Source organism: Crocodylus siamensis, chromosome 2, assembly GCF_052110815.1.
Source record: "Crocodylus siamensis isolate JL-2025a chromosome 2, ASM5211081v1, whole genome shotgun sequence".
NCBI lineage: Eukaryota > Metazoa > Chordata > Crocodylia > Crocodylidae > Crocodylus > Crocodylus siamensis.
In genome coordinates this window covers 17109932-17182020 of record NC_143396.1, presented here as the reverse complement: position 1 = coordinate 17182020, position 72089 = coordinate 17109932, and positions in this window count along the sequence as shown.

Here is a 72089-nt window from a genome sequence, read left to right as displayed (position 1 = left end):
TAAAATACACAGCCCTGTTTGAAACCGAGGACTGCTAATACATGGCTGCTGTCCAGCAAGCAGGAGAAAAACATTCCTCCTTATAGATTTAGCAACAAAACCAAGAAAAATCAATGACTAACACTGTGCTAAAACATGCTTAAAATACAAATGTTTCCAGAATACAATATTTCAAGCAATGTTGTAATTGGAGAAGCCATTTCTAAACTGGATTCCTTCTTTTACTACCAGCAGCCTTGTCTTATTTGCAGGGGCTCTGCTTGCTGTCAGACATACTGACTCCACTTAATAAACTCTCTTAAAGGAGGACTTTCTTAAGTCACAGCGTAAGAACATAAATCTGTTGTTGCAGCATCAGGCAAACAGACTTCTCTCCGTTCACTTTCTCCTGTGCAGCCAGCCACAATGAAGAATCTACAGTCAGTAGTTTGTTAGGAAACAATGCTTCCATTACTGGGGATATGAGATGTACAGGAACTCCCTTCAGCTTTAGGAGGAATTCCTACTTGCTCTACACCTTTGAAAACAGGCCACTCTTTATGGGCATAAATAGGGATTTAGTAACTTAACTTTAAATCCTGTTTTTGAAAACATTGGCTCTTGGTCTCAGTTACTGCAATGACAGGAAGGGAATAGAAACCTGGGCACAGAGATGTCACTCTTAGTAGGTATATCTACACATGCACTTTACTGCGCAGTAGGTTGATTTGCTGTGCAGTAAAGGGTCACCATCTCCACGTGTGCAGCAATTAGGCCGGTGTAGACTAATTTACTGCGTTGTCAGATAGTCCTGGCAGACATGAGTACTATCTTATAGCCAACTAAATTACTGCATTTAAATGCACGTGTAGACAGTGATGCCCAGATAAGTCTAATCTGGTTCAAACTGCACCAAAATTTATTCGGTTACATTAGTTGCACATGTAGACGTGCCCAGTGTAGCTGAGGCACTCTGAGCCTAGGTGACCTCCCTGCATCACATGGAAGAATCAGGAACAGAGGATCTTTAAAAAATAAGTCTGTTTATGGCTCTCATCCCTACAGCACCGGCATACTTTACAATGATAATGCTATGGCAAGCTACCCCTGAAAAACAGCTTCACAGCTTGTGAGACCATTGAAGTCACCTCCCTGACCTGCAGTGAATTCAGGCCTGTCATGCATTCAGTGAAAAGAATCCCAGCTTCTCGCCTGAGATGGAGCAGCGACACAGAATGACTTGTCCAAGGTCACATGGGCAGTCTGTGGCAGAGCAAGGTGCTCCTGAATCCCATAAAAAAGCATGAATCACAAGGTCATCCTTCCTTTGCACGACTGGGACTCACAGCCCCTTTTTATTGGGAAAAAACACCATTCCTTACAGCTCTTTTTCCCAGCTGCATGGGCTAGGCCAGACTAATGTAGATGGAAAACAGTTGCAAACAGAAGAGAGAGGCAAGTAGGTGAGTGTGGACTACTCCAATTCATCACTGCGAGAACAGAAAGCAGAGATAAATGCCTTTTGCAACTTCACGTGTGGCCGCAAGGTGCATATTGGGCTGCGCACCTGGACCCGTTTTCACAGTTCTCTCTTTACCCTGTGATTCTCCAGGATTACTTTAATATTCCCAAATCTGTAAGCGCTGGGGTGGGAGTGGGGGAAGAGTGGTGGCAATCTGCAAAGCTGCTTGCTTGATGCATGCGTTTCTTGAATCTGCCCTGAAAAATACAGAAATTGGTGGTGGTTATTACTTATTGTTTCACAATGAAGTGCATTAATAATAATAATCCATGCATTTTAGCTCAGTGTGCATTGCCAATCAGAGGAGGGCCTGTCGTAATTTGATCTTAATTAAACATGTACACTGCCAGGTCAGCTCCCTCCTGGTAACCTGTGCACTGCAATGTTTGGCGTTAATCAAATGCAGCAGATATTTTATCATTTCGGGTGTTGCAAACAGAGCGATGGATGCCGATAGCAGGGTTCACAATCCCTCCCACTCAGCTGAGTCATGATAATACACGGATTTAGCGCCAGGCTCCACAACAAGTTGCAAGGCTCATCACAAGTTGGCAGGCAGACAGTGTTACCTAATCTTACGGGCCTCATCTTTCACGCTGGAGCAGTTGGCTTGAATGTGCTTTCAAATTGCATTAGGTCCTCCCCCTCGCTTACTCTAACCTACAGCCCATAAATTAATGTAGGAGGGAATCCCCTTGTCTCTTGGTGTTGATAGGGTCTCAGAGGGGCATTTAACCTGAGACCCAGTGTTACCAAGAATCTCTGCAAGCTTTGTAAAAGGCAGTCATTAAACACTGCTAATACAGATTCTTGCAAGAACTGATGTTTGCAAAAGAGCCAGCTGCTTCTGTTTTGAGTCATTTGTGCACCATGAGCTCCTTGGTGCTTATACAGCATGTCATGCCAAATTACAGAGAAGCTGGCCACCAAAAAGAAGTATATTTCCATCCTGAAATAAGCAGAGCAGCCAAATGTATTTGGCTACATTCTCAGTGGCAATGTTGTATTCGCTGCTGAAATACCTGCTCAAGTAGGGTCCTAAGCATTTTACATACAGTTGATCCCGCTTTGAGAAGGACTAGATGATTTATTAGAGTCCCCTCTAGTCCCATTTTCATGATTCTCCAAACTGACCTCATGGAGCCCAAGGTTTAGTGAACCTCTTGAAGGGGTAGCTTTTTACCTGGGATATTGTGCCTAGGCATGGATGTGTGGGGAATAATGCCCCCCTACCCCCTCCAGTCAAGTTACAGTGTCCAATACACTGATCAGTTGAAACAAGGTAAGGAAATAGCTGCCCCTGGAGCAGAGAGGGGGCACAGTTCCTTCCCTGAAGTGGTCGGGAGGTGCCTCAGCACTGACACGCCTATTAGCCCCATGTAGAACCAGCTGGAAATTTTCTGATGAAACAATATTTTTTGGAAAAAAAATCACTGTACCTAAAATGTTTGGGGTTTGGAAGAAGCCCCTGCCTGGATACCTAAAGGGCTGTCCACACCCAGGGCCCATTGCTGCCACCATCCGCAGCTGCCCCAGGCCGCGGGCACTGGAATCTCAGGGTCTCCAGACCTGGGGGAGCCCATGCCTGCCCCAGGAATAAGGACACAGAGACATGGGGCACACAGCCCATGTTTAGATGAGAAATAATAAATGCAGTTAACAACCAAGTAGATAAGGTGCAGTTTAGTAACTTCGAGATGTTTGTCAAGTTGGGTTCAGCCCTACCCAAGTGTTTTATTTTATTCATTTTTAGTCTCTATTTGTTTTTCATTCTTTGCTCCACTATTTCACTCAAATTTTTTCCACTGGTTGTTTTTTCTCCCTCCCCATGAGCTCTTTTTCTCACAGTCTCTGCTGACCCAGGAACTTGCATGTCAAATGTTCAAGCCTATGATATTCAAGTGGGCTCAGCATCAGAGTAAACACGTTTGCCCACATTCTGCCTTCAGCGCACAGTTCAATTGTAGGTTTACAGGAGATATTCTGCCTTAATTTGCTTTTAAACAGCTCCCCCAAACAGCTCAGAGCTTCAGCCATTGTTCTCTTAGGTGCATTACAAAAACATAATTAATTAGTTGGGCTCCCCTGTGGATTTTCTTAGATTTCACCCAACCTTCCAGCCAATTTTTTAATGACCTTCCCAGTCAGGGGCTTTACATCTGTAAATGTTGAATGCCATTCAGAGCTTGGTAAACAAGGGGCATCTGAGCAAAATATCCAGAGCTAGAAAGCAAACAGTTTACTTGTTTATACTACAGGACCTATTGTCAAGCTGTGTGGCTCTCAGCACCTGCAGTGCTTTTGGAGAGTTGAATTTTGGCTCCACATCCCGTATTTATAGCACTTGAGATTGATCTCCGTTATCCTCGGATAAAGTTGGGCTTGTCAGGAAATGTTGCAGAATACCCTGATTTTCTACCCTCCCCCCCCACCTTCTTCAACCTCTTCTCCCTTTTAAAGCAAGAAACAGGACTTTGTTCATTGTTTGTGTGAAACTTGCCTGGAGCTCTCTATAGAGAAACCACAGAATTATTAGCCAAGCCACTTTCAGCTGCCCTCCATTCCTCCTGGCGCCGGGCCAGCATTCCCCAGCAGGTGTCGAATACCGCCAGATAGGAACAATTGCAAAGAAGAGAGGGAGACACAGGAAAAAGCGGTGGGGGGTGGGGGGAGAAGGAAAAGACTTAGTAGAATATCACATAGGCAAAACTCATCTCCCAGTTTACAGAGCACAGGAAGCCTGGACAGCCTGCTAAAACTCAGTAAGATGCAGGGTTATTGCATGGATTTACATTCAAAAGTCCCATGTCAGTTTTACCTTTCTAGAGTGGATGGGCTCAACCCTGGTCCGTGGGCCACATTTGGCTCCCCAAGGCCGGTGAGCAATGGCACTGTGGGCTGCATTGAGTGCACAGGGCAGCACGGGCTCTGAGCCCAGCATGCGAGGTCAGGCAGAGGTGGTGAGGTGTCCTGGGGTCCAAACCTGGGATGTGGGGGCCAGCCAAGGCGGTGAAGAGACTGATCTACACGTGCAGGCCAGGGGGGCAGGGGGGCTATGCTTCTGGCACAGGGAACCTAATTTGGCCCACGGACCAGCCCTCAACCACTCATCTGGCCTTGCGGGACCAGTAGGTTGGGCACTGCTGTTCTAAAGGGCTGTCTATGCTGCAAGGCATCATGAATGTCGGAAGCTATCTATGAAAGGTAGACGCTTTTTCAGGTGGAGAGAAATAGCCACTTGGTGCCTGCCTGGTGCTGTTTGGAAGTAATACATAGGCAAAAGAACTTGGACTGCGAGTTTTTGATGCTTTAGTAGTTTTTGTACTAGTCTGGGATACAGGAGACACGGTCATAGGCCTCCTATGTGACCCTAGGCAAGGAACTTGCTTTCCCCATATTTTAGGGCCCAAATTGTAAAACAGGGACAACAGAGTGTCTTCTAGCTTGCGTGAGTGTTGTGAAGATAAAGATCCCGAGATACTCAGAGATTACAGAATTGGGGAAAATATGCTGGACGACTCGATTTTATAGGTGAGACTTGTAATAGCCTTATAAAGCAGGGCAGAAACTCAGCTGCTAAATTCTAAACTCCAAACAAGACCAGTTTTAGGTCTCCCTGTTTATGTTAACACTTATATTAAAGCCATTGATTACCTCTGCCAGGACTGTGAGAAACTCCAGAGGGACTTAATAAAGCACAGTGGCAAGTTAAATTCATTGGTGACAAATGCAAGGTGATGTCCCATTGGAAAAAAATAATCAATGTGAGCTACTCGTCACTACTGTGGGGGTCTAAATGAACTGGAACAACTAAGGAAGAAGGAGGCCTGGGAATTCCTGGGATTGCTCAGTGAAACAAAATGTCCAGCATCTATCAACTGAGTAGAAAGCATGCTAACAGGCAAAAAGGACGAAACAAAGAAACAATGCTAAAAATATTAGAAGACCAGTCACTTCCTCACGCTGAATCAATCCTGCATTTGCTTTTGGTTATCTCTATTTCCAAAAAGGATGCAACAGAAATGAGTGATGAAATGCTTAGAGGCCTGAACTGACCTCTGGATGAAGAGAGATTGGAAAGATTGGGAATTGTTTTGTTTACACAAGGATAAAAATATATGCACACATAAAAGGGAAATAAATTGTTCTGCTTCAGGGTCTAAGCCAGCTACTAGCCATCAACGAAGAAATGTTGCCTCTGGGCAGGATTTTGCCATATTTGTCCTTCTTTGGGCTTTGCGTACCTGGCCTGGACCATCTTCAGAGACAAGATGCTGGATTAAATGAAGTACTGGTCTGTTCTACGGTGCAGAAAGAGGTAGCAAACCAGTCTGAAGTAAAGCAGAAGGAGAGCAAATTTGAACCTTGTACACTAACTGAATCAGGTATGTATAACAGTATGAGTAGTATCTAGTAATGTAATATAATGGAGCATAATGTAATAATAATAATAAAATAAAATACAGTAATACTTTAATAATATATAATAATTGAATAATATATAGTGTATATGAAGTAAACTCTCTTTTTATGAAAGCTTATACTATATAGCTCTGATTTAATTAGTCTGTAAGGTGCAAATCTATTCTACCTGGTGCCTGTTCTACTATGGCAATGCTTGTCTCTGCATTTTCTCTAAGGAAAGATAGCCGTGGCAGTGTTGGGGAAAAGTCCCAGCAGAGCTTAAGTTACCATAAACCCATCTGCCTTCCAGTGCAAAATGTGTAGTCCGCCCCCACACACACAATTCAAGCTCCAGTGGAAACAGCAGTGGCCCCAGGGCGTTCATACGCTGACTACAGAGCTTCCCGAGGAAAGACCAGTACTGCTGGTCATCGCCACCGGGAGCTGGAGCGCTGCCGTCAGCTCCCAGATGCCGTTCTGTGCCAGGTGGGCTGCATGTGGCGGTTGCTCGCCCTCGACTTCACGTACAAAGGCTGATCTGTCTCTTTCGATAAGTTCAAAAGTGCACAGCACACAGGCCGCTTCCTCCCTCTCTCTGGGAGGCTTCACACTCCGAGTGCAGAAACGCACGCAACAGCCAGGAGTCAAGGAGCGAACGGCACAGCAGGGTCAGGGATGGCTGTGTACGCAAGGCGGTCAGGGGCAGCAGGCCTGAAGGGGGGTGGGTTTTTTCATCCTGTTTGAATCTGTGGCAATTTTTGTATTAAGAGACCAAAGCTGACAATTTCACACCTACGTAACACCACTTAACCTCTTCGCCTTAGCTGAACACATCCCCATTAAGTATAATTTCTGCTAAGACTTTCCAGACCGAACGGCTCTCATTACTTGTCATTAGATTAAAAGGCTTTCCTGCGAACTGTCTCAGGTAGTGGTCTGATTCTGCAGCCCTTCCTCACGTGAGGGATCTTTACCCATCGCTTACTTCCCTGAATAAAGCCTGATTTAAGCTTGCCCTGAGCAAACCGAGTTACTAAGGGTTTGCTTGCAATAAAAGCTTAAATGTGTAATGACCTGTGCTCATGTGAGACCACGCTTAGAAGGTACTAACTGCAGGATAAAGCACATTCTCTCCTCCTGTTTGAAACCATATTAAGTTAACTGAGAATTATAGTAGTGCACACAGATGCATCTTTGCCTAGCTTTGAGGAACGCAGCTGGAGGACCTAACTGCTTTGCATCATGCTGGGATCAACCCATCTCTTAAACCCTGTACTCTTGACTGCTCTGGGATCATGCTGGCTGGGTGCCACTTCCCTGTTTAACATGTTGGTAGGCAGACACAATCAGACAACTTCCCTTTGCACTTCTTGGAGTTGGCACCACCACACTGCAGCCAGCATTATTGTGCTATAGGGCTTTACTGTGTACCCTCCTGGACTCCCTCATCCTCTGGGTAGAGGTGAAAGTTCAGAAATCTTTGCTGAGGAATCACAGCAACAAAGACATTAGCAAAGTCAAAGGGGTGGCTGAATGGGTGCACAGCCATTACAAATCAAGAGGAAGGAGATGAAATTAGCTTACATTAAAGCCAAGGACCAAAGCCAGACTCTAGCATGATGAGCTGGCTAAAATTGTGTCAAGGGATACCACTGTTGTGCTACATCAAGTTGAGTGACTCGAAGAACAAGGATTCTGGGAACAAACAGGTACCCCAAAGAAGAGATCTCACCTGAAAGCGAGGATCACTTTGCCACACAAGATCCTGAGGAAGATCAAGGCAATGCCAACATGGACACCTAGCCTGATAGTTCTGGAGAAGTGGCCCTAACTCGGATCTTTACCGTGACACATTAAAAGCGGGTATCACAAGTTAGTAATATGACATACAAGGGTATATTCTGGTGTTTTTCTCTGACCATCCGTTGGCTGCCCCCATGCTTAACAAGTTCCACCTCCCTCTTGGTGCTAAGCATGAAGACTGGTGCTGCTACAGCCAGTTGTTGAGAGAGACAATCCTTTAACCTGGCTAGGCCCTCGCTCATCCACCTTTTTCCTGACTCCCTACTGGGCACTCATCATAGCTCCGTCTTTTTCGTCCCCATGCTCCACACCTACTCCCCACCTCCCCCCCAACACCTCTGTTGTTCCAGTTTCTGGCCCTCTGGACCAGGTGTTGTGGCAAACCTTTTACCCACTCTGCACGCTTGAAGGAGCAGATACAGATCTACATGACTCCCCAGGCTCAGCAAATAATAAAACAGCATCACACAAGTAAGTTCACCAAGCACTGTAACAAGAAGGCAGCATTTAAATGAATTTGTCTCAGGATTTGCTCATTGTCTTGCTTGAGGCTACAAATATCCCAGCACTGTATGGCAGCAGAACAAGGTATATTCATTACTGAACAAGGTATAATCCCACAGCATTTTATCACTGGGAGAGAGACTTCATAGCAATCTCCCTCACAGCCTTTTTTTTCCTGGCACACAGCAGAGCATTTAAGCAGCAGTGTAGGATGTGCATGAAAATGTGTGAAGGTAGTAAGGTGCCTAATGAGGGAAGGGGAACAACACCTCAAGGTTTGTAACTATCGCTGGAAACTATCCATTTCTTTCAGAGCAGACTTTGTGCCTGTCTGCAGGGAATACAGAATGAAAATTAGAGATACAGAAAGTGTTTTGTTGAGGTTCAAACATGGTAGGGCAAGGCTGCCTTGCCAGGGACTGTCCTGGTGGATAAGGTTGATGCAAATCTTGCATCGGTGCCCATAGCACTTTCTCTGCTTCCCAGTCACACAGATGAGCCACACATCCTCCAACATAAGCACCAGCTGCAGACGCACATAAAAATTACTCATCTGCCCTGAGCAAGCCCTCAGGCTCCCCTTCTTCTCTTCGTCCCTTCAAAGCCTGACCTGCTGGCCCCCCACGATGGCATGCTAAGGAACTGCTGACAGTCAGACCAACAGTGTGCAATAGCACCCATCCCCAGCCATCACAGGACAGTACCCAAATGGGTCATTACTTTGAGGCCCCATACCACAGAGGGAGCAAGCTGGAAATTGAGGATCTCTGTGGTCTCCCAATACTGGGAAAATACTATGGAGACAGTATCTCAGAAGTGAAGGGAACTTTCACAGAAATGAGAGCAGGGCCAATTTGAACCGGATGCCAGCTGGGCCCAAAGAGTCGGATCTGGGAATTGTAGTTTCATAGTTTCATAGTTTCTAGGGTTGGAAGGGACCTGAGCAGATCATCTAGTCCGACCCCCTGCCATGGCAGGAAAGAGTACTGGGGTCAGACGACCCCAGCAAGGTGTTCATCCAGCCTCCTCTTAAACACCCCCAGGGTAGGAGCCAGCACCACTTCTCTTGGAAGTTGGTTCCAGACCCTAGCCGCCCTGACCGTGAAGTAGCGCCTCCTGATATCTAACCTAAACCTACCCTCTGCCAGCTTGTGACCGTTATTCCTGGTCACTCCTGGCGGTGCTCGGGGGAACAGGGACTCCCCCAATGCCTACTGGTCCCCCCTGACTAGTTTGTAACAGGCCACTAGGTCCCCCCTCAGCCTTCTCTTGTGGAGGCTGAACAGGTTCAGGTCCCGTAGCCTCTCCTTGTAGGGCCTGCCCTGCTGTCCCCTGATCATGCAGGCGGCCTCCTCTGGACCCTCTCCATGCTGTCCACATCCCTCCTGAAGTGCGGTGCCCAGAACTGGACGCAGTACTCCAGCTGCAGCCTGACCAGCACCACATAGTGGGGGAGGATCACCTCCTTGGATCTGCTCGAGATGCATCTGTGGATGCATGACAAGGTGCGGTTGGCCTTCCTGACTGCCTCTCCACACTGCCGGCCCATGTTCATCTTGGAGTCAATGAATTGTGGGTCAAAATCACAGATTCCCATGATTCCTACCGATTCTAGCTAGCTTCTGCTACGTAGTCCACAATGTGCCATGGGAAAAAATCCCGCAGTTCATACAATCTAGCAGCAGGACAAAATGGGATAGCAGGAGCATCCCAAAATGAGATAGCAGGACTATTGAGCAGGATGATAGGATAGCAAGGGCATAATACAGAGAGTCCCTGCCATGTGGAAGCAATGATTCATACTGGAGTAGGAGGTAGCCAGCCACGTGGACACGGCTTTCATGGAATCTAGTAGGTCTCACTTAGTGCCCTGCAGTCCAGTGCAAATTAAATCTCCCATGCAACCAAGCCCAAACTATTATGACCAGTGTGCTGTCAATTAGAGAGGGAAAAACAAGACATAACTAGATGTACTCAAATCCAAGACAAGGTTTTCCCCCCATTCAACAGGGGGAAAAAAGCCTCACCTTGGATTTGAATACTAGCCTGGGGTAGGTGGCTGCTGTGGCTGCCAGAGCCAGACCTGCTGCTTGCCACGTGCCCAGGCTGGAGCTGCTGCCTGGTGTCAGCACCCAGGGAGTCACTGCCTGTGCCGTGGGGATGGGGCCGGGACCAGTGACGCAGGTCGGGGAGCAGGTAGCAGCATACGTTAGGGAATGGGTAGATTGAGGCAAAAACTGCTGCTGCCACTGCTGCTGGGCCAGAGCCAGAGCCAGAGCCAGAGCCACTGCATATGGTAAACAGCTGCAGGGGGGCCAGGCAGTGGGGCAAATGGCAGAGGGGGGTGGGGGCAAGTGGCTGTGGGACAGTCAGGACACAACTTGGTGGGGGGAATGCACAGGGGGACACAAATGGCAAGGAGGGAAGGCCATGGGGGCAAGGCAGGTAGCCTGCCTCCCCCACCTGCTTCCCTCCACACTGCCTGCCCCCACCACTGCATTCTCTGCTGCAGAGGTGCAGTAGGGGAGGGACAGTTAAGATGGCCATCAATGGTTAAATAATATACATTAAAAATTCTAACAAATTTATAATTTTTCTTGTACACTATTTAATTATTTAATCTTAAATTCAAAAACATCTTGGATTTGGGCAAATGCAGTGATTGCATGCAAAAATACAGACTAGGTTCCAGTACTGCAGAAAAGGACCTGGGGTTACAGCAGACCATCGGCTGAAGATGATGGTCTACTGTGTACTCTTGTTGCAAAAAGGCCGATACCACACAGGGTTGTACTAAAAGGAGTGCTGCTTGCAAATCAAGGGAAGTTATTCTTCCTCTCTGTTCAGCACTAGTGAGGCCTCATCTGGAGTACTGTGTCCAAGTTTGGGCCCCACACTTCAAGTGGGATGTGGCCAGAGCACAGAAACAAAAATGATTAAGCACCAGGAAAGCATGATGTATAAGAAAAGGTTGAAAGAACAAGGGTTATTTAGCCTGGAGAAGAGAAGACAGAAGAGGGATTTGGTAACAGACTCATTACACCTGAAGGCAGATTCCTGAGAGGCTGCAGATGGGCTTTGCTCTGTGGCTGTAGTGGACAGGACTACAAACAATGACCTCAATTTTTATTCTGCGGTGACTAGCCTTTCTCAGCTAACTCTACTGTAATGACAAAATCTCCGTTTAAACGTTTTTTGCAGCTGTCGAGCAACTATGACCATGATCCTGCAACTGACTACTTGTAGGTTTGTTCTCACATTCATATGGAGCTTCCTCAACGCCAGCAGGACTCTCTCTGTACATGTGTATATTCAGTCTCTAAGATTGTAGGGTAACTACAAATGATGGGACAGATTTTGCTGGCAAAATCCTGGTGACTTCAACACTGAAGAAGAAGAGGCAAAAAGAGGAATAATGCAATGCCACATAACTGCCAGACAAACAGCACTGGGATAGTTCAACTTTTGTGGTATTTCCTTGAATGTCTGGTGCTGTCCATTGGACAAGTGAAACCTAAGTCAGAGTGGGGAACAGACCGTGCACCCATCTTTGGAGCAATCTACAGGAAACTTCAGATTTCCCCAATCTCACTGAGGGCTTTTCTTTTATAGAGGAAAATGTGTTCCTCATTTATCTCGACTAACCCTGTTGTAGCAAGTGAGGATGTTGTAAGAAATGATATCGAGATGGAACTGGCTGGGAGGATGAGGACTTGATTCGGCAACAGACTTAAGTACAGCCCCATCTTTAAGCCCATGTTTATCTCCCCTTGAAGTCAACCACTTCAAGCACTTCTGTAATTCTTACTGAATCAGATCCTGAGTACTCTGAGGAAGACTGCAAGGCTTGGGGATTTTGCAGATGTAAGAACCAGATAAAATAAATGGGTCAAGAAGAGAAAACAGGCCTGGAAAATTTGGCCCCATGTCAATGGATTTAGTCGGGACTGGAGTTCTGTTTATGGTGATGTGCTTATGCAAATTTATTTTCAGTACCCCAAAGGGAATATGCACACCCACCAAGTTCTTCCTCCCTTGGGTAATGGATAAAAACTAGGAAGTACCAGCTCCCCAGATTATTTTTCTGTATAAATGACAGCCAGTGAGAGAAGAAGAATCTCCCATAATACTGTTGAAAGAAAATGAAAAAAAAATGCCTCTAAAAGACAAGAGATATTTTTCAGCTCTACTCTCCCCAGCATTCCTAGAAGCAATTTCTTTTCCTAAGTGATTTGGAATCAACTCTCTGGTTTGAGTTATAGAGGTATAAACTAAGATTAATGACAGGCTAGTTTAAAGCAGTTCTTTGTTAATAATGTGTGGAGATAGTGATTAAAAATCATTAGCTGTCTGGGGATTGCTGTGCAAGGTTGGTCCACTCTCAGTTTGCTGCTAATGAGAAGCAGCAGTCTTTTAATATCTATTATATTGCAGGGCATGAAGGCTCTATACTTTGCCTGTGGAACTTCATTGCCATCAGTCTCCCATGTCACCCATTATAATATAGTAGTAAAAGTCATCTGTCAGTAAAGTGGGTGGGGGAAGAAAATATGATGGGGGCGGGGGCCTGAGTGTGCATATAAGCAAGTGCACATGTGCATGCACCCCCTCCCCCAGCAAGTAAGTCTGTCATAGGGAATGGGCATGGGTGGGGGGCGGGCAGATTGAGGCCCCCTTGGGTGGGAGGGAGTGGGGCAGAGGCAGGGGCAGGGGCAGGGGATGGGGTGGGTTGTGGGCGGCTTGAAGCCCAGGCGGCTCGTGCAGGGGTGTGAGAGCTCATGCCACTGCACACACCCCCGGGGTAGGCACAGGGAGCACATGCCCCCCTGATCTCTGTGCAGGGTGGAGGCAGCTGCTGCTGTGGGCTGCATTCCACTGGTGTCCTGGCAGTCACATGAGGCCACGCGCCGCTGGTGTGGTGGCTGTGCATGTGGTATTGCATGGCTGCGAGGTGTGGCGTGCAGCCTTCAGTGGCAGCTGCCTCTGCCCTGCACACAGCACAGATTGGGGGTCCCATGACCTACCCCCTGACCCACCCAGGGGCAACATTCAGCCTGCTTTGCAGGGGCCTCAATCTACACCCCTTATGCCCTTTCCCTCCCCTGTGCTGCTTCCTGTCTATATATTTACGTGCTCAGCTGGGCATCGCTCCACACAGGACCGGGCTGGGCTGAGTTCCTGGCCGCCTGCGGGCTCTGGGTGCTGCTCTCTATCTGTGCGCCCCCTTTTCCCTCCCACCCACTGCAGCCACCGGGAGCCTGCACTCAGGCTGCCTGCATTTGGTGGGGCTAAGCCCCCTTAGCCCTGGCCTTCCATTGCCTATGGTTGGGTGTATGAATGGGGGTGATGTTATATGCCAAGAAGTGCATCGTGGCTAAGGAGGGGAAGTACTGGCAAATATTTTGGTTGACTGGAAACCCAGTGTTGATGCAGTGTGTTAGAATCCAGAATGTATTGATCTGTGAGGTGGGGACTGGCCTAACAGTTGTAGCCTAGTCCATACAGAGTGTGTGGGGGACTGCAGCTTTAGTTTCAAAATCCACTGGTACTTCCTTACCCTGCTCACAAGAGCCGCTTCTGCAGGTCCCTGGGTCACTGTTGCAATGTACAGAGGCTCACATTGGCTCTGTGTAGCCCAGGGTCCTGAACAAGGCTTTTGGTGAGCCTCCAGGGCATGCAGTTAGAGCTCTCATCATAGAGTATGAGAGCTGGAAATAAAAAAGGACACCACGACCACCTAACTCCATGGAAAAAGACCTGGAAAAGAAACCCTGTACTGTGGTCTCCTGAAGGAAATTCAGTTCAAGACTGGAAGCAGCAGAACACACAACAGAGAATGAGATGCACAGATGCAGGTCCTCAGAAGTATTATGTGCTTAAGTCTCATCTTTGGGAGTTAGGCAGATAAATAACATTGAGGACCAAAAGTACACTCCTTATTAGGGTGGTTAGACAAGTACCAGAACTGGAAATTACTGTGATTGAGGGCAGGCTACCTAAGATCGATGTCAGTGCCAGAAATGCACTATCAGCACAAGGGACCAGAGTCAGTCTGGAAGTTTGATGTCTTGGGCACCACTAGGATAGAAAAATATGCTATATAGTGACATCCAGAGACTGTGTGCCATCAGGGACTGTGAGCAAGAGATAGACTCCTACTGCCAGGCCCTTCTCCCCCGGGAGCCACAGGGGAGAGCTCCGTCTCCCTCCGCGACTAAGGAGGACTCTGGGACCTCCCGCTCTGCCCAGTCAGGGGCATGGACCAAGGTGGTCAAGGGTCTCAAGGCCCGCCGCACCAAGGCCCCTGCCCCGCCGGAGCTTAGCAACAGGTTCGCACCTCTTGTAGCCCCAGCAGAGCCCACGCAGTTGCCAGCTCCCGCAGGCAACCCAGGCTCGACCGCAGCTACTGGCCCTGCTCTCCCCAAGACAAAGCGTAAGGTGTTTGTTGTGGGAGACTCCATCCTGCACGGCACTGAGGGGGCAATCTGCTGCCCCGACTCCTTAGCCCGGGAAGTCTGCTGCTTCCCGGGGGCCCGCATCCGAGACATTGCGGAGAGGATCCCGCAGCTCCTCCGGCCCACAGACCACTACCCCATGCTTCTTATTCATGTGGGCACCAATGACACGGCTCAGAGCACCCCCAGCCAGGTCATGAGGCGCTACAGGGAGTTGGGAGTGGGGCTTAGGGTCTGGGAGCTCAGGTGGTGTTTTCCTTGATCCTCCCAGTCTCGGGCTATGGGCTGAGGAGGGAGAGGAGGATCCACGCGGTGAACCAAAGACTGCGGAGCTGGTGTTATCGGGAAGGCTTTGGCTTCCATGACCACAGCCCGCTCTTTGGAGAGAGAGGCAGTGAGCTGCTGGGAAGAGATGGCCTCCACCTCTCTCCCCTGGGGAGGAGGCTCTTCACAGCCAAGCTGGCTGGCCTGCTCCACCGGGCTTTAAACTAAGCCCGCTGGGGGATGGGGGGACTACTGCCCCTGCTGGCCTGCTGAACGGCCCTTGCAAAGCCAGCGGACCAAGGCACTTAAGGGGGCACTTAAGGGAGCTCACCCCTGCCCCAGCCCTGGCACAATCTGTGGGCTAGGCAAGAGCCCCAAGGGCACACTTGCCTGCCTGTACACTAATGCCAGGAGCCTGGGCAACAAGCAGGACGAGCTCGTCGTCCTGCTCAGTGCAAAGAAATATGATGTCATTGGGATAACGGAGACCTGGTGGGACTCCACCCATGACTGGACCACGGGTATAGAGGGCTATACCCTATACAGGAGGGATCGTGTTGACAAAAGGGGCGGGGGTGTAGCTCTCTATGTGAAGGAAAGCTACATGTCCCTGCAAGCTGATGTTGGTGACTGGCATGGACAGCTACAGACCCTCTGGGTAAAAATTTGTGGGGAATTCGGCACAGGGGACACAACGGTGGGAGTCTACTACAGACCTCTCACTCAAAGTCCTAAGCTTGACCAGGAGTTTGCCCGGGAACTGACTGAGGCCGCTTGCTCCAGGACCTTGTTTGTCATGGGCGACTTCAATTACCCGGACATCTCCTGGGAAGATCACTCAGCAAAATCTGAGCGGTCGCAAAGCTTTCTCTCGTGCGTGGATGATCTCTACCTGACTCAAGAAGTCTATGGGCCAACAAGAGGCAAAGCGCTGCTCGACCTGGTACTGGCTACGGGGGACGACCTAATCGGCGATGTAGTGATCGATGGGAAGCTGGGTGACAGCGACCACGAGCTGATCACCTTCACCATCCGCCGTAAAGCTGGCAAGTCAGTCAGCAACACAGAAGTCCTTGACTTCAGAAAAGCCGACTTTGACAAGCTCAAGAGGCTTGTCGGTCAGGCCCTCCAGGATCGTGACCCCAGGGAGATGGGAGTTCAAGAAGAGTGGTTGCTTCTCAAGGAAGCGATCCTCAATGCACAAGCTAAATCTATCCCAACACGGAGGAAAGGCAGCAAGAAGGCACAGCAGCCCCCCTGGCTCTCAGGGACCTAGCGGACCTCCTGTGGCTAAAAAGGAAAGCCTACAAAGGATGGAGGATGGGATTCACCTCCAAGGAGGATTACTCCACGCTGGTCCTGTCCTGCAGGGAGCAAACCAGGAAAGCCAAGGCTGCAACTGAACTCCAACTAGCTTCAAGCATCAAGGACAACAAAAAGTCCTTTTTCAGATATGTGGGGAGCCGGAGGAAAAGCAAAGGCAATGTTGGACCCCTGCTAAACCAGATGGGGCAACTGACAACTGACGCCCAGGAAAAAGCCAGCCTATTAAATAGGTACTTTGCGTCAGTCTTTCATCAGTCACATGGGATGCCCATGCCTGCTATGGGACAGGGAGATCCGGGTGATGGGGATCCCCTACCCTCCATAAATGCTGACCTCGTGAAGGAACATCTTGAGAAGCTGGATACCTTCAAGTCAGCTGGCCCTGACAACCTGCACCCCAGGGTACTCAAGGAGCTGGCAAGCGTCATAGCCCAGCCCCTGGCACGGATCTTTGAAAACTCCTGGTGCTCTGGTGTAGTGCCCAAAGACTGGAAGAAGGCCAATGTGGTGCCGATCTTCAAGAAAGGGAGGAGAGTGGATCCGGCTAACTACAGGCCCATTAGCCTGACTTCTATCCTGGGGAAGATCCTAGAAAAGTTTATTAAGGAGGCCATCCATGCCAGAAGATAGGCGGGTGATCCAGGCTGACCTGGACAAGCTCAGCAAATGGGCAGACGAGAACCTGATGGTGTTTAACACCAAAAAATGCAAGGTTCTCCACCTTGGGAGGAAAAACCTGCAGCATCCTTATAGGCTCGGCAGTGCTACGTTGGTTAGCACTACAGAAGAAAGAGACTTGGGGGTCATCATTGACCACAAGATGAACATGAGCCTCCAATGTGATGCTGCGGCTAGTAAAGCGACCAAAATGCTGGCTTGCATCCATAGATGCTTCTCGAGCAAATCCCGGGACGTCATTCTCCCCTTGTACTCGGCCTTGGTGAGGCCGCAGCTGGAGTACTGCGTCCAGTTTTGGGCTCCACAATTCAAAAAGGATGTGGAGAAGCTTGAGAGAGTCCAGAGGAGAGCCACGCGCATGATCAGAGGTCAGGAAAACAGATCTTACGATGACAGGCTGAGAGCCATGGGACTCTTTAGCCTGGAAAAGCGCAGGCTCAGGGGTGATCTGATGGCCACCTATAAGTTTATCAGGGGTGACCACCAGGATCTGGGGGAATGTCTGTTCACCAGAGTGCCCCAAGGCATGACGAGGTCGAACGGTCACAAACTCCTGCAAGACCGTTTCAGGCTGGACATAAGGAAGAATTTCTTTACTGTCCGAGCCCCCAAGGTCTGGAACAGTCTGCCAGCGGAGGTGGTTCAAGCACCTACATTGAACACCTTCAAGAGTAAATTGGATGCTTATCTTGCTGGGACCCTATGACCCCAGCTGACTTCCTGACCTTTGGGCAGGGGGCTGGACTGAATGATCTCCCGAGGTCCCTTCCAGCCCTAATGTCTATGAAATCTATGAAATCCTTAAGGGACTGGCACAGGCTAACATCCCAAGGGATAGCCAGCACGGGTTTGTTGCGGGTAAGTCTTGTTTGAACAATCTCATTTCCTTCTATGACCAGGTGACCTATCACCTGGACAAGGGAGAAGAGGTTGATGTCATATATCTTGACTTCAAAAAAGCTTTTGATATGGTATCCCATGATCACCTCTTGGCCAAACTGGCCAGTTGTGGCCTTGGCTCCACCACGATCCGCTGGCTGGGAAACTGGCTCCGTGGTCGGACCCAGAGGGTTGTGATTGATGGCAGTCACTCATTGTGGTGCCCTGTGACCAGTGGGGTCCCTCAAGGCTCTGTCCTGGGACCCATACTGTTCAACATCTTCATTAACGATGTGGACATTGGAGTCAGGAGTGGACTGGCCAAGTTCGCCGATGACACCAAACTTTGGGGCAAAGCATCCACGCCAGAGGACAGGCGGGTGATCCAGGCTGACCTGGACAAGCTCAGCAAATGGGCAGACGAGAACCTGATGGTGTTTAACACTGAAAAATGCAAGGTTCTCCACCTTGGGAGGAAAAACCTGCAGCATCCTTATAGGCTCGGCAGTGCTACGTTGGTTAGCACTACAGAAGAAAGAGACTTGGGGGTCATCATTGACCACAAGATGAACATGAGCCTCCAATGCGATGCTGCGGCTAGTAAAGCGACGAAAACGCTGGGTTGCATCCATAGATGCTTCTCGAGCAAATCCCGGGACGTCATTCTCCCCTTGTACTCGGCCTTGGTGAGGCCGCAGCTGGAGTACTGCGTCCAGTTTTGGGCTCCACAATTCAAAAAGGATGTGGAGAAGCTTGAGAGAGTCCAGAGGAGAGCCACGGGCATGATCAGAGGTCAGGAAAACAGATCTTACGATGACAGGCTGAGAGCCATGGGACTCTTTAGCCTGGAAAACGCAGGCTCAGGGGTGATCTGATGGCCACCTATAAATTTATCAAGGGTGACCACCAGGATCTGGGGGAACGTTTGTTCACCAGAGCGCCCCAAGGGATGATGAGGTTGAACGGTCACAAACTCCTGCAAGACCGTTTCAGGCTGGACATACGGAAGAATTTCTTTACTGTCTGAGCCCCCAAGGTCTGGAACAGTCTGCCAGTGGAGGTGGTTCCAGGACCTACATTGAACACCTTCAAGAGTAAATTGGATGCTTATCTTGCTGGGATCCTATGACCCCAGCTGACTTCCTGCCCTTTGGGCAGGGGGCTGGACTGAATGATCTCCCGAGGTCCCTTCCAGCCATAATGTCTATGAAATCTATGAAATAAAGTAGGATTTCCTCTATTCCAAGATATGAGCAGATACCTTCACTGCCAACAAACTAGGAGATGTCAGGTGTTATAATTACATCACTTGGAATTTCAATGGGCCTTTGCCTCCTTGTTTCAATTCCAGCCTGATTTTAGTGCGAGCTGCTCTATCTCCAGAACATCCAGAATAGATACTGATGCCTAAGCTGGGATCAGTCTAGATCAGTCTCAGCAAGCTTAGAAGGATAATGATTTAGTACCAGGTTTACGTTTCATTACAAACTGGCTGTGTCTACATGAGACACTGTACTGCACATTAGACTAATCTAATGCTCAGTAAATAGTCACCATTCACACATGTGCAGCAATTACTGTGCAGTATATTAGTTTAATGTGCTATTTTCTAGTACCTGTGGATACTGATAACAGAAAAACAGTGTATTAACTAATGCTCCGTACCACATGTGTAGACGCTGACTGGGAGCAAATTGTTCCTGGTCAGCCTAGGCAGCAGAGGGCCCTGCTCTCCATGTGGCTGGGAAAGTCCTGATCTCCACATGGCTGGGAGGCAGCTGCCCAGCAGCAGGGACAGCTCCTCTGTGGCTCAGGACCAGCCTGATACGATGGAGCTGCCCACTGAGCCCAGACAGCTCCCCACAGCTCTCGAGAGCCCCTGCCAGCCCGGGGCTAGCACCTGGGGGAGCTGGAGCTTTGCCTGGCTGCTGCAGTGGGGCAGAGCAGGGCAGGAGCAGCCTGGGACTGGTCTGCTCCTGTCAGGCTCAATTTGCTTCTGTCGGGGGCACATGTGTAGACATATGCCAAGGAGTGCCAGGGAGGGAAAATTCAGGCACATTAATTGCATATGTAGACATGCCCACTGAGAGTGATCCCACTAACTTTAGAAGAACCCCTCTTAAATTTTATATGAGAGCTACCTCAAGTAGAATCTGGCCCCAGGAACTCTGCGACAACTATATAACAAGGAAATAGGAGTGAACTCAGATGAGTGTCCATGTGAGTTTTTTTCCCCCCAAAAGGTGGGAGATCTCTCAAGTTTCCACCTTTCCAGTTAAAATACATGATTTAGGCATAGGTGAATTAATGGACAGGCCCTCTGGGCCTGCTCCCAGGGACCCCTGCCTTGGCATGGATGAAACCAGAGGCCAGGCTGGGCCAGGTGTGCACAATATGGCGGGCCATGGCTGCTGTGCGCCGTTTGCTGGGCGCTGCTGCAGCTGGGCTGAGCCACAGCGGGGCAACAGGCCACCCCCAGAGCTCGGTCTGTGCTGCATGTGCCTGGGCTGCATGTGCCTCTGCACCCCTGGAGCTGGCTCCAGCACGGACCTGTGGGTGGGGGGCAGCTGTGGCTCCTGCCCCGGGACTGAGGAGCCGTGCGTCCCACTCTGGCCGCTGTGCCAGCCGGGGACAGAATCTGTGGCTGTGGGGCTGGGCATGGGGGTGCAGAGGGCGGGTAATGGGAGGGAGCCTGCCCAGGGCCCCAATGAATCTTAATCTGCCCCTGAATTTTGGTTTACCTAAACAGAATAGCAACTTATAGAGCAGTGGTTCTTAACCTTGTTAGACACAGGGCACTCAGAAAATGCCAGCTCTCATTTTTCACTCATTTTTTGAATGCAGAAAAATCCTAGAGCAATTTTTCTGTTGCAAAGAACTCAGAAAGACCACAAGAGGTCAGAATGGTTTGGACACTATGAATTCCCATTTGAAATATTTGGGTTTAATCTTGAGAAGCATGTCTCCACACTTAATAGGGCTAACGTCCAATGGCATGCTGCAGCACCTTTGAAAGGAACTCATGGCACCCTGGTTGAGAATCACTGTCCTAAAAAAATATCGACTATGGGTGTAATTCTTCTTTAAGAAATGTAACACAAAGCATATGATCCATTTAAGTCCCTTTTCACCCTAAAGTTCACCCTTTAACTGTAGGAAACAGACACGTAATTATTCTGAACGTTGAACTGTGCTGCTATCTTTTGTTTTGATGTTTTGGTTTTTACTTTATTTCCTTTCATCAGAACGAACCTAGCACTTGCTAAAACATACCATGAGAATCTCATAGCACTGTGCAGCAGGTCAGGCTTATACAATTCTGATTTTATCCATGACAAAATAACCATCTGTCAGTTACTGAGAGAAAAGGAAGGGTGAGAATCTATCCCTGAAGATCTGGGGGTCTGTCAGGCTTTAACTCTTGGAAAACATGGCATCTACAGAACAGGAAGTGAAGGGCCCTGGGAAATCAACAGGAAAATTGAATAAGAAAATGTTCAGAAAGATATTATGCACACGTACAGTTTGAGATGGAATGACTTGTGAATGGAAAGCAATCAAGAGTATGACAGCAAAGAAAGGACAGAAATCAAAATAACCTTGTGCTTATAAAGTAGGAAAAAAGTAAAACTGCTTAGAAATGAAGCAAAACAAGAACAAACAAAACCCCCAAAAATGCTTACTGTCAAAAGACTATTTAGCAGCTCCAAATCCAATTTCCAACAGATCTCTAAGCCCGTATCTCTGTTCACCTGCTATGCCTGAAGCAGGAATGCTTAAGTATATGAAATAAAAATTTTTCTGAATGGTCTTGAGAAGCTGGTGGGGGGAGAAGGATGTTGGAGAAGAGCGCAGCTAAGAACACAGAAACCGTTATAGATACATGATTTAGCTCTAAGCTTGAGCAAAAAAACTTTCTTAATGCACTTCTGAGTTCCCTTCTTGGATCTGGACTGGAAATGCCAAAATACTGCAGGGAAGGCAGTTGCATCAAGACGCCTAGGCCCTGGCACCAGTGCTCTGACTCTGGACAGATCGGAGAAGCATCTGAAGTCTGGATGCTTAAACCAGCCGAGTTCCAAACTGCCTGCAATTCACCCAGCACTGAGCCCACCTTGGTTGTGGCTTTACTCATGGCATTACCACTTGGATACAGTTACAGGATATTGAAATTGTGCACAAAAATGCATTACCCAAGTGATAAGCTGATACAACTTCTTAAAGAAAGGAATTATGCCAGCTTCCCATAAAGTGAGTCTGAATCGGGCATGTAGCAGTACCCTGTTTGAGTTGATCTGAGAAAGGGGGTGGCCAATGGTTCTCAACTCTGCTACAGGGTTGGGAGGGTTTCTGATCCAGCTCAGTGCCCAGCAGTTCTAAGGTTGAGAGCCCCAGGTGCTTGTAATAAGTTTTCATCTGTGATTAAGGCAGATTTGAACTCAGATTCCTAAGAGAAGGAGGTTTGCAGACTTGATAGTTAGAAGGAAGCTTTTGACAACGTTGGTTTCATAAAACCAAGCAATTTGACCCAATACCTCCAACCATGGGAAAGCTGGTTTAACCTCAAGTGTTGGATCTGTTGGGAACAAAGTCCAGCCCCTCCATTACACATCTGCCTCTGAAAGACAATAAGACCACAGGGAATTCATTCAGAGTGAAATTTACTCCACTGGACCCAAGTGGTTCAACATGGCTGGTACAAGATCTATGCACCACTGAGAAGCAGTGAGCCGTGTTAATGGAAATGTAACAAGAATAAAAGCAAGCAGATAAGTGGTGCTCATGCCATGTGCTGATTTCTTCAGAGCAGTGGATTTTACCTTCAGAACTGACAAAGAGGAACTGATGGGATTGTTATAGGTGGGAAAGGTGTTAAATAAAGTCATTCATACAGCTCATCTGGAGCAGAGAGTCTGGCTGGTGTGTATAACACCCTTTAGACTTCAGGGTAGTACAGGCAACAACCACGTCCTTTTTTCCTTCCCCTTTCCACAGCAAGTCATACCTGTCAATCTCCATAACCTGTCAAATGAGACATTTACTATCTGTTGGGGTGAAATATGTCACTTTCACATGCTAACGGGAACCCTGTAATTACCTCACACCACCTTATCGGAGACTACAGCTCCATGTTCTTGTTGTCCTTCCCTTTTATAGCTGTTTTGCCTGTTGTAAATCTGTCTCCACTAGGGACGCCTTATTTAGATCTATTTATTGCAAGAGGAACCAAGTTTATTTAACTCTAATTAACTCCAGTTCTGAGATGTTCTAGCCATCACCTTCCAATCAGAGTAGAGGATCTCTTACTAAAAAGAGTCTTGTATTTCAGTAACACTGGGCTAAATCCTGCTTTTTATTAAGTCAGTGTCAGTCCAAAATAATTCTGTTAAGTTAAACTGGAATTAGTCTTGTGAAACAGAAGACAATATCTAGCCCTCTACTGATTTCTTCTGAGGCTTAATAAGAAAACTATATGCTAAAAACAGTTCCTTCCTACTAGGAAAATTTGGCTCTATTTGGGGCTTGCAAAATATCTTGCTATGATATCTGGACTCTCTGGGATTGCTAACATGACCTGGGGCTGCTAAAATGACTTTCCAATTCCATATGATTGCTCCAATTAAATTCAGTTTTCATTTTCTGCTTTATTCTCTATATCATGTTTCTTTTCTCTTAAATGTGTTCCTACAAGTGCAGATATTCTTGCATATTGTGAAAACAAGGATGTCAGAAATGGGTAGGCAGTTAGCCATGGATCATTGCCTGGTAAAATGAACCATTTTTTTGTGCTTCAGAATTATCTGAAAAATGGATTGTGATTTTTCTACCACTTTGTTCTTGGGTGGCAGCTGTTGAATGAGTCATGTGTGGGAACAAATTTATCCAGTGTTTATTGACCTCATTTGATTAATTGCCTCTTTTCAAGGCCTTTAGCCAGGGGGCACTTCAGGATGTGCTATCACAAGTGTCCCAATCCCATACCAATGTATACAACAGGACTTCAGCAAGCGCTCTGAGTTGCTATGTTGGTCTGCATTTGCGGTCACGCATCACCACTCTCTATAGTCATTTGTTGTTATGAACTGTTTAATGATCATGGGTTTGTACTTGGTCCTAGCTATGAATGGGAGGGGTAGATCCCTGGAATGACTGTCTGACTGCTGGAAGAGAAGGGAAAGGCCCATTTCTCTGTTACTTTTATTTTGTGAAAGTGTGTCCATTTTTTTCAGCTACCCACATAAGGTTAAATCTACACCTATGAGAATTCCAACTAATGATTTTGAAGGCTTCAGTGCAATTATAGCAATGCTAAGGCCTTGTGTTCCCTCTCTGAGTGCTGACAGATGTGCAGCCCCCTGCTCTAACTCATGGCGCTTTACGTAGGGTGCCATGAATTAGAGCAGGCATTCTTCTGTTGGCTCATGGGGGGTGGGAATCAAGTCTGGCTGCAGGAACCCGAGGAACTTGCCTGTAGCCTTGGAGCTGCCCTTCTCCCTCAGCCCTGCCCCACTCCTATCTCTGTGGTTGTCAGCAGAAAGGAAGCGGGGAGGGCAGCGAGCTGCTAGGTGGGGTATGTCCAGCCTGGGCTGAAGGGGGGGGTTGGGGTGGCCCACGAGGCAGGGAGGGACTCCAATCCACCCACCCCTGCTCCATCTCAGGCTGGGCAAACCCCAGTCTGAAGCTTGTTCCTCTCCCCCTTCCCTTTTTGCTGGACAGCCCTGATTATACAACAAATTAACCTCAGGGAACACATGTTCTCCAAGGTGGTCCAAAGTGGAACACCTTCACCTGAGTGCTCATTTGATGAGGGTTTAATTTATTGTGCGGTCAGCCACTTTAAAAGTGCTCTGCAGCCATGCATGTGTGTCAGAGCACAGCTGTAGAGTGCTTTCAGGCGGCCAGCTGCATGACAAATGTAACTTCTGCCTGTGCCCTTTGTGAACAGGCAGATCTTAGGAATCAAGATACTTTTAGTGTGACAGCTGCCATTTTGCCCAACACACCATGGTTAAACTGAGAAACACTCAGAGCTAAACATATAGTCTGCTACTGCTCAGCTGGAGAGAGTCAAGCATCCTTAGCTGGAGTTAGTGATTCAGATCTAGGGGAGTAATAGTGTTGCCCATAGCTGCAATGTGGCCTACAGTAGGTCTTAGTAAGCAAGGTGGAAGAGTGGTCCTTACTAAAGTGGCTAAATAAGTGGTAATAAAACTAACTGTAAATATAGCTATTAATTTGTTTTCTTCAGGGTGAAGCCAAGTACTTCTAGCGTGGACTATCACTGTCCCCTACAGTATGCAGCAACCTGGATTTCAAGAGGTGAATAATTCTGGGATGGCCTCGAGCCTTGACCCAGCAACTGGAGTTTACTGGACACCATACAAGAGCAGGAGTTGACTCACAGTCATGTCCAGGGTTGAGGTCTAACAGTTCCCTACATTTTCCCTAGATTAAGCACAGACATTGCCGTTCATCCCCACAAGAGAGAACCTCTCCTCCAAGCCTTACATCTACATAGGGTTCTTTTAAAATAACATTAAAAAGAAAAGGGCTTCCCACTTCTCGGTATTTTGGACACTTGTTAACTTTTTCTCCCCAAAGAACTGTTGCCAGGGATATTTTTTAAAGAGAACAGCAGGTTTTTTTTACACTCTTATGAACAGCTGTACAAAAATATAATTAACTGTTCCTTGAGTTGCTGACAGCTGGCAGCACCATTTCATGGGGAAACATCAGATTTATAATGATTCACTCCCATAAGTAGCAAGTAACTGGTGATGAGGAGGGGCCTGTAAAATGTTTATTTCCTTATTGGTGGGATTAACGCACACTTTCATTTTATATTAAAAAATATTCTCCTCCCCCTCCACCTGCCCCTAAAACAGGACGAAAGCAAGAAGACAGCTCTTCAGGAATTACATCTACTGCCGGCATCCTGCTGATGAGCTGTGGGATGACTGGATTTCACAGGCAGTGCAAAGCTGAGAGAAACTGCTTTTATTATCATTTAGAGAGAACATCTGTCCCCAAACATTTCCTTGTCAAGCCAATTATCCCAATCAAACAGGAAAAATAAATGCCCTCATGGAGAACAACTGGAAAACAACCTCAAGGGCAAAACATAATTCTTTGTCTGCTTTGAAGGACAAATGCCATGCTGCTCCCCAAAAATAACTCATCCGCAGCAGTTAAGTAAAAATAGACCAGCTTAGATTCTGACCTTGCTGACACTAATCTCAGCTGAGAGTAATATCAGGCTCATTTTTTATACCAGTCATTGTGGGTAACCCTTTTATTTACAGGCTGAAGAATAAAAAGAACGATGCTCTCAAATCAGATTCTGATGCTGCACAAATTGTGTGTATACCCCCGTCGGCAAGCAGGAAACTTGCCTCTTGGAGAATGCCAATCTGGTAGGTAGATGCTCATTTGCCAGATCTGTATGTGCAACTTAATGTGTATGGAGAATTCACAGATACCCCAGAAGGGGTCAAGCCCCCCGAAATATAGCTCTTAAATTATGGATTTTATAGCAAAGAATGAGGGCATGGGCAAATTCCATGGTGGGTCAACTGCAGGACGGGTATGCTGCCCAATACTGAAGGCAGAGGCTGTGTAACCTGCCAGCAATATCTAATCTGTATGGAAGACACACCAGCTGGTGGGAATGAATAGGATGGCAGGAGGCTGCTCGGTTGTAGAGATCTTGAATCTGAAAGGGAAAGGAAGGACAGATGACCTAGAGCAGTAAGGGTCTACCTTTCTTGGCAGGCGTGCCACAAATTAACCCCACACCTTCCCCAGATGCCACACTGATCTCCTTCATCTGCCCAATCTGCTGCTCCACTTTCTGTCCTGTGCTCCCTACCCAACCTGCTGCTGATTTCCGCTTCTTGCCCTATCTGTTGCTGTGCTGCCTGCCGCCTCCCTGATTAGCTGTTAGTCACCCAGAGGCTGCCGGTGCCACTTGTGGCATGCGTGCTGCAGGTTGGCTACCCCTCATCTAACATGGGGACAAAATCTTCCAATAACATTTGAACCAGATTATGGCTTTGCTTATGGTTCATTTCTCCAGGAAGGCGGCAGATTTTGTGCCCAAAGCCGCACTCGAGCACTGGTGCTGCCACGTGCAGTGACAGAATTGACCTGAGACAAATGCACATGTATACACACGATTTTGCCACGAGTGACCATCTAGAGCTGGGGTGGACAAAATGTGGCCCGCGGGCCGGATATGGCCTGCCAGGACATTCTATCTGGCACACGTAGCCCCTAAAAAATTTAGAAAATTAATATTAATCTGCCATTGGCTGACTGTCATGCAGCCCTTGATGGCTTGCCAAAACTCAGTAAGCGGCCCTCCACCCAAAATAATTGCCTGGCCCTGGTCTAGAGGATGATGAGCACAAAGGTTAGCACTTGTAAAGCTTGTGTGCAGCTTTCGGCCCAAATGAAAGAATATGTTCTCAAAGAGAGGCCCAGCTGGCATCCTCTTGAAAGCCTCAAGTCACGCAGACCCCCGTGCTTAGAACAACCATTACTTTATTCTAGATAGGAGAGAAGCCAAGCCTCTCTACCCATGTGGGATGAGCCATGTGGTGGCATAACTGCACACCCCTTTGGCTGTGCTAACATGTAAGCTCTTGGGTTGTGGTCTGCCTGGAGTTCCTGCTTTCACAGCTCCCCTCCTGCTTGTGCTGATGAATTCAGCAAGGAGGAGAAGGGGAGGGGAAGGGTGAACAGCAGCAGCATTTACCCCCTGGGCTCCAGAGCTGCACAGAAATGTAGGCTCCAGCCACACTCTGCCCCAATGGGCTGATGGGCTCAGAGCCACGGCTCACTCTCCAGCAGCAGCCTGCACTGACTGGCACTGAGCTCAGAGCTCACTGTACATGTGTAGCACAGCCAAATTGAGGGAGAGGAGGCCCCATTCCTAAGCCTGCTACAGGAAAGCTGGATGCACACTCAAGTCTTGAATGATCTTCAGTGGGGGGTTTTCAAGTCTGCAGAGGGAAACTGCAAAGGTCTGGTGGCTGGGGCAACTGGCCTAGGAGTTCAGTGGGCATTTGTACCAGGAAGGGGGGGCGCACACACCTTTAATTAAAGTGGCACTGAGAGCTGCTCTAATTAAAGTTCCCAGAGTGTCATGTGTATCAGTGTCCCTGTGTTGAAAAATGGCAGCGGGGGTGCTTTAAATAAAGCTCGAACGAGCTTTAGTTAAAGTGCTCCCGCCAACATTTTTCACTGTAATCACCATGCTCCAACAGACTTGATTAATCGAGTCTGCTCCAATGCGCTGTAATTATAGCGTGCCAGAGCAGCCTCTCTGCATGCGTACTGGCACTCTCGGGGACCTACATTCAAGTCCCTACTCTGTCAGAAACTTCCTCTATAACCCTGGGACGAGACAGAGGGGCTGGACTAATATTTAGACAAGTTTTACCAGTTGCATCAATTAAGTTAAACCCATAATCTATCATAGAGACACTCTTAAACTAAACTGAAAAAGTCTGTCATATGGGAATATGTTGCTTTAATAATGATTTAAGTTAAATTGAGAAAACTATTCATACTGTGTGTTGTTCTTGTGTGTTCTACCAATATAATTATAAGGGTTTAAACTCACACCTTTGCACAACACAGCATAACCTTTCTGTGGAGACAAGGCCCCAGCATCTCTCATCTATTTTTCTAATGCAAAATGAGGATAATAGTACACAGAGGTGCTATGAGGAGAAAAGCATTAAAGACGGATTCAGATACCATGATAATGAAGGACACCTAAGAGCACTGAATAGAGTTTGATAGCCCATCCTGACTTATATGAATTTAAACCCTTAAGCAGCTCTGCAGATCTCCATGACAAAGTGCCCACCATCACAAAGGTGCAGAAGTGCTGAGTTAGTGTCCACTCTGGCAGCGCAATTCATTTTGCTAGTCCAGCTCTGGATCTGCTTTTCGATCTCAATACCGATATTTATTTTTTTGGAAACGCCATTAAAAAGACATTACTGTTAGCCCAGGCAAGCAAAGGCTGAAATCAAGTTAGACTTCAAATCATTTCATAGCTTAGCTCCTAACTGTGTTTTTGTAATGTTTCACATTACAGCTTTGCCTTGTCCTTCATGCCTCTTTCTCCTGATAAATATACTTCTATTATAAAAGTGCCAACTTCATATGCTCTTTCCCCCCCCACCTTTCTTTCTTCACATCAAAGCCAACAAAAATAAAGAATAAATTCTTGAGTTAACAAAACTGTTATGAGAATACACTTTTTTTTCCCCTGGAGCTGTAAAGATTTCCAATAGCTGAGCAGAACTGTCTTAGATCAGTAGTTGTTAATGGAATAAAACAATGTCAAAAGGTAAATACAGTTCTTTGATAAGTCAGGTTGACTGTGCCTTTCTGGTCCATGTCTCCTGTCTGTCTGCTGTTGTTTTGTTAAGATTAGCTGTTCTTGGTTCAGGGGAGTAGCCAGAAAATGAATTTTGTGCACACAGCAATCTGTTTGTAACCTCCAACCTCTATAGTCTTTCATTTTAACACTGCCGCTGATAGCAAAGGCAGAGCCTGCTGCCGTACGGCTTTTGCAATGCGGCATTTCCAAATTCTGAGGTCAGCTAGTTCTCAGAGGGTAAGAGGGACCAAGCCCCAAAACACAAACAAATGAAAGCCATGTAACCAAGACATTAGACAACGATAAACACGTCGGCAGCCCAGCAGGCTGGATAACAATACAACCCTGTTCAGATAATGAGTGCTTGAAAAATGAAGAGACTGAGCAGGCTGTCAGACTACGTTGACCTTTCTAGTGCCTTTTTCTTTTCCAGTGGAGTGGACTCTCATGGCTTAGATCAGAGATGGCTGAAAACTGGATGCCTGAGTCAGAGTCCTGTTGATTTTGGTTGCTTTGAGGAAATTCTAAGTGTAACAGCTTGATTTAGTGTTGGAACCAGCCCTGGACAGGATCTGCTTTTTACCCCAATCTGCTTACCGCCAGCATCTTTACCCATAGGCAGTCTCACAACATTGTAACCCAGGTTGGCGAATCCTAAGAAGAGCTGATTTACTGTTTAAGAGGAAAGATGGCACATGACATCAACTAGTCTGTGGCATCTGTGCCACTGGGGGGATGGAAGTCTTGTGGAGATTGGGGCAAATGTAGTCTCGAACTAGGACGGAGGTACTGACCTGTTTGCAGTGCAGCAGTCCCCCAGCCTGGTTACAGTGTGATAAAGCAGGGAGAAAACTCTGTCCCTGGGAGCAGATTACAACTTTGCCAAAGTTTAGGCATTATCAACAGAGACCAAAATGGAGTGGCGCCCTCAATCATTACTGCTGAGGAGGTTCCACTTTGTATAAAATAATTATTGGGACCAAGAGAGGGAGAGAGAACAGCTCTGTAGTCTAGTGGCAATAGGAGTCACCAGCAAAAAATGGAGATCCAGGTTTTAACTCCCCACTCTGCTATTTCACTGTTTCTTGCAAAGTATTCTTTCTTTCTGTGGCCGGATGAATCTTTAATTATTTCTTCCAAAGGAGAACAGTTTCAGTGGAAAGCACGGAGGTTACTTCTAAAAAAAAAAAGCCAGAGATGTGAATGTGAGCAACATTAGGCACCAGAGACTGCGATCAAGATCTCCCACATCCTGTGCAGGCACTTCAATTGTCTGGCTTTTAACACTTGGAGGAGAAGAAGGCAATTAGGAACAGCCAGCATGGGTTCACCAGGGGCAAGTCATGCTTGACCAGCCTGATTGCTTTCTGTGAGGAGGTCCCTGGCCCTGTGGATGTGGGAAAAGCAGTGGATGTAATACTTTGACTTCAGCAAGTAAGCTGAGGAAATATGGGCTGAATGAATGGACTTTAAGGTGGATAGAAAGCTTGGCAGCCATTATCAAGTAGTGGCACAGGAAGATGGGATGGACTGCACCCTCAGCAAGCTTGCAGATGACACCGAGCTGGGGGGTGTAGTAGATACACTGGAGGGTAGGGCTAAGATTCAGGGTGATCTAGACAAATGGGAGGATTGGGCCAAAAGGAATCTCCTGGGGTTCAACAAGGACAAGTGCAAAGTCCTGCACTTAGGACAGAACAATCCCATGCACCGGTACAGGCTGGGGGCTGGCTGGCTGGGCAGCAGCTCTGCAGAAAAGGACATGGAGCTTACAGTGGACAATAAGATGGATATAAGCCAGCAGTGTGTCCTTAATGCCAAGAAGGTTAATGGCATACTGGGCTGCATCGGTAGGAGCGTTGCCAGCATTGAGGGAAGTGATTGTTCCCCTCTATTCTGCACTGATGAAGCCACACCTGCAGTACTGTGTTCAGTTTTGGGCCCCCCACTATGGAAAGGATGTGGAAAAATTGGAGAGTCTCCAGCAGAGAGAAACAAAAATGCTTCAGGGGCTGGGGACTTATGAGAAGAGGCTGAGGGAACTGGGCGTATTTAGTCTGCAGAAAAGAAGACTGAGAGGGGATTTAATAGCAGCCTTCAACTACCTGAAGGGGGTTCGAAAGTGAATGGAGCTGGACTGTTCTCAGTGGTGGCAGATGACAGAACAAGGAGCAACGGTCTCAAGTTGCAGTAACAGAGGTTTAAGTTGGATATCAGGAAAAACTCTCTCACTAGCAGGGAGGGTGGTGAAGCATTGGAACGGGATATCTAGAGAAGTGGTGGAATCTCCATTCTTGGAAGTTTTTAAGGTCCAACTCGACAGAGCCTTGGCTGGGATGATCTAGTTGGGGCTGGTCCTGCTTTGAGCAGGGGGTTGGACTAGATGTGACCTCCTGAGGTCCCTTCCAACCCTATTATTTATGATTCTGTGATTCTATAAAGGAGAGAGCGTGGCAGTGTTCCCACCTGTCTTGAAAGAGCAAGATGAGCCTCTTTTTGGTCTGTGAAAAAAAAGGCTTGATCACCTACCTCCAAGACAGGGTTTAGGATCACTAATCCAGAGTGGATAGAAACATCACCCACACAGTCAACCAGCTTTTGTGAATCCCATTCTTAGGTCCTGGGTCCCCATAGAAGACATAGGGAGATTTGGGCACCTAAGTCAGATGCTATGAATTCCATTCATGGACACATAATTTAGACTAAACCCTCTTGTGGGTTTAGTCCAAGGATTACAAACTCATGCTTCCATACACTCAGTCCAATATCACACTGTTGGGATGCTACACTGAAAACACAAGTTTAATTTAAGCAACTTAAAAACAATTAAACCTCACTGAGGTCAACAAGAGTTAAAATCAAGTCTGTTAAGTGATGGCTTGATGGGAGACATTCCCAAATCAGGGCCCCTTTTAGTATGTTATTTGTGCACAGGCAGTATCAGGGTGAGTGGAGATGTCCATAGGGCAGTCTGTATCCAGAGAAGAAGCCTAAAAGAAGTCTTTCTAATTTATAATGTATGATTTTGTTATAACATAATGAAGTCTAGTGAGGGAGAGATCTTAAGGAAATCCTAAAGAACCTGGAGGCCTTTTGTCCCATTCATTCTTATGCAGGCATTTATTGTGTTTTGATTAATTTTCTTCATGAAACAAACAAAAGCAATGCCAAAACTGGCCATTTAGAGATCATTAAGCCATTATAGCAAGAGCAGTATCTGAGATCTAGCTTGTTCACCAGAAAACCAATTCTTGGTAATGCAAACCAATCATTAACTGAATGTTAATCACTGCTGAGTCTGGGCATGTCTGCAATGCACACATCAGCATCTGTTAGCCTTGTTGTCTATTAGAAATTGCCAACTCTTTATTGGGAATTTACTCACCTGTAAAAGTAATGGCTGTGATTTGTTTTGGCATCCCTTTGGAATACTAGAAGGGTGGATTAATCTGAATTTACCAATGAATAAATACTGGCATATTCTGTTCTTTTGTAGACTCCTATTTTGTGTGTCTGACTTCTATTAAGTTCATTGGCTTAAGGACTTCTCTATCATTTCTCCCACACATGCACGTCTACTCTTCCACAGCCATTAAAAATAAATGATGTTATCTTTCTACTGACTTGTATCATGGTTTGTGGACATTACACATTAGTATCTGCCGTTACCTACATTTTTGAGGGTGAAGGTCTGCATGTGGGTGTGTATATGTGTGTGTGCATGTGTGCATACCCGGGCACCTATTTTTGCATGTATAGCAACTTATGGGTGCAGTGCAGAGGGGCTGGCTGCATAGATTAGACTTCTTGATATTGCAAAAAGAGGTTGCTTTTATAATCGGGGCAACCTAAACATATTGGGTGAATGCATGGCAGCGCTCATTAATTATGCTGCAGTTACATTATATTAATTGTACCTCTGAAGCTCTGTAATTGGGATTTTCTGAAATGTTCAATGAAAAAATTAATTAAGAAAGATGTTCCTCAAAAAGGATAAAATAGATGTTCTCCTGAGATCCTGGAAGAACAACAAAGGAAAAGCCTGATCTCCACTCTCCAATTGATCTTAGGCATGAAGAAGAGTTATTAATTAATACTGCTTTGCCTGATCTGAGATTACAGGCCTATAACCTAGGGCATGCAACCACAGGAAGTAGGGGATGAGTAGCAGAGGGACAGGAATGGCCTTTTAGGCTTTGTAGGCTTTAGGGTGGCAGCACAAAGTAGTGCTAGTACGCAACTACCATTGTGTAATAATCAAAAGGGTTTAGCAGAAAACAACATCAGAAAAGATTTTTTATTTCAGCCAGACAGGTCAGATGTAAGGCTTTAGAAAAGAGATGCAAATTCTTATTTACATAATATTTACAAGGCATATTTACATAGATTTTCTGAATTTGGAGGCCCCAACAGGATGGCTGGGCTTGTTAAAAGCTTGGCCAATGGCTCCCAAGATATGGGTTGAATCCCTATACTACTAGACTTGCTGGGCAGCCCAGGCCAATCTCTATCTGTATGGGTGATGACAATAACACTTCCTTTCTCACACCATTTATCTGCCATGTGTTTTAATGGTAAGCTTTCCAAAGCAGGAGGTATCTTTTAATATGTGTGTGTACAGTACCCAGCACAATGGGTTCCTGGGATTCAAGCAATTAATAACTTTGATGACAATCCGGTACATCACATATAATGGGAAAGAGTCACCTTTTAACTCTCTGGAAACCTTTTCAAGCTGAAAAAATATCCCACAACTACACTTGAGAACTGGTGGTATGTGAGAATGTACGAGCATGAAGTTCTTCTTGCCCCGCTTTATGCAAGCCTTCAAGTGTCTCCTGTGGTTCAACCCCTTCTATTTACTGCAGGCAACCCAAACTCATGGTGGAAAAAATATTGTAATGCTCGAAACTACCAGGTGGCTAATTTATTAAGGCTGCGTGAAGCTTCAGTTGCCGATTCAATTCAGAGCAGATTCAGCTTGATTCGGCAGCCAAATCTCTGAATCTGAATTGAATTGAGATACCCATTAAAAGGTCCAAATTGAATCCAAAGTCTCTGAATTGATTCGGAAAAGATTCGGAGAGATTCAGAGATTCAGATCAGCCAGGGAGAGGCAGGCACAGCCAGTCAACTGCAGGTTCTCCTGTGGCTCCTCCAGCTGTGCCTGCTTCTCCCTGAGCAGTGGGAGCCATGGGTGAAGCCCCCGTGGCTGCCCTGCCTGGCCCTATCCCATGCCCAGCCCAGCCTCCTGGCGCGTCAAAAAAAAAAAAAAAAGGCCCACAATTACTGGCTGCAGCAGCAGAGATCAGGGTCTCTGGGGTCATGTGGCAGCACAGGGCAGTGGGGGGCAGCAGGGATCACCTCCCCCCCTGCTTGCAGTCACACAACAGCTGTTGCATCACGCAAGCACAGCACAGCTCGGCAGGGTGCCACATGCTGTCTGGGAGCTGGGGTGGCTCCATCTGTCAGCTGTAGCCTGGCAGCACTCGGTCCCAGCAGCCCCTGCCGAGCTGCGCTGCGCCCATGCCATGGGGCAGCTGCTATGTGGGTGCCAGGCAGGGCGAGGCAATCCCCACTGCTCTGTGCTGCCCAGGGGAGCTCTGCCAAGAGCCCTCAGAGGCCCTGATCACTTCTGCTGTAGCTGGTGAGTGTGGGGCTTTTTTTTTTTTAAGTGTAAGGAGGCTGGGGCTGGGCAGGGGATGGGGCCAAGCAGGCAGCCATGGGGGCTTCTCCTGTGGCTCCCCCTACCTGGGAGAGGCAAGCACAGGCAGAGGAGCCATGGGAGAACCTGCAGCCACCCAGCTGTGCCTGCCTCTCCCCGGCTGATCTGAATCTCTGAATCAGTGCCGAATCTTCTGATTATGATTTGGCCAAATCATATGGGGACAGTAACTCGAATCACCAAGTTGAATCACTGTCCTCCGAATCGGCCGAATCTGAATCCAAATTGAATACTTCCTTTTCTCACAGATCTATAATTTATGCCAGGAGATATAGTTAGTTTTCTGGCCTGTATTTTAAATTATTTTGTTCCCTTACAGCTCCCAACCAATTCCATGGAATATGTAGGAGAATCACTTTTCATCCTATTTAGGAAGACAGTATTTATTTAAGAAAGCAGGTGGTATCAGGGTGCACTAAAAGATGTCCACAGGACTGCCCATATTCAGAGTAGAAGTAAGAAATGCACACTGTACACTGTGAAATCTAATCCCCAACATGATGACTTTAATGGTCCAATACAATGATACATTGGATATACATATTCATGTCATAGGATATTCCTAACCATCATGAAAGACCTTATACATGTATCCTGCTCTGCTATTCCTAAGAAAATAAAACTGAGGTACTAATTAATAGCTCTCAAGAAGCTACTTTTTCTATTTGTGTAATGAAAAATGAGAATCAGTTACTAAAAGCATTTTCAGTTAATAAAAAGGTTGGTTTCACAGTAGTAGCGGTGGTGAAAAATTTTACAGTTTGAGGTTCCCACTTCACAGTACATATAACCAACCCCATCAGTTTATGCATCACTTTAAAATTCTGGGAGCATCTCCTTATACTAATTCAGACTCTGAAAGAGTAGCTTACCATCAATGGTTTCTTCAGGGCAAGATTAAATACAGATTTAGTAGAGTGAAAACCAATTTGGATAAAAATTTAAAATATATCAGAATGCAAAGCTGATGAGATTCTTCTGCATCAACACTCTCCTGGATCTGTGCTTCACTATGAGTGATGTTAAGGAAACAGTAGTGGATGGGATGGAAGCACTGGTCCAGCTCAGCTATCCTTGGTGCAGGAATAAATACAAAGGTGACTTCATCCCACTTTTGTATTCTCTAGGCCAGGATCTCAGCTCATGTTATAATAACTGTAGTCCCAAGAAAGCAAAACTACACCTGCTTACACCTTTACAGCAGATGAGAATCTGGATTCCCAACCTTGCTGCTTAAGAGTTGTTCTCAGTTATGCCAAACTGCTTATAAGATCAAAGGGATGTTTTTTTCATCCAGGGGATCACCACACCCTATTTCTCCTATGTAGGTCCCTGGTCCTGGGGCTTAACTCCATGTTTAATCATCAGAAAGTGCATATGAGTTTGACTATTTGAGGATGGGACTACTTGCACGCTTCAAGTGAAAGAGGCACTGAACTCCTTTCCTGAATTAGCTTCTAAATAAGCAGGGAATGTGTTTTTGAGAGATGAGGATACGCTACTGCAGCCTGTTAACATAACGACTGCCATCAAGTCTGACATCAAGGGCAGAACCATGAACCTCCGGAGCTAGAAGACAAGAGTAGTAAGACTCCCATCCTCTGTGGACTGGACACAGGAGGAGACAAACACATATAGTCCAGGTTTAACCAAAGACAGGTTGACCAGATATACTTCTCTGTTTATCATGAGCTATGGATAAATCAGCTGCAGGAAAGAAACTTTTCGTGTCCATGGAGATCACAAAAACTCCAGTTTGAAAACACGGACATGGCAAAGAGACAGTGACTACCATGTTTACATCACTGCCAATGCTGCTCCCACACTACAATATCTTTGTACTTTGAACTCATAAATGCTATGGGACCATGCCCACTGCCCAGGAGTATAAAATAGTTGCCTAAAACTGGTGGTGACTACTAGCAAAAGCCACAGGTACCAATAAAACCAGTCCCTGAGAGGTAGTCACTGAAACAACAAGTCTCCCTTAGGAGTTGTTAGCTGTTAAGGTGAATTTAAGAGCTAAAACCTGTAACACCCAAAGAAATGCTCTGTTCCCAAGTCCACGGGACCATTCTGATCAGTGTATTAGCATGGACAACACTTGCTTCACTTCAGCTTCCACAATAGCTCATAACATTACAGTGTTAAGTCACTTTTATATAGGGAAGATCAGACAAGCTGCTTCTCCACCCTGCCTCAGTGAGACTGCAAGGGAACATGTAATATTTCCTGTGTTGGCTATGACATTTGTAACTAGAGGGGGAGAGAGAGAGAGAGAGAGAGAGAGACAAAGAGATTAGGGCTACAAGACAAACAGAGAATAATGACAAGCTGAAGTTCTCCAGCACATGCTGCTTGAGTGGTTATGAATTACAACTGAACAGAGTGCCTCAATAGCTGTGAATTGACAGCTTGCTTGACAAAGTGTCACACAAATTATCATTCTTCTAACAAAGCACCCTCAACCTCACTCTCTCGAACTTGTAGCAAAGAGCTGCCATAGAGCTGCTATTTATTTTTGGTGTTGCCATACTCCCTAAGGCACCCTAGCTATGGATCAGGGCACCCCTGTCTAGGATTATGCATCAGTATGTCCAGTATTGATTCCTACTCCTATCTCCAAAGCATCCGGGATTAACCATAGCGAGGGTGAAGTTACACATAAGGAAAGAGTCAACAGATAGACATTGACATATAGGGGGGAATTAAAGGAAACCATGATGTAATGAGTGAGTACCATCAGCAATAACAGCAGCCTAACTGCAGTCCCGTTTTCTGCAGGGATTACAGCAATAACGTTCTGTGGAGGTATCTGGAGGAAGAGAAAGATGTTGCTTTGTGGACTGTTCAGAGGAGCTCGTCTCAAGCAGGCAGGTGCCTATTCAGAAACTGGCATTAAAAGCTGATTGGAGGAAGGAATTGACACGTTGACGGTGAATAAGACATAATCAAAGTGAGTATAGGCCTGAAAGAGCATGGGAAGGAGCACAACCAGCTCATGTCGGATGCAATGGAGCAAAGGAAGGTAGCAGAGGGATGAGTAGCATGCTGAATGGATAGGAATGGAGCCAGGATGGAGCTGACCGGATAGTAATGCATTTGCCAAGGATGGAGGAAAGAAAGGTACAGGAACTGAGATCGCTTTGAGGAGAGGTTTTTTGATGCATGGATGGATAGGAAAGGCCATACTCTTAACATGTTAGGCAGAAAGAATAGGTAAGTTTTAGACATAGCCCGGAGGGTGGTATCTGGAGTGAGGTCCAAGTTGAGGATGGTGCCTGTCTTACAGGCTTGAACATTAGGCAGGATGCTGGGTCACTCTCTCTAAGGTACCATGCAGCACTGTGTTCATACACTGAACTAGCCCTATTGTTTCTAGCTCTTGAGCTGGAAGGAGCATAGCAACGTCAGTGTGGTGTTGCACTATAGCACTAATGTGGCAATCCTGCTTCTGTTCATGGAGCGGGGCAGAGGTAGTGCAGGGTACACCTACAGAGGACTGCCTTGCACCATGCAGGCACACCCTTGCCAAGCTGAATCTCCATGGCTTTGCCTCTACGTATCTGTTTAAGCCTGTGCAGAGTGGGAGGAACACGCTATGATTCTGATTCAGCATCATTTTATCTTCACTCTGTACAGGTGCACTTCATTGCTCAAGAAGCAAAGCATGGATAATCAGGGCCTTGGGGCTAACAGTGAGATCAGCACACAATTTACTATCAATTCACATTCTCCAGCTTCATCCTTACTTCATCACACTACAAGTGCATACCTTGAAGATCCTGCCCTTCACTGTAAGAGGTTCACCAATCCCTAAGTGCAAAGCTGCGGTTTGAGGATCAATTTATGCTTAAAGGAATATAAACCCCAGCACTTCTGGGCATAAGTCATGACCAAATCCAAGCGTGGGAAAGAAACCTGTCTTATGGATAGTTAGTCTCCAAGGTGCCACCCTGCCCTACCTTCTGCCTGGCTTCAAACTAACATGACTTACCATTTCTGCTCTCCTAGGGATAGGTCATTCTATAATTGTCCAGTATTGATTCCTACTCCTATCTCCAAAGCATCTGGGATTAACCATAGCGAGGGTGAAGTTACACATTACACTTAGACTATATGAAAAGCACTTAAAATGCAAGCGTCTGTATGTTAAATATCATTAACTCAAGCTAAGTGTCCTCTGATGGTGTCAAAGTTGCCACTTCAGGCAAGGGTTAACTTTGGACTGTGCTACTTAGCTTGTGTTAGAATAACTTTAGTCTGGTCCGCAGCGAACGAGCAATTTGCAGTCCTTCTGCATCTCAGGATGCACTGCTCCCAACCCCACTTCCCCCACAAAGACCAAGGATAGACCCAGGTATCCTGGCTCCTAGGTATGTCACTAGTGCTTACCAGCTCTATAGTGTCAAGGCAGAACTGTGCAAGCAAGAAATGTTCTAACTTTAACACTGTACAGATTTGGTATGATCAACACAGCATGTAACTTCACCCCAAGAACCAGGGTACCAGAGCAAGCAGAGCACTGGTCTGATCCAATAGGTTAATTCCTAGGTTCCCATCAAGTCTCTCAAAAGGCAGTCAGTACAATTATTTAAAATAAAAGGCATGTGGTGTCCTGCCACACACTTGCATGGAAAGGTTTCAAATGACTCGAGGCCACTGGTGCACCACGTGTCAAGATGGTGTTTTCTTTAACATGATTGTATCCCACACACTCCTGCTTTCACAAAACATTGTGTCAGACTTGAAAACAGCCCAGGCCTGAAGGCAAAATGAAAGCAATTTCACATACAAGTGCAGTGCAAGGCAAGTGGAAAAACACTGGTGTACAGGAGCCACAGTTCCCTGGGTGCCATTTCCAACAGCAGCATCCTTTGAAACCCATTGCCCTTAAGACCAGTCTTGGAGCAGCCAATGTAATATCTGAACATACATAAATATTTGACTTGCCTCCTGAGGTCTTTCTTAACATCTTTAGCTCCTTTGTTTGCTTGTTTGTTCCTCAACAATGGAGGAAATGATCATCAAAGGTGTGCAAGACAGCCTGCTGCGAGTCTACCAAGTCATCTCTTTCACAGACCAATTCTAAACAAGCATAGGCATTTTTTGGAAATGATGACAGCGTTAAGCATCCCCTGGCAAACACCACCACCTCCCTTCATCAAGAGCTGCAGCTACTGATGAGAAATTATCAGCCACTTGCAGTCAGATGTTTGGTGAAAATAGTTTCCCTGGTAATTGTCTCCGGACCCTTTCCCCTCCCGTTTCTCTCTGTGCATTCCTGCATGGCTCGCAGGGGCACGTAGTATGTACACACCGACAACTAGCTCGCTACCAGAGAAGGCGTTTGGTGCTGAAGGATGATGTATTGAGTATTTCTCATTCCAGGCTGGCCCTTCATATGTCTGTCAGTTTATATTTGTGGTATAGGCTTTGCTCTATTGAATGTCTCCTCGGTGATTAATTTAAGTGTCCTGAGAAAGGCACTGCTGTGTGCAGGGTACGTGACACTGTTTTAGTAAGACTAGACTGCTCCCTCTCATGGGCCTAGTGGGACCATTTCTAGGACTGAGAAGATATTAAGTTGTCTTTGCCTAGCCCGTTCACAGCCTCTCCCCAGAAGAACTGTATTGAGACCTCTAATTCTTTCCAAGCAGGTTGTGACACAACCTTTTTCCAGCTGTTTACCTATTAAAATAAAAAGGTTACTCAAGCAAAAATCAGGGCCAGATTTTCAAGTGCACTTCACTTGCCATGAAAGTGTGATATTCAGAAGTGCCAAGCTGCTCTCACTGTGATGCTTAAGGCTAGATTTTCAACAGAGATCAAGACCCAGTGGTGCCGGCTCTGTTTAATGCAGCCCACTATTTTACTGCTTGAATCGGAGCTGAGCTCTTCTGAGGCTCTGGCCTTCTGTGTACACCAAAAGCCATCACTTTGCAAGAACTGCAGTTTGCAGACACTGCAGTTATCTTACAGGTGCTTGCCAGGCTGTAATTAATAATGCCAGCAGCAAACCAGCTGTCAATTAGTAGCGTAAGCAGCAAATCCATTAGCAACTGTAATCTTCACGTAAGCAGAAGAGAAATGCATTCAGTTCCTTTCCTTTCCTTTCTTTTCTTTTCTTTATTAGCTATTTACTTTCCTGGTGAGATTAGTGTTGAGACCAGATCCTACCACGAGATCCTGATGGGAGGCAGTCCCTTGCAAGTCAGTAAGCCTTCACCTGGCTACAGGTGTCTACCACAATAGAACCAGTCGCAGCATGTAGCTGTCACTTCCAAGAGCGCATACTCACACTGGGCATGTTCAGCTTTGCCAGAACCAATTTACAAGCCATTTCTTCCATTCCAGGTTTAACTTATTAATTAAAGTACCTTCCTCTCATTTTATCTTTGCCCCTTTGTACTCGCATGCAGGGGATGTTCTTTGAAAGAATCGCACTGCTTTTTAGTGCAAAATCATTTCCCTGTATGTTAGGTTCTGGATAAACATTACGCTTCAAATGTGATTTTAACTGGTTAATCAGCCTTAGATATTGCCCTGGCCACATGTTCACTTAATTAATGGTGAGATAAAAGAGGGAATAATAACTTTGTAGCTGGTTCCCATCATGTCTTAAACTGAAGTGTGGCCAGCGCTCCTGGCCTGAGGAGTGCAGTGGAGCTTTTCAAACTCAGCTGAACTGGGCTCCCAGCTAGAGGAGTGCAGCAGAGCCCTTGGCTCCTGCACGTTCCCAGGGCTGGGAGCTTGGGTCTTGCGCATTTCCATGGCTGAGAGCCGTTGTCAGCTGACGAGAGCCCTTGTCCAGGGCTATTTTCAGTCTCGATCCATAAACAGCAATCTAACTGAGGAAAGCTGGGACCCACATACACTCTTATCCAGCAGCAGCTTTCGCTGGATGTGATATCAGAGTATTACCCATAAACTAAGATCTAGCCAGGGTGCGAACTCCTTTCCACAGCAGAACCAGGCTGTTAGCAGAAGAGCGTAAGGGAAATGCTCCAGAGAGACCATCATAAAACCAGCATCTTGACTGCTCCCCTTTAATTATGCACATGCATGTATGTGGAGTTTGTGGCACCAAACATGCCAGCCCATCAATAACCCTGTGGGTGAGCACTTCAGAGACCAAAGAGTCAAAATTACCATTTCCATCCCTTTAGTGGTCAAGATTATGGGCAGTAATTTACATGACTCATCAATGCATCGCATTAATAAACTGATGATATGGCAGCAATGACGCACAATACAAACCTAACTAAATACCCAAGATTTCAAATGTTCACAGTGATTATATATTTGTGCTGTTGTCTTCCTTCTACCCCCAAAACGTGAAAGAATTTCTTGGAACAAAAAAAACCCTTGTGGGAAATGATGAGCCAGGCAGCTAGGAACCGTAGCATATCTGCAAAGTAATGATTAAGATTTTTGGCTCAAGCAATGGTCACCATCACATGTTATTCTGCTGAGGAAGATAATCCTACAAGCTGAAGGAATTATTGGAGGAAGACTAGTCAGCAGCTTTGTATACACCAGCTAAGAAAGCTACTTTGCTCCTTTTACCTTCTTTTTTCTCTTGTAATTCTGGCTAAACTAGCTGAAAGGAACTTGGGACCATTTCCTGAATCTTTGTAAACCTCCAAGGTGGACTGCAAGTTGTTTCAGATGCAAGGAACAGGGATGAATTTTTTTTTCTGATAAAAAAGTGCTGTTTTTTTGTTTTGGGTTTTTTTTTAACATAATTTGAGGGTTTAAAACAGAAATTCCATGGAGAAAAGTTTGACTTTTTAATGAAAAACCTGAACTGCCTCTCCAAGAAATCACAGTTTTGCACTAAAAAAATGAAATATTTTGCCTAAAAATCAAATGCTTTCAGTACTGATATGTTGCTCTAGTGCCTTGTAGGAGTTGTGGTCCAGCTGCCTCACATTCCCCTTCTCTAGCCTCCCAGCCCAGACTCCATTTCCCATGATGCACTGCAGCTATAAAACAGCAGGCACACATCATCTTCCCTTTGCAAGACTTCTTTAAAAGGCTTCACCAAAATGGCTTAAGAATAATGAAACCAATTCTGATGTACACTAAAGCCATTTTACGCCACTGACAGTGGAAGACCGTTTTGGGGACAGAAATTACATGTACATTCACTTAAAGGCCCCATTGTGCCGTCATGGTGGGGGGTGAAGGGAGTTTTGGATAAATAAACATCAAGCTCAGTATTCATTTCTTCTTACTAGGACATACATTTCATTATTTGAAATTCATTTACAATAAATTACACCGCCAATGTTATAATTATCAAACAAATTAGGCAATTAATCTTATAAGTAGCCTGCAACAAATCAGATGAATTAATCTATTTTATTCCTTTGACTGGCTCAGACAGAAAAGTCCCTACCATTGTGCTCACTAGTTTTTCCAAGTTATCCATATCATACTAGTATTTGCCTGTCTTTTGTTTTCAACCTTTTCCCTATGGTTCTGGACATCCATCTTCTTGCATCATGGAAGATATTAGATCAAAAGCTTTCCAAGGCACCACTTCTAGGTGCAACTGGAAGTGCCACAGTGATGTACAGTACGCCAACCTATGCATGCTACACCCTCCAAATTGATTTACACTAGCACACCTCAATAATCTGTCAGCCATGTGTATTAGCGTATGCCCAGAGTCACTGTCAGGCAGAGGCTTTACAGTCTTTTGAGCATGTACATGTTGTGCTTTTTGCCTTGGTCTGGAGACAGTACAGACATGCCACATTCCTTATATGTTAGGACAGGACTGCCCAACTTCTGGGCAGCTGAGTCCCCATGTCACAGACCCTGGTGCTGTGCAGCTGCCCCTTTCCCAGCTCACCCCCACTGCATGGCCTGGCCAGAGCCCCCCACTCCCTCTCCCTGCCTCCTCTGGCATGCACATAGTCTAGCTACCTCCACCCTGAAGCCGTGCACACTGCACGGGCAGGGCCCCTGCACACAGGCATGGCCCACGTGGTGGGAGGGAGGAGAAGCTGGGCTTCACAGAATCCCCCCAACCCCCTGTATGCAACACGGGCAGTCGGGTTCCTCCCTCCCCCCAGCACAGGAAGCTTGGTTCTCCCTTGCCATGGGTACAACACCTGCCCCCCTTTCCCTCCCCAGCTACACACACCACCCACCTGCAATGTGGGCATGTTCCTTTCTTTGCCATGTGCACAGCCCAGGCACTTCTGCCCCCTCCAGCCAGCCACAGGAAGAGAAAATAGGGAGTGGGAAGGATGGAGAGAAGGAACGATGCTAACCCTTTGGGGACCGCACATAGCCCACCGGCTGCTCACTGGATTGGCCTGTTTTAGGAGATCCTAGCAAGTGCTCGGGCACCAGGATGATATTTAATTCAGCTTTACTCAAGACAAAAAAGTTTGTTTATTCTGAACAACGCTCTCTTCCAGCAGTGTTAAAGTCTCTGCTATCATGGTGGCTACCATGGCTCACTCACTTCATGTTAAAGGCTTGTACTAAAGACAGAAGAATGACAGACTCCTGGAAGCAGCAGACAGACAGGATACATTCAGGAAATCAGCCCTGAATTGCTTTTTAACAGGTTGATGTATCTCTCATTGGAATTACTAGCTCCATTATCTGTCACATGAAACTAATTAAGAAGCCTGAACTTGGGTTTTAGGCTTTTGGGTTTTTTGGGGGAGACAAACCACATAGGCTTGCACTTAGCAGATAGACAAGAGCAAGCAATGCAGCTAAGCAGCCTGGAAAGTAGAGCTGTTTTCTAAAGCAGCTCCTTAAGCCTGTTTTCACAGGGCCAGCCAGTACAAAGAGGGATTTACAACTACAGTTGAGTTAAGCATGACGTCTCTATGAAAATTACAGCGTTTTAGCTGTGGTTGGCTTAACGTTCGCCTTTATACAAACCAGTGTACAGCAGCCAAGCCATATCCCATGGCTCTTCGTTAAAGCACACACAGCAAACAATGAGTACCGCTAAAAGCAGCCCCAGGAGATGCACGTGTGCCCACAAGCAAGTTTCATGACAACCCGGGGACAGAAACTTTTCTTTAACCTTTTCAGGGCAGTGGGGTATGCATAATCTGGAAAGGAGCGTGACCTTGGCTCCACTGAAGTCAAAAGGTATTTTATCATAGATTTCAATGGAGTCAGCGTTTTACTTTTTGTGTACCCTTTTCACTGCACCGCCCTCCCCTTCATGCCATGCGATGCTACTGTGCAGTAGTAACAAGCTACTATGCACTCAGTGTCCCATGTAGACGCAGCCATTGGCTCCAATAAATCCATATACTCCATGATGGTGCAAGTTGAAAATGATCATTGTTGTTATTCTATTTGGTCAGCTTCCGCAGTGTTTTAGCCACTGGAGGGCTTTGCGAAGCAAATATCAAATCCCTGCTCCAAAGTAAAAGTTTGCATGGATGCCCTATAATATATGGTAAACAGAGCTTGGCGTGAGCCCACTACAGTCTATTACTCCAGTTCAAGGAACCATTTTTAGAGGAGGGAGAGAGAGCCTGAGGGAAGTGATTCTTTAGGCTAACCCTAGGGCACTGCGTGGTGAGAGGGGAGGCCTGAAACTGGAGAAGAGTAATGGAAAACAGGATGAAAATATTATGCTGATTTATGCCCAGAATTGCCGACACCAGGCATTCAAACGATCATGAGAATGGCTTCAAAGTCATTACAAATAAAGCATGATTTGCCTCTTGGATCTTGAACCTTTCAAAAGCACATATCCCAGCCATTCCTAGCAACTAGAATGGTTCTGGAAAGTTACATTAAATACAAATTAATATTCTTGTAATGTCATGACTCCAAGATCTTTGGATACATAAAATCTGATTTAGTCACACTGTACGGTGCAAATCTACCCCACCTTCTGCCTGACTTCAGATGCCAAGAGTCAGCCTTTAGATCAAAAAGAAAAAAAATACCAACTGAATATTACAAGCTTACAGAAATTGGCAATAATATAATGCACACCCAGTGTAAGCTCAGTGACTTCAGGAATTAAGCTTATTCAGAGCAGTGAGCAGAAAGGAAACTTGGGGCAGGGGGTGGGAGAATTCAGGACAAGAAAAATCAGGGAACTTTGGAAAGAAATAAAACCCTTCAAAACCTTGATTAAGGGCTGAAATAAAGAGATGTGGGTGTGCGGTTCTGAGGAGTTTTGATTTTTCTGCTTGCTCTTGCTTTTATTCTACTAGTCCTCAGCAGGAAAACGTATTGGAAAATGTCCACTGAAACATTTCTTTTTGAGATAAAGAAACTTGCTATTTCCTCCCCTTGATTTCTGACCAACTCTAGTCAGCAGTGTGAAAAACAGTACATAATCTACCCCAGAGGCCATCAGGCCGCGAGCCAACTGAACAGCAAAGCACATTGAAAGGCAACCTTCCTAGAAATTGGTGATTCAACTCCAAACTGATAAGATTCTCCCTTCTCCCCAAACGACTGGCCATTATCTTTGCCCATTCTTAGAAGCAAGCTGGAACGTAACTTTTTGGAGGACTCAGAAAATTGTTTGGCTTCTCTTCCTAGCTGAAGAACTGAAAGAGGAGAAAACAAGGAGACAATTTGGTGCAAGACAGGCTGTAGTCATTCCAGGACTAGAAGCGCAAGAACCTTTCCATTATTAATTGCAATCCAGTTGAGCAGATTCAGGAGGACTGGATGGATTTTTGGATAAGTATCGTTTGCAAAGTGCTGTCTCCACTGAAGTCAATATGGAAATGCTCATTAAGTTCACTGGGGCTTCCAGCCTTCATAGCTTTTGAATTTGACCTCCTCTTATTCTTGCTACCCACCATAGCATTTCTACCACTCTGTAGGAATGGCCAATGCTTAGACAGCTTCCCTGACCAGCTCTTGGACTGTGATAAATGGGATCCTTTGTTTTGTTTTAGTTTTTAAGTAAGACTAATTGATTAAGCTTCCTTGAGAAATCCAATGTGGACATATCACTTCATTTATTCAGAGCCTGGAACACAGAGATCTGCAGTAACCAGGTTTTTATTGTTTTTTTTTGTGTGCTCACTTTCAGAAATATTTTGCAATCCATACACCTACTCATTAGATTAAATAACCCAAAAACACTCGCCCACTCGTTAGATCTAAAAAAAATATGCACATAATCCAAATCCACAACATGATAACAGGCTTTTAAACAAATAAGCATATTCCTCCAAAAGAATCCATATCTGCTAAATCACTTGTATAGCAATGTGGTAAATCAGCCCACAGACTAAATGCTACTTGATAGAAAGGACTAACTGGATATAAAAGCTTAAATTTCCTGAATGCAGCCAGCACTAATGTTTGCAAAGCCAAGACTTGGTATTTAACATTTTGAACGTGCTCTCCATCTTTACTTTCTTGCTGTTGCAAGCACTGCTTGTCAGCATTCCTCAGAGTCTGCATAATGTACATATATGCTGATCTTTAACCTTCCTGTCATCACCCGGACCAAAATCAATAGAGGGATATGACACTGATGGGACTATTTTGCCCATGGTAGTTCAAATCAGACAGATGGGCTGCTGTATGGTCATGATGCCAAAGAAACTTGGATTCAGTTGACTCTTTTTCGGAATGTAGAAACAAGGTCCCAGAAATTTGATGCCAAAAGAGACAGTTTAGTTTTAGCATCAGCAAAACCATTGTAGATATTGCAAACTTTGCACCTTCAGGCACAAAGAGCTTGTTGCCAGCTTTGTAGCTCTGCTGCTTTCCATCTTTTTATCGCAGGAATGCCCCCCCTACACTCCCCCCAATCCAAAAAAACCCATTGTTTGCTCCCTTGGAGTGAACTAGCTCATAAATAATAAAATAAAACTGCACTTACCCTTCCTGGTCACTATTAAACCTCTTGGTCCCTGATCTAAAGGGGATCAGCAACATTTGGTAGAGGAGGGGCACTTTAACAGACCTAGCTCTGAAAGCAGGTCACTGCTTCCAACCCAGCCTCCCTTGCTTTTCATGCCCTGGCCCAGTGCTGATTTACCATGAAATCACCAGACTGGATCCTTTCGGCTGGTGGGAGAGATCCAGTCTGTATGCCACAGATTGCCAATCCCTGCTCTAAAGGAATGAGGTTATGATTATTCCCATTTTACACAGTCTGAAACAAGGTATTACACTCACTGATTGACAGCTGCCAATCTCTTCTGCTCTTGCTTTCAGGAAAAGGGTCAGGACAGCATTTGGGCTGCACAGACCATGCGACTGCACTCGTCCTAAGGATAGTCACTAGTCAGGGCCTCTCCAATACATTATAATTCTGTTTTTGTCCAGATGTCTTAATGGGTGGGCACTCCAAACCCAACCTTTGTCTGTGGACCCCTAGGAAAATAAACTCCATCACTAGGGCAGACTAATCTGAATGAAGGTAACTAGACTTCTACTGTGAGAAAGAGTTGCAGGACTGTGATGCTAAAGACATGATATGGACTCATGACCTTGGGGTATGATGATATGAATTGATGACTGGCTACTAAGGAGATCCGTTTGCCAACACTCACATTTCTGTGGTGTGCCATGTCCTGTGGACTGTATGGAAGATGTATGGTGGAGCCAGAAGACCCCTCGTTTTGATTAATGGCAGATTTTGTACAGCTCATGACAGAAAACAACACTAATGCTCAACAGAAGCCTTTGCTTGTCCAACTATTAGATGCCAAGGCCTCATCCCCTCACAGATATAGGAGGCTTCTTCAGAAGTTCATTTTGGGGCCAACATAGTCTTGTCCCTGTAACTTTGGCTGTGGATGAGAAATGATTTGATAGAAGAGATTTTGCGAAGGCACTCTTGAGAAGTCAAGGAGACTCAGGGAGCCAATGGGATTATGTGCACACAGCAGGTTGGAACGTGGCCCTGATTCTCTGAATACAAGATTTCCTTTCACTCCTCTGCACAGGTTAGCCATGCTCTAGGAAGGCCAGTTGCTGTTTGGCTATTATTCCTTTCCCATACAAGTGATCGCCAGATCCTCATTGCCATCCTCCGTGAATTGCTAGCCAGGGAAGCTGAGAAGTAAGGTGTTCCAGGAAGGGGTCTGACATAGCTTGCTTGTACCCTGAAGCAAGGGAAGTTCTCTTAGACATTGCCCCTTAGCATACATTATAGAGGTTAATTTTCCACAAAGCAATATATTTATTACAAATAATTTGTCTTTCAGTTCAGGGTACAGAGCCGTCTCACTAATTGCAATTCTAGCATACCCTGCCCCAGGCATAGCATTGCAACTGCATAGCTACATTGCTTCCAGTTCTGGAGCTAGCACACTGAAAGAGCACCTCTGCTAGGTGCTGCTTTGTGCTGTGCAAACATGCCCTAAATGCCAGAAAGCACAATTTTCTTATTTACCTCCTCTTCCATATGCCTCTCTCTCAACCCCTCAGGCATTCCAGGGCTAAGCACCTTATAGACTTTTTCAGCCATAAAGAAACTATTTATAGATTCAGGTTTTCTTCACTGCTTGTTGGGGGTCTTTTTTTTCTATAGCAAAGAACCACCCCTCATAATATAGACAATAAAGTTGGCTTTTTATTAGGTTCCAGCTAAGCACCTTTTAACCACAGGAGGACAGCTCATGGAAGTAAACCCTCGCGAGCTAGGAATAGGCATTTTTCTCCTCAACCAAGTCAATCTTGTTTTTAAAGCCCATGTTGATTCCATTATGTGTTTTTATAGGTAATGAAACAAAATGTATATTTTTCAATATTAACTCTATTTGCTTTCACTCTTCACATCTACTAATAAAAATATTTATTTTGGGGTCTACTATAATAGAAATGAAAGCTCCTCACTCAGGCTTTATCAGTGGTGTTTATTATTCCCATATGTGAGGGCCACAACAAAATTACTCTGCTGGCTAATTCTGTGACTTTCTCCTCCCTTTCATGTGACTGTTTTCTTTGTACATATTTCTAACAAAGGATCTGGGTGGCCAATTGCTGCAGGATTCAGAAAGTAATAAAAAATATAGTGCAGAATCACAAGAGCGCGGAAAGGACTTTCCAGGTCACCCAGTCCAAAACCCCTAGTAATGAGATGGTAGGTTTAACTGTATTTAAATTCTTCCTGGCAGAAACCAACCCAGCCAAGGAGTTTTAGTTTGCTGCCCTACAGCCCCGGAGTGAAGCACCAGGCTCCGTGCGGCTCAGGGCCTCTGCAGGCAGCCCACGAAGGCAGCCTGGCAGCAGCCTGGGAAGGCAGGCTCCATCCAAGAACAACAACAAAAAAGCAGTGAGCCTGATTCCCCCCAACCCGAGCCTGCCTGCCTGCCTGAGCTGCATGGGGGCCCAGTGCTTCCCTCCATGGCTGCGGTGCCCCCCGGGACCACCCAAGCCAGGTGCCTGCAGGTGGGTGTCACGGGGGGGGGGCACTGCTGCCATGGAGGGAAGCACCAGCCTCTTGCCCCCATCCCCACCCCATGGCCCAGGGACCACTTTGCCCACCAGCAGCTTGCACTCCCCTCTCCGCCACTGGAGAGGGAGGTAAGTGCACGGGTGTACATGACATGGTGGTTTACTTAGCTCTAAATTGAAGTGGCATTTTTAACAATGCGCCACTTCAATTTAGGGCCCCTGTTTTGTCTACACACGCCCTAAGTCAGATTGTCCTCCTGCATCAATGAAATGAATTGGAGACCCTGTCATGGACTTGAGTGGAAACAGGCTCAGACTCGAGAGAAATTAGTTCCTGATTCAGCAAAGGGCTAAATGCTCAAGTGTCGTGTTGGTTCAGGGACTAATGGATTCACCTTTGAACATCCTCTAAAAGTAGATAACTATCAGTATTGGCTCCCAGTTTTATACAGGGCTACTGAGAGGTTAACTACCTTTGCCTAAACAGGGAGAAAACAGGACTGAGACAGCATCACACATAGGAATGACTAGATAGTCTCTCTCCCCTGCTCTCCCTCCCCAGATATCAGCTAGAAAACCTTGGGCGAGAAAGGCAGCTCCTTCTAGGCTCATGGTGGGGTGTCTACACACATGCTCCAGGGTGGTGGTGGGCGGGGAGCTTTAATTAGAGTCACTGAGAGCCACTCTGATTAAAGCACCGACAGCATCACGTGTTTTCAGCATCCTGTGCTTCGAAATGGTGGCAGGGCGCTTTAACTGAAGCTCGTCGAATGAGCTTCAGTTAAAGCATCCCTGCTGCCATTTTGCAATGCAGGGACACTGCGGGGACACTGGTTACAAGTGACACGGAGGCTGCTGGAGTGTGCTAATTAGCAATTAGCAATTAATTGAGTCTGTTTTAATGCTTGCTAATTAGCATGGGTCAGAGCAGAGCTCTGTCATGTGTACAGGTGCCCTCAGCTCTTAACATGGGACTAGGTGTGGCAGGAGGAGGAAGTAATGCAGAGAAAAAAATTCTTTAGAGTAGCGCATAAATACATGACAATAGATCTCACTGCAGCAATTACCTGGCTACTGGGTCAGCAGCTGCCTACAAGGTGCTCTATCACAACTCAAATAATTACCAAAAAGAAGAAAATTGCTTGTACACACTCGTCCTGGGCAATGCCCATCCCTCAACATTGAGATGCATTTCAGGGATGATGCTTTTTCTTTTCCCCCCCGGGACAAAAGTGACGCACTACATGTGTGCCAAGCTGAGAAACATTTTACAGTCAATTAAGCATAAGCCTACAATTGCCCTGTCATTTTAAGCTAGGTAATAAATGAAAAACAAACACTAGGAAGAGAGCACTATCAGTAACAAGGGAATCCTTCTGCAAGCCATCCCATAAAACCCACGTGAAGGTAAGCTACTGAGATATGCTACAAAACCTGCTTGAGCCTGACATATTGGGCAGGGCATCTTGTTCAAAACTATTTCTGCTTTACACAGAAAGAAGATAAAATAAGGACACAATCAATACCTGGTATTAATATAAACAGGCGTATCACTTATTTTCACCTCATTTTTGATAAATCAAAGCACAGTTTCATAACTGAAATACAATGATAGCTGATCACACTGGGAGGTTCATATACATTTCAACCTTACCCAGGCATTGGTCCAATGAAAGATATTACCGAAGCCCCCTTGCTTCTTTTGCATTACTTTGCATTCCTGGTGGTTCAGTGTTGCAGCCTCTTGGTATTTCAGCATGAGTCCTGTGTCATTTGCTTTCCTAAAAGCCCAGGTTTCTAGCCCTCATCTTGTGGAGAAAAGACTGAGAAACATGACTAGACTACACCTGACTGCTCACCACGCCTGCAGGGACAACCAGCAGAAAACTAAGACAAAGAAGCTCCCAACTTTTAAAATTTTCAAATAAAATCTCATTCATGATTGTTAAGCCAAATCTTATGAATTTTGGGGCCCTGCCATGATTTTTGAAAGCCTGATGCTGGCAATATTCTGGATCACAAACTGTTACTGGGTTTGGCCATTATCCATTTAAAGAACTGATACTGTGGCCGAAATGGAAGACACGTGCGCCGCTTAGTAGTGAACAATAGCAATGACCCACCGACATTTGCAGCCCGTTGGCACAAGGAATTACTTTGTTTGCTTGCGTGCATACAATCTGTCAGCAATACCTTTGCACCCAAGAATGATTCCCTTCCAGAAGCCCTTAATGACAGATTATCAACCCTCCTCCCCAAGGCCAACAACAGTTCTGCCAAGATACGTCTTCCTACATATTTAAACAGAACTTGCCACAATTACCTCTCAGTTTTGGGACGCCCCAAAACTGTAAAGGGGTAGGACAAAGGAGAGTAGGTAGGAACAGGCTAAATGTTTATCAGGGAATAAATAAAAGGGCTGTGTTTGTAATATCAGCCTTCATGCATGCGTTTGTCATTTGCTTGGAAAATCATTCAGGCAAGTTTAGAAGCTAGGAGTGCCTGTACATGTGCGGGGAGGCTCCTCTGATGGGTTGGAGGCTGCTTTGATTAACTGGAGATTAATCAAGTCCGCTGGACTGTGCTAATGACCATGGTCCAGCCAGCCTCGGTGTCTCGTGTATCAGCACCCCCGCATTTCAAAAGGGCAGCAGGGGCGCTTTAACTAAAGCTCATTCAACAAGCTTTAGTCAAAACCACCATTTTGAAGCACAGGGGCTCTGATACACAAGAACTTTGGGTGCTTTAATTAGAGTTGCTCTAATTAAAGCTGTCTCAGAGCCACTCTAATTAAAGTGCCCTCCTTCCCCCCGCCGAGCACTGTAAATACACCCCAGGAAATGACTACTGTGGAAATGCACCCCTAAGCTACAATTATAAACCTTCGAGGCTCTAAAATGTAGCTATATGGCCCATCTTGGGTTTGTGTACCAATGTCTATCATTATGGCATTGCTATTATTTATTACATGTGTTATCAGAGCACTTCAAGCCCCAATCAAGATGAGGATGCTGTTGTGCTAAGCAGGGTCCAGGTGCTCCTCAGAGCCATTACCTGGCAATAGCAAAACACCTGGTGGACCTCACAGGGTTACTTCTCTGTTTTCCGAGCTCTGCTTGGGATTGTGAGGTCAAGCTCCTGGAGCTGTCACTGGGGTGGATGGTTAAAGCCTGAAAAGGGACAATGAAGAAACACACAGTGCTGTTACTGTCCAGCAGTTGGGTAGCACCAATGCTTTAGAGCCACGGGGGCTAGCCTTTTTGGCAGGTGTGCCACAGAGAAGCTCTGCATCCCGAGTGCCCCTTCAATCCCCTTCCTGTGCCCAATCTGTCACTCTGTTTTCTGCTCTATTTACCTCCATGATCCCCCTGCTCTGTCCCCAATCTGCCACATGCCACAAACAGAGGCTGCCCGTGCCACTTGTGGCAAGCATGCCACAGGTTGGTCACCCCTGGCTTAAAACAATCGTGAAGGGTTGCCCCACTGCAGCTTTCAGGCTCTGCCAGAGATGATGGGGTGCACACTCAGGACTGCTCTGAGTCACATACGGTGCTTGATTGCCAGGCGTAGGCACGTGCAAAGTGTGCGTGAGCAGTCAGGACTCATTTTCTCAGTGGCAGCTCTAGACTTGGCAGGGAGGCAATGCAGGCAGAATCACTGCACCTGCTTCTCTGAATACAAAGACAACCTGTGCAATGGTTAGAGCAGATGATGGGAAGTCTGGCAACCTGGGTTCTACACTCAGTGCTGACATGGCTTTTTGTATCGGGTCTCTGGCTTAATTTCTGTGTGTAAGCGGCGCCCCCCCACCCCCAGCGTTCGGTATGTGGCTTTACCAGCTGTAGAGTTCATTGTAAAGTGCTGCAAGGGTATCAGGTGAAGGCTGCCATACAGGCGCCTGTTGTCATTGCAACTTTGTGGCACTTTTCAACCATGGTTGGAGATGACATATGTACCGATATGGGGTCAGCTCAGGGTGTGCACGTGCTAAAATAAAAGCAATGCTCTCTGAGCCCCAGGCCTCTCCCTGGGTTACCCCTCCGGGATGTTGCTCACCCGTTTCATGCAAGAAGCCAGAATCAGAGCTGAGCACTTCTTCCTCCCTTGGCTTTTTTGACATGTGGTTTGGCACAAACACCTGACGGTAATTGCTCCTTGATTTTCAAGTATGGCTCATTGCTGTTTATAAAACAAGTTCAGAACAATGTGAGAGGGACACAGAGAAGGGAGGGTGGTAGTGGGGAATGTGGAGCAAGTGCAATCTCTCCCTTTGAAGGGTTTGATAATTAAGTGGATAATGGAGATACAATACTCCAGATGGCAATGGCTGGTCACATGACAATGGTAAATCAGCACAACAGCCTTTGCTTCAAAGCAAAGTCATATTTTACTCCTTATTTCCTGGTCAGATTTTAGACCTGGTCTATGTACCAGTTCTGACCTAGTAGAACGAATTTGATTGGGAGTGTTACCCTTCCCGTCCCCTCCAATAATGAGCCCTAGGGTAGACACAACTGTATGAACAGGGTTGCCCAATACCAGAACAGCTGCCATGTCTTCAAATTTGAGAACAGTGACACTGGTGTAAGCATGCTTACACTGACACAACTGCTGAGCTAGTAGGATTGTATCACATCAAGCTATCCTGAAATAGTTCAAGCGGCCCAACATTTGGGTGGCAGAAGTTTTAAATAACTTGTCACATTGCATCCCTCTTCTACAGGGCTTGTGATAAATAATATGCAAAGGGCAAGGAGCATATAGAATATACCATAATGATATAGTATAATTTTTATACTATAAAAAGCTGCCTTATACATTGAACAAAATTTGAGAGAGAGAGAGAGAGAGAGAGAGAGAGAGAGAGTGTCATTTGGGAAATGTCTTCCATTTTTGGGTCCCCAAACTGAGATACTTTAAAGTGGCCAGGTTTTCAGAAAGAGCTGAGAACCTCCCCTCTGAAAGCCATATAGAAAAATGAAATGAAAGAAGTTATAGGACATTGCTGGGAATTTGAAAAAGGTGAGCAATACTAAAGACGAAGGAAAGAGATAAGGGAATCAACAAGGGGAAAGACAATGGAGAACTCTGAAAGAGGATATGGAGCAAAGAGTGTGGAAAAAACTGAAAGAAAGGAGAAAGAATGAGAAAGAGGAGAGAAGAATGTGTGAAGTGGAAGGGGAGAAAGAAAGGGATGGGGATGAAAAGCCAATGAGAAGGCAAGAAGCAGCACAACTCCGATGTTAAGGTAAGTATGGTGGGCCCTTATTTTATATATGCGTTTGCATGCTAGTCAGAGTTTCGGGGTGTCTCACAAGGCTGTGATTTATGATTTTTCCCTTTCGGTCTTGTGGCGGTGGAAGCAGAGGCCACAGAAGGTGGAGTCTTTGCCTCAGGCATCACTGTTGCTAATGCTGGCCCTGAATTCGGTGATGTGCTGATGTTCCCTTGAGCTGGAATGTCATTAATTGTCAATGGCACAATATTCTGAATGGAGCATATTTGGGGAGTCTTGGGTTTGTGATTCTAGGCTGCTATCTGTGCAAACAGGGTTTCTAAAAACAAGCTCTAGTGAAGACACAACACATTGGGTTCTAGTTTTATTCTTAGGAAACTCATACATAAGGGATTTTTTAGACTAAAAATATTTATGCAAAAAAAAAAAAAGTTCATTTTCCCCTTTAGTTAATGAATCGATCATGTATCTCATTGTACTCATGTAAAACCCATGCTGTTTCTACTCAACCCCTAAGCAACCTCTCCCCCTTTGACTTCAGTGGACCCAGGACAAAGATTTGGCTCCAGGCATATTACTGTATTTAAACCTTATAACGTTTATATGAGTTGGTATCTGTCTTAAGTGCATTTACCTGAGCCTTAGGTAATTAAAAAATGAATAGAGAAAAAGATACACAATGCTCAGCTTAAGGAGTATGATTTTCCAGTGATAACATTTTGTGTTTCACAAGAGTAGTGGAAATTCATTATACTATCCACATATATTATCCACTTATGACACTCCTTTTTAAATGTATAAATGAATGTAATCTTATGGTGATGGACACATACCGTGTCTCTCGTCAGACTATTCCATCTTCCTCAGTCAATGGAGTACTGCTGATTTATTGCAGCCGACAGTTTGGCCCACACTTCTCATTGCCTCCTCAGCTTTTGACGACTTTATACATATTCTGCTGTAATACTAATGTTTCCTTACTAACACATATCTTAGACAAGTTCAGACTGTTCTCACAAAAAAAAAAAATTACAGATAAAAACTTATTCTCATAGACTCAGGAGGCAAAATATCCAAGATAAGTTTCTAAAGGTAGATGTCGTTAACTTTTCTGCATCTTTACTACCTCTGAAGTGTTTATACTTCTTAAAAGTGTTGTAAATATTAAACAATTAAAGTTGTATAGCATCGTGAGGATAAATATTACAGACTGTTATGGCAGGCCTTGACACGTGGCACGGTCTTCCAAGTTCTTCGCATGTAAGCAAGTTTTGACACTTGGGAAGACATCCAGATTCGTTGGTTTTGGTCTATGCCAGGGTTACATAAACCTGGGGGGTGGGGTGCTGAAAGAAAAGTAACTATATTAACAGCAGAAGAATTTGCTTTCTGCCTTTGGCTTTAATTAGATTGTATTTTTAGGTATACTTGCCCTCTGGAAACCGAGAACTGGTGTCAGGTTGTGATTTCTGAAAGAAAAAAAAATGTCCTGCATGTTGTTTGACCCACTCGTTTATGGATATATGTGTGTGCAAGTTAAATTAAAAAACAGTTATACAAAGCTCTGTTATCCAGTATCCCCTGGGAATGGGGGATGCTGGTTAATCATATATGCCGGTTAATCAAATGTGCACTGTCTGGTGCACTCCCCGGTGTCAGTGTGCTGGGGGACAGGGAGAGGGGCCCCGCACAAGCTGTTTTGCCCTGGGCTGTGGTCTGAAGAAGTGGCAAAGAAAAACTTGACTCGCTGCGGCAAAACCAGAAGTCTCCTGGAAGTGGTACTTCCAGTTTTGCTTTTGCCATGTCCCTTGGATGCCAATTAGTAGAGTTTTCTGGCTAATAAAGTGCTGGTTAATACAGCTTCTGCTGTACCTAGAATATACCAAGATCATAGCTGATTTTTTTCTCCAACAAGAAGTTAATAGGAAAAACTTTGCATATTTATCATTGTTTGTTGGAGAAGCAAAACTACTACCAGAGCAGGACACTGGTGTCAGAAGAAGGGTCAACACTAGTATTAAGTGAACTAGCTTTCAAGCTTTTCTATAACTGCCAATACTATAGATATCCTTTAATCACCTTAAACCATCATACCTGTCTTTTATGGATGAAGATAAAGATAAGGAGAAACATTTTTTGGCCAACAGAAAGCTTACTACATTTCAACTGCCTCTGTTTAATAAATAATTGAAAATGGTTGTACCAGGAAAGAGTGATTCCATGTGTTTGAATAAGATACGGTATGTTAATGAGACTGATGGGAGAAGATAAAGTATGCTGAATAAATATGCAGAGAGAGTAAAAAATATTTCCTTGTGAGTCACTGGCTGGATCAATACCCAGTTCAGAAACTGCTAACCTTGACTGCAGCGCCGATTCTTAGCTCTTGGCAACTCAGGGGCTGAGGTGGGGCTAGGGGTGAGGTTGGCTCATGTTTTAATACTCTCATTTCTGCCATAATGAACTGGTTAGAGTATAGGTCTACAGCTGCCCCCTGTTGTATGGAGTGAGAACTGCTTGTCATGGGTCATACTCCTTTTGCTGCCAACAGCTAATGGAGATCATCCTACGTCCCAGTGGTCTAAGATGCCTGAAAAGTAGTCTTGATAGTTCCCTGAAACTCTAAATGGACAAAGCACTCAGCACAATGACTAGATTTCTTCTTGTGACTTATTTAAAATTGGATGTGTGCTACAGCACTCAAGTGACCCTTCATTGTTGAGCACTGGACAAGCACCAGTCTTCACTGTTTTGAGTTCTCCAAGATCAATTACTATAAAATAAACTGTGCCAGTCAACAACGCAGCACTAATTGTCACAGTATGCTTGCTTGGGGAGTGAAGTGTGGACTCTGTTCTTCTATGCTGGCTTATGGTCCGGCGCTAATCTTCACTGCACTTTGAATTGGAGACCAGAATACAGGCAAGCCTTGTTTGCCAAACCTCACTGCTGTAGTTTGGGTTGGCAACTGAAATGTAGGCAGCCCTACCATGCCTGTCACTATGTGCTGAGTAAGGGACCACAGTACAGCACGTGCCAACTGCGGTGACTAACATGTCTTACTCTTACCAAGCTGGTGATTTTACCAATCTGGGTTCTAAACTGGTCGAAATGGAGACTTAATGTAAATACTAAGACTCTGCTGCCTTGGCATGAGAAAGCTTTACACAAGGAAGATTTATAGTTCTTGTTATCATTTGAAAAGTGAGTAATAACACTTGCAAACCACCACCAGTCAAGTAGAGGAGGCCTCGTAAAGATATCAGAGTTAATGCTGTAAAATCTCAATGTTATTTACCAGCTGTGCCCACAACAAAGCCAGAAATAATCTTTTAAAAACAAGACATTTAGTCATCAAAGTGCAGAAATACAGTTCTGCAGGTTTTTGCTTGGCTAAAGTCATAGCTGCAGACAGGAAAAAATAAAACTCTCTTCAAAAAACTGTTCTGGCCAGCGTGCCAACCGAAAACCAGCCCTCAGTTAGCGACTGACTTGAAGATTCCTCAAATCAAGCTGAACTTGTCCAGCAACATCTGTCCAGGAACAAACCGGTACAGATGTGAAGGTGTGGGGAAAAGGAAGGAAGAATGTCTTTGTGGCTCAACACCTAGATTGAGATAGCACTAGCCTCATGTCCTAGCAGACTTCTTGTGTGATCTTGGGCAATTCCCTTAGACTGTCTTAGTCTGTTTTTCCTATTGTTTTCCATTGGGACAACAAGAAGACTTCCCTCCACTGTAGGGATATTTACCTCATTAACATTTTGCAGGGAGCTTCGAGGCCCTCGCTGACACACATGCTAGCAGATCAACTCATGTATCTTGCCACAGCATCGAAGATCTGAGTTCAACAGGCCTAGCTCAGAGCCTGTACTAAAAGCTGCCCCTGGCTGGCACAGCTGCTATCATGTATCTGGTCAGAGGTGGTGTGATGTTGGCCCCACTCTGGTATGCTGTTGGCTATAGAAATTGCAATGCCTTAACTACATTAGCCTGAAAGATTATTAGTCTTGGATGGATTTTTTTATGCCTATGAGGAGAACTGTTGAATTGCAGGGTATCATTATTTACACACACAATTGCACACTCAAAACCATGGACTCTGATCCTGCAATTGATGTACAGGAATAGGCTCCTCATAGACACAGTATTCAGCATGGCGACTATATTTCTTTTTGTGATTTATTTAGAATTGGGCTTGTGCTTCACAACTGAAGCAACCCTTCAGGGATCTACCCATTTGGCTAAAACTGCAGAATCAAGACCACAGCCATGTGGTTTATGCTCATATACAGGTTGAGCCAGTCCTAGAGGTTCCCCTTGATATAGATTTCAAAGACAGTAGGGCTGGAAGGGACCTCGGAAGATCATCAGGTCCAGCCCCCTGCCCCAGGGGCAGGAAGTCAGCTAGGGCCAAAGGATCCCAGCAAGATAGGCATCCAAACATTTCTGAAAAGAGTCCAGAGTAGGTGCTTGTACCACTTCTGGAAGGAGTTCATTCTAGGCCTTGGCGGTTCGGACAGCAAAGAAGTTTTTCCTCATGTCCAGCCTAAAACGGTCTTGGAGGAGTTTGTGACCACTTTAACTTGTCATCCCTTGGGGTGCTCTGGTGAACAGGCGTTCCCCCAGATCCTGATGCACACCCCTTATGTACTTATAGGCAGCCACCAGTCACCCCTGAGCTGAAGTCCCATGGCTCTCAACCTCTCATCATAAGACCTGTTCTGTTGTCCTCTGATCATGCTCATGACTCTCTTCTGGACTTTATCAAGCTTTTTCATATCCTTTTTAAATTGTGGAGCCCAGAATTGGATGCAGTACTCCAGTTACGGCCTCACCAAGGCTGAGTAAAGGCTGAGTACATCAGGAGGATGACATCCTGGGATTTGCTTGAGAAGCATCTCTGGATGCAAGCCAGAATTTTGTTCGCTTTACTAGCTGCAATATTGCATTGGTGGCTCATGTGTATCTTGTGGTCAGTCATGACCCTCAAGTCCCTTTTGGCTGTGGTGCTAGCGAGCATAGTACTGCCAAACCTATAAGCATGATGTGGGTTTTCCCCCTGCCCGAGGTGGAGTACCTTGCATTTTTCCGTATGTATTGAATGCCATCAGGTTTTTATTCACCCACTTTCTAAGCCTGTCAAGGTCAGCCTGTACCACTAGCCTATCCTCAGGTGTGGATGCTTTACCCCAAAGGTTGGTGTCATAGGCGACATTGGTTAGTCCACTTCTGATACCAATGTCCACATTGTTAATAAAGATCTTAAAGAGAATAGGTCCAAGGACAGAGACACCACTGGTCACGGAGCACCATGATGACTGAACATCATGAGGGTTTTGCTTGTAGTTGTGTGTGAAGAAAATCAGAGTGAAAACAATTGAAAAACAAGGTAAAATGCCAGTCTGGCCAGTTGTCAGACTGAAACCAACCAAAGCTAACAGGTCCTATCCAATTTCCACCTGCAATCATATAAGCCTTCCTTTCTACTTTATGCTTGGCAGAGATGAGCATTTAGGGTGCCTGTCCACCTGCTCCAACGTGCTCTGATCAGAACGCATCAAAGAAGACTGGACTCAAGCTCCAGCGTACCGCAGGGTCTCATGTATTCAACGTTCCTTGTTTCAAAATGGAGTTGGGGCACTAATTAAAATGCAGGCTATGCGGGATGCTGAATACATGAGATGGTGTGGCATTTTAATTAGAGCAGCTCCCAAGAGCTCCAATTGAAATACTCCTCCTGGCACCCCAGAGCACGTGTATAGGCACCCTGAGGTTGCTCAGTGCCAATTCCTAGCTCACCTGCTGCTCAGCCCAGTTACCTCGAGTGTTAGCCAGGTTCATTCATCCCCTAGCCTCCTTCATTTCTCAGTAGAGGAGCGAACTTACCTTGGATTTAGTTTTGTACCTTTCATTTGTGTTTGACAGGGGCAGTCACAGGTATGTACAGTCTGAGCAAACATGTGCCTAAAATATACACATCTAGGTGCAAAGGTTTTAGGTGTGGTCGAACACCCTACATGTAGATAGATAATTACATACAAGTTAAAGCAAAAAAAGTGACGGCATTTGCTCTGGTATCTATAGTCTAGTATTTGCACAGTGATTTAGTGCAATATTGTTCAGTGACAGATGAATGTATTAAGGTGGACTGTTCAGGTGTAAGTTGTGGGTAAAAATGCCTTCAGAAACATCGTGATCAGAAAAGCTTCCTCACAGCAAAAAGAAAGGTCTGTAGGAAAGTAATGGTTACGTATGGTGTAGAGAACGGACACAATGGAGAGGCCTTTGATCAAATCTGTTGAACTGCTCACCTAATGCCGGATTCCCAGTCTGAAGTCAGGCAATGAGAGATCAGCTTCTCTCTGGATACAGTAGGGGCATTTTCGCATGTAATTCTCAAAGCTTCAGTGCCACAAACACATTCTCGTGCGCATGCATTGAGGTGAGAACAGACAAATGTGAGCACGCACAGAGTTAAAGCAACCCACTGGCAACACAACCATTTCTGTGGGCAGTTTGTTCCAAAGATCAGCTGCTCTCAAAGCAAAAGTAAACTTGCAATGTTGATTATGAGTCACCAGAGCAAGCACATTATTAGTAGAATTTGACCTGTGGTTATAGGAATTGGAGCCCGAGGTGAAGGTTAATTTTTTTTTCCTTTAGAAAAAAATGTGGTCACCAAACTCTGTGGTACTTTAACAAAATGTAGAAGGAAGGTGCCATCTGTGCATACCTGGGGCACTTGGATACACTGGATAGCGATGAATGCTGTTGAAATTTGTTATGCTGCTTGGTTACAGAGGAGAAAGGATGATTATTTTTTTCCTTTTTACACACCATGGGCTTGATCCGAAAGCCCACTGAAGTCAATAAGGGATTTTTCTGAATAGCCAAACAGCAGAAGTTTTCCAGTGCACATTGGTGGAGCATGCACAATGCATGTCCTCCCACTGCCCTACTCATGACCTCACGTCCGGGCTGAGTGGCTTTCAGGAACTCTGCGTAAGAGACACACTTCAAGATTATTAATAAATAATAATGAAGTAATCAGCTAGCGATATCTATCTACAGATATGTATATGTATTTAAACATGTGATACTATCCATTAGGTGTGAAGTACATTCTAAACATTGGAAAAGGAAGCTCCCTCCCTCAATGGAAATCAAAGGCAAAGAACAAATGCATGGATAGAAGCTAAGAGAAAGGGTACAAAGAGCCGGAGAATATCGCACATGCAACCCCTTGATGAACTCTACAGCACGGTCATATGCTCAGCATAATGAATGCTTCATCCTTCAAAGCTTTACGCAAAGAGACCTTACAGTTGTGACGTGAGCTGAGCTGGAGTACCAGCCCCATCTCGGCAATTATTAAGATATCAGCTTGTGTCAAAACGAGAGATTACCAGATCACTTTGCTCACTGTGTCTGACCAGAACGCCGGGTAATGGGCTTTGGTTAAAGGGAGGTAGCTCTACACATCGCTGCATTACAAGATGCTGCTTATAAAGCAAAATAAATTAAAAATCTGCTGATTTCTGCAGTGATATGTCTGCCAGGGAAAGGACCAGATTCTGTTCCTAAATATGCTGACTCCAAGAGAGGTACACCAGTATAACACTGGTATAAACGAAAGAAGAGTCAGTCTGAAGGGTATTTAGGATGCATAAGGTTTGCAAGGGGTAGATAGCAGTAGGCTTTAGTTATTGGTAAGGAAGAACCACTGGACTCTCTCTCTGCCTTCAACTGGCCCATGACTGTGCAAGTAATTTTTCCTCACTTTAGCTACATGTGAAACAGGGATAGATACCTTACAGGAATTTTAATAAATGGCCTGTAACGCGTCTGGGATGTTCATATCAGAGGCAGTACGTGGAGTAGGGGTTATCCGGAAATTTTTTGTAAAAATTATTATTTTTTTAAAATAGAAAATGGTGTTTTTGCAAAGTCAACATTTTTCCCAGTGGGAACACCAAAAGGAATTAATTTCTTGTCAGTTTGACCTCAACTGAATAGATGCTGGATTGAATGCAAGTCAAGACTGAAACCTGTAACTCTCTGTGAGAAAGGGTTTGCCTCATGGGAGCTGTCCAGGGGCCTTATGCCCGGTAGAGATGGTGCTTTTTGGGCCAGATTGCTTCTTTCATGACGCTAGAGGGAAAGACCTGTGCCAGACATCTAGTGAATCCTACAGCTGCAAGTTCCCTAGAGCGGACTTGGTCCAGCCACGGAAAAGTTTTGCTCACAGCTCTAGCTGTTGGGGCAGATGCCATTCTGCTTCAGGGCCCGCCGCACAATCCAGGGCCCCTGAACACGGCCACTGACAGCAGGATGGCAAGCAAGAGCTGTGCTGCCACAGTCCCCTGCGCCCTGAGGCCACCCAGCCTGTCTCAGCCTGGCCCCACCACTGCCCTCATACTTGCCACAGCTGCTGGCCCCACAGATCCACTGGGGAGGAGTGGATCTGGCCTGGGGTCCAGAGTGTGTTTGATGCTCCTGTATTAAGTGACAGAGATTTTCACCTAAATCACTGTGTTTGAGTTTAAGCTGCTGGACTAAATAGCTTATCAACCATGTGTGAATTATGCTGGAACTTGTTAAGGCCGGGGCTTCTTTCTCTGGGGGTATGGAAATACAAAGTATACCCCGGGATACTACAGGGTAATGGTGACTGCTATTTTTGTCCTACTCTCTTCCCCCATCATAAGCAGGCCTCTGCGGCTGTTGCCCTGATATATCCCTCTCTCCTCCTCAGTTATGCTACTGAATTTACTGCAGGGTAAAAGGGGAATGGGGACTGCTTCAAGGTAACTTATACGTGTTCTTACACTGCAATAAGTAGAGGCTAAACCACAGTTGTTAAGTGCTTGTTGAAAGAGAGTGGTTTGCCACAGGGTAAGAGTGTGCACACAGGCAGTTACCGCGGGACAGGGGACACTTGTAGCAAATAGCTACCAGAATTTTACCTAAAATTGAACTGTCTGGGCATAGCTAGCAGGGTCTAAGCTAATTTCTTCCTCAACCTCCACTCAGGAGTCTATTGAGGATCTCATAGATTTTTTTTTCATAGATTTTTAGGGTCCAAAGGGACCTCAGTAGATCAAGTCTGACCTCCTGCCCCTGGGCAGGAAAAAGTGCTGGGGTCAGATGACTCCAGCTAGGTGCTTGTCCAGTCTCCCCTTAAAGACATCCAAGGTAGGGGAGAGCACCACCTCCCTTAGAAGCCCATTCCAGATTTTGGCAACCCTCACTGTAAAGAAATTTTTCCTAATGTCTAATCTAAATCTGCTCTCTGTCAGTTTATGGCTGTTGTTCCTAGTAACCCCAAGGGGTGCCCTGGTAAACAGAGTAGTCCCTATTCTTTGCTGCCCCCCAACCCAACGAATTTGTAGATGGCCACAAGATCTCCTCTCAGCCTTCTCTTGCAGAGACTGAAGAGATTCAGGTCCCTCAATCTCTCCTCATAGGATCTTACCTACAGGCCCATAACCATATGAGTAACCCTCCTCTGGACCCTCTCAAGGTTATCCACATCCCTCTTGAAGTGCAGTGCAGTACTCCAGCTACAGCCCGACCGTAGAGGGGAAGCATCACCTCCTTAGACCTGCTCGTGATGCACCTGCTAATGCATGATGGCGTGTGGTTGGCTTTACTTATCACTTTGTTACATTGACGACTCATGTTCATTTTGGAGTTGACTATGACTCTGAGATCCCTTTCTGCTGCTGTGCTGCTTAGAAAGTCAACTCCCAGTCTGTAAGTGTGTTGTGAACCTTTCTCCCTAGATGCAGCACTTTCCACTTATTTTTGTTAAACTGCATCCTATTCTGTTCTGCCCACTTCTCCAATCTGTCCAAATCCACCCGAATCCACTCTCTGCCCTCCAGTGTGTTTACTTTGCCCCATAATTTGATGTCATCCACGAACTTGGACAGGGTGCTTTCCACGCTCCCATGCAAGTCACTGATGAAGATATTGAACAGTACTGGTCCAAGGACTGAACCATGGGGGACTCCACTGCCCATATTTTCCAGGGCAAAAATGATCCATCCACCACCACCCCCCGGGTGCGTCCCATAAATCTATTCTCCACCTGCCTGACCGTGTAATAATCTACATCACAGCCACTTAATTTATTTATAAGAATGGCATGTGACACTGTATAAAAGGCCTTTTTAAAATCCAAGTAGATGACATCTACCTCAACTTCTGCATCTATGCATTTTGTGACCTGGTCGTAAAAAGAAACAAGGTTAGTCAGGCAGATTTGATACGAAACCATTCTGGTTGCCCTTCAGCACTATTTTTCCTCCTGGACTCCCACAAATGTGATCCTTAATAATTTTTTTCAAAGGTTTTCCCAAGGATAGAGGTGAGGCTAACCAGCCTATAGTTACCCAGGTCATCCTCTCCCTTTCTTGAAAATAGGGACCACATTGGCCCTTTTCCAGTCCTCTGGGACATGTTGTAAGCACCACGAGTGCTCAAACAACCATGTCAGTGGTTCTGATATGACACTGGCCAATTCCTTCAGCACCCTTGGATGTAGATCATTCGGGCCTGCTGATTTAAACACATCCAGCCCCTCCAAATACCCCTTCACTAGGTCAGCGCTAACTGTTGGTGGGGTGGAGTCCCTCTTGTGCCTGTCTATAGCCCATTAGGGAGATATGTCTTTATCCATGTTCAGGAATACAGATGCAAAATACTCATTTAGGAGCTCAGCTTTGTCCCTACTATCTGTTACCAGTTGCCCTAGTCTGTCCTGTAGGAGTCCTATATTGCCATGCGCCTTCTTTTTGCTCCCTATGTACCTAAAGGAGGACTTTTTGTTGTCTTTAATTTTTGTTGCCAGCCTGAGTTTCTTTGCTGCTTTGGCTTTCCTAACTGACTCCCTGCAAGTGCGAGCCCAGCAGGTATACTCCTCCTTGGTGGCTACCCGCTGCTTCCACAGTCTGTATGCTTCTCTTTTCCCCCCTAGTCTCCTGGATTTCTCTGTTCAGCCAAGAGGATTTTTTGGCTCGTTTGCCTCCCTTTATGTGCATTGGGATGGTCCCCTTCTGTGCCTGAAGGATCATTCCCTTGAGGAATGCCCACCTTCCTGGACTCCCATGTCACCAGTGCTCTTGCCCTGCGGTGCCTCACTTACTCAGGCAGTCCCTCTGGGTCTGGTCCAGTGGCAGTCGAGGAGTGGGGAACAGTGTCACCTGCATATCCTATAGGAAACTTGGGCAGCTGCAAGTTACACTGGGTGCATCTGCACATGCTACTAGCATGGAATTTATTGCTCCCAGGTGCCATATCTTCACATGAGCCCAGGGCCGCAGCCCATTGAGCTGGGTTGGAACAGCCCCAGCTGGCAGGAGACCCTGTGGGGGCTCAGTCTAAAAGCCTGGGGCTGCTCCAGCCTGCCTCAACATACCGCAGAGGGACTGGCAGAGATCAGCAGGCACTGGGGAAGTCCCTGTTCCCCTGAGCACTGCCAGGAGTGACCAGGAATAACGGTCACAAGCTGGCAGAGGGTAGGTTTAGGCTAGATATCAGGAGGCGCTACTTCACGGTCAGGGCGGCTAGGGTCTGGAACCAACTTCCAAGAGAAGTGGTGCAGGCTCCTACCCTGGGGGTCTTTAAGAGGAGGTTAGGTGAATACCTTGCTGGGGTCATTTGACCCCAGTACTCTTTCCTGCCATGGCAGGGGGTCGGACTAGATGATCTACTCAGGTCCCTTCCGATCCTAGAAACTATGAAACTATGGCTGGGGCATGAGGGTGCTCCAGTGCAGGGTTAGCTGGCAGTACCCTTGTGCCCCAGCCAGCCCTGTCAGTGTCTACACATGCATTGCTGAGCAGTAAATAATGCTACTACAGGATAGCACTTGAGTTTACAAGTACTAACCTATGGCAGCGTTTATTAGTTTACTGCAGCTTAATAGGGCTGCACATGTAGACATGGAGACTTCACTGTGGAGCTAATTGGTTATCACTTCAGCCTCCAGATGGTCAAGGATCAGAAAAGTAGAAGCGTGATGCAGCTGATGTGACAGCTCATGGATTGTATATTCAGTTAAACCAGCACAGAATTTACCACCAACGCTCAATAAAAGCAACAATAAAACAATGCACATGTTTTATGCACAAGATAATGGAATATAGGCCTCTTGAGACTAATTTGGATACAGTTTAACAGGCTGTTTGCAGCAGTGACTCTGTATTGTTATGTAATTGTAAAGCACCACGGTCCTATTCACATGATTTTTTAATTCAGTACAATTACACACATATACTATAACCATAATAATAATAATAAATCCTAACACAGAGCGTTCTCTGCCATGTCAAATAGAAACAAGAAGGATGGGATTGTTGCTGAGACGCCAAGCCAGACTGAGTATTTCAGCATGTAAGGCTCAACTCTATCACAGACTTTATGTAACCTAGGGCAAGCTGTTTAGCCCTAGCTCTTCAAAAGTGGCCTCTGATTTTAGATGCTTTAGGACAGTGTTGTAACCTGGGAGGTCATGACCCAAAAGTGGGTTAGAATATATGAAAGGGTCACGAACAAATTTAAAAAAATGAATCAAACTCTAAAAATGGATTCTCCTTTAAAGGAGAAAAATGTGGGAACCTGTGGCTTTGCCCTCATAGGTTGGCTGAGTTTCAGCCTGCAGGGGACTGGTTGGGGCCCCCCATGCTTCCCCCCACATACCCACCCACCCCCTACCCCACACATTGGCGGCTGGGGGCAGGGGGTTGGGAGTGAGGGGCACTGGGTCGGGACTGGCCATCCATGTTTACAAATGGGTCCTGGTACAAAAAAGGGTGAGAACCGCTGCTTTGGGGGCAGGGGCTCCACCTCCTTACTCTCCACTACCCCATCCCCCAACCCCCCCCCACAAGCCTCTTTGGCAAAATATGGCTTCTGGGCCTCTTGAAGGCTCAGATCGAGCGAAAACATTTACTTTCTGTGCCTCAGTCCCACATCCACTAAACAGCAATGACGCTTTCCTACCTCCCATTGGAAGGGCAATTTCAATGTGTAAGAGACTCTCAGACACCAGAGATAGGCATCATATTAGGTCCTAGATTGCAATGTCCCTTTTACCTCCCCCATTCAGCTCCCACCCTCCCTCAGCAGCACACTCCTCTTTCTAACTGTGCAGAGCAGCGGGGACCTGTAAACTCCCAGGCCCAGACTCCATGGCTTTCACATTTGGAAGAGAGATGCCCCTCCCCCCCCTTTTTAAATATCTATATCTATATGGAAAGCAGTTCAGCATATAGGCAGTCATGTTCAAATTCCAAGGCTAATCACGCAGCCTAGGGAGAAAAAAAATCAGGTGCTTCTAAAAGACAATCAACCTGATTCACATGCAGCTCAGCAGCTTTTTGATGGCTCAATTCCAGATTTCACAGCTATTCAATAGTTCTCTTGTGTAGCTGATCCTTGTCTTAGAATTCAGCACAACTCAATCCATTTTCCCTTTTCTTTCTATAAACACCCCCCTCCCCTCCCTTCATTTTCTTGATTTACATCTCTAGGGAGATGGGAATGTGAGGGAGAAGCTTGTAGCCTCCCTTCCTGGGGGGCCTTGAACTGGTGTCCCCTGTCCCAGGTTCCCATTATCCTCGCTGTTCTAGCTGCAGCCTCTCTACACTGCAGGGCTACTCAATTGGAATTTAAATGCTTCATGATTGTTGTCTCAGAGAATAGGGAAGTGCTGCATTAAAGAGTAAATTACAGCAGACAAGTAACTGCCTTGGGAAGGAGAATGAAAGGAGAGATGAGCACATCACAATGCTAATTTGCAGAAGACATTTCCCAAAGATGAAACAAATCTTCCAGCAATCGCAGGACAGTTTCATATGGATAAACAGTGCAAGGCTACCTCTGTGTGCTGCCTATATTAGAATCACAGCGTGGTTAACAAGGAACTGTCACAGGCTACAAAATCTGGATGAAGATCATAATGTCTCCAAAAATCCAAGAGTGTGACTGAATCTGTGGTTTACATCCAGTGCTTTTCATGGGGCCTGTCAAGTTTGCAACTGGATCCAGACATCCGGAGCTTTTGGAGCAGCCCAGCTCTGGTAAGGAGGGGAAACAGAGTTGTTACTGGACTCCTGAGTTTTGCTTCTTTCCAAGCAGAGACAGAGGGAGGTTTAGAAGTATGATTGACCTGATCCCCCTCCCCCACTCCGCCCCCTTTGTGTGTGTCTGAATTTCATTATTGGTAAAAGGAAATTGTCTGAGACAACCCTTGAAAAAGTAATCCTCTCATTTATCCACATTCTTAGCATTATTATTTGTATTGTTACAGTGTCTAAGAGGCCCAGTTCCAGATAAAGTGATCAACTGTCCTCAGTTTTTCCAGGACTGTCCCAGATCTCAGGGTTGTATCCTCGCATCCCCAAAACTGGACTTGCATCCCATTTTGGCTCCAGGGAGCTGCCTGCTGCACCTGCTGAGGGACCCCATGAGACCCTGCCTGGGCCATGAGATAGCCATGGGCTCCCTCTTGAACCAGAAACAGGACAGCTGCATTCAAGCTGCAGTGGTCTCAGGCTTGCTAGCAAGGGGCTGCAGGCAGATCTCAGGCATGTATGTAGTTGACTGTGAGTTTTTGAAGTGATGATGATTATGGCCGTTCACTGGGTTAACAATTGCCTGGGAAACATCATGACCCAGAGCAGCCCTTCCAATCCTATGGATTGGATTAACTATACTAACTAGGACTAGAATTGGTGTAAACTATTTCCTGTTCCAAAGGTCTAAGGAGTGCACAGACCGTGCCCTGAATGTCACTCCTCGAAATTTGGTCACAGACAAGCTCCCAGATGGGCTCAGGGCTGTATAAGCATAGGAAAAAAAAAAAAAGGGAATTCCTATTTAAGGGGCCTGCTTTGTTTCCCCCTTGCACAAATATTTATACCTGCACAAAATGAGTGCTGTATAGCTATAAAATGCTACTGCATCAAAGTCATCCTGTGCAAACCATTTGGGGGAGAAAGGGGAGAGGGAAGCAAATGAGTCCAAGATCAGCGTATAATAGATCAGGCAGCAGTTGAGGCTTTTCCAAGCAGCCTCAACTGATGTTTCTTCAGCCGGGGAGTTGGAACCGCTAAAACTTGCCCAATTAGTGCATTATGCGTTAAGGCTGAGACAGTATTCTTGCAGTCAGAGTTCTTCGTTAATGAACAACCCAGGTAGGTTTCTAAAACCCAGGCTCGTCAGCATAAGAAAACTTTCACAGGACATTAATTTGGCTTATAAAAAACAAACATTGATCTAGCTTCATACCAGTAGAGAAGGCCTTACTTCCTCAAGTCAAAGGGGCTGGTGGGACTGAAGAAGGAAAAATACTCCAGTCCTGGAAGAGTGTAAAGCACTATGCTCCATCCCACATACTGGAGAGACCTTCCTGGCCTGAAAATCCAAATTATGAAGGAGTTGGAGGGGGATATTTCAGAAATTATAAACACACACAGAATTTGTATCTAGAAGCACCAAGGGAAAATAATGATGCTTCGAATGTTGGATGGCTTCAACTTACACAGCTATCTTATGAGTAAAAACCTTATGAGAATTGGGGCCTTAGAATTGCTAATGCTGCACTCATGCCCCCCTAGTAGGAGGGAGCAGTAGCTCCAAGGTGATACAATGTACAAGCAAGCATAATAGGGGGAAAATAAAGGGCCATGACCATCTCAGACTACTTCTGGGATCATGAGCCAGAGGTGAAGCCAGATCTTTTGGATCGCAACTCGGTGCTTTAGCCAAAAGGAACAGGGGATTAGACATGCACCAGTTTTTAGTTACCTCTGACAGATACCCCTGTGGCCTTTCCTATGCGTTCAGGCCACATTGTAAAGCTCATCAGACCAGTAAAGCACTAGTGAATTAAAACTAAGATGGCTGAGCTAGAAAGGCCACAGACAGAGCTAGAAAGGGAACTGTCTTTGCAAACTACAAGACCAGGGGTCACCATCAAAAAACAAAATAAAGTGGGGGTGAGGGACAAAAAAATAGTAATTCCTCAGAGCAGGGAACTTGACTCCTCTTTCCACAAAAAATAGATGCATTTCAAATGCTGGCTGTAGGAATAGCTATGTGGCAAGTGAAAGTAATACACAAATACAGCACAGCTGAAAAAAAACATCAGAACCAGTAAAAGACGGGCACACAGACACACCCCCTGTGAAATTACTGTATTGCCTTGTGCCGTACAGCTCCTCCCCGCATCGGCTCCAAGTGGCTCCTGTTTAATTGCTCTCTGAGAACCACTGCAGCTAAGGCCGTGCCAACATTTTTCATTTGAAACTACATTTCTAAAAGCGCCCCTGGGCTGAATGTTGACAATTAACGTCTCCATGCTGAAATACATTTTTGTACATTTCCTGTATTTTTTTAAGTGGTTACAAAGCCAATTTTCAATGGAGCTTTTCAACAGGACTCTGTCACTTTCTCCTGATTTGGGGGCTTGTGTATTTTAAGTCACCCTCAGTAATCTAATAAAATCCCATTACAAGCAACCGA